Source organism: Azolla caroliniana, unplaced genomic scaffold (genome assembly GCF_043228905.1).
Source record: "Azolla caroliniana isolate FFs.n. ecotype wild unplaced genomic scaffold, voAzoCaro1.0.p SCAF_21, whole genome shotgun sequence".
In the NCBI taxonomy this organism is placed as follows: domain Eukaryota; kingdom Viridiplantae; phylum Streptophyta; class Polypodiopsida; order Salviniales; family Salviniaceae; genus Azolla; species Azolla caroliniana.
The window spans coordinates 12,074,695-12,146,783 of record NW_028230456.1 but is presented as its reverse complement, the minus strand read 5'-3'; the positions used below and the strand labels follow the sequence as shown (position 1 = coordinate 12,146,783).

General features: G+C 46.4%; 1 protein-coding gene across 1 annotated transcript; it reads left to right on the top strand.

Annotated features, from left to right (window-relative positions):
* The first annotated feature begins 55,204 nt into the window (after positions 1–55,204).
* On the top strand, positions 55,205–68,796 carry LOC147850644 (putative inactive ATP-dependent zinc metalloprotease FTSHI 2, chloroplastic). The gene is made up of 11 exons (XM_087336208.1): positions 55,205–56,830; positions 57,056–57,228; positions 57,323–57,424; positions 57,545–57,709; positions 57,815–57,955; positions 58,033–58,191; positions 58,280–58,365; positions 58,854–58,932; positions 59,056–59,187; positions 68,224–68,280; positions 68,392–68,796. Exons 1-11 carry the CDS (start codon positions 55,330–55,332, stop codon positions 68,602–68,604), a joined length of 2,808 nt encoding a protein of 935 aa, XP_087192334.1. The 5' UTR covers positions 55,205–55,329; the 3' UTR covers positions 68,605–68,796.
* Positions 68,797–72,089: the final 3,293 nt, after the last annotated feature.

Here is a 72,089-nt window from a genome sequence, read left to right as displayed (position 1 = left end):
ATCGGCTTCCATTCCCCACCGAACGAAACCGTAGCCGTAACAAGCTCGACCTTATTCATTCGGATGTATGGGGACCGGCACAAAACGTTAGTCTTGGCGGGAATCGGTATTTCGTCTCCTTCATCAATGACTACAGCCAGCATACATGGATCTACCTCATTGAGCAGAAGAGCGAAGTCTTCGAGTGTTTCCGGAACCTGCAAAGACTGGTTGAACGGGAAACGGAGAGGAAGATCAAGTGCCTGCGGTCAGATGGCTGAAAAGAATATTTTTCTGGCCAATTCAATAGTTATCTGTAGCAAAAAGGAATTCGAAGAGAGTTCAGCTGCAGATACACACTGGAGCAAAATAGTGTGGCCGAGAGGAAGAACCGGTCAATTGTCGACGCGGCAAGGGAAATGCTGGAAGAGAAGAGCATGCCCCATTTCTACTGGGCGGAGGCGGTCCGGATGGCCGTCTACATCCAAAACCGGATCGGTAACAAGGTGTCCGCGCATGAGCTATATTTCGGGCGCAAGCCGAATTCGAGACACCTTCGGATATTCGGTAGCATTGCATATGTGCATGTGCCGGATGAGAAGCGGAGGAAGTTGGATGCCAAGTCGGAGAAATGCATCCTAGTCGGTTACTCGCATGAGCAAAAGGGGTATAAGTGTTATAACCCCCGGACGAAGTAGGTCCGAGTTAGCCGGGATGTTGAGTTTGATGAGAAGACATCATGGTATGCCTTACCAGCTTCGACTTCTAACCCCGACCTGATACGGAAGGATGAGGCTAGTGAGCCTGAACCGGCCTAGATAGAAGATGAAGACCTCGGCACTCTAAAAGAGAGTTCGATCTCATTTCGGATAAGTGGACCGAATGAGCGGTTGAGTCGGGATGACCAATCGGATGAGGAACCGGCGAGTAGTGGAGACTCTATCGTGCTCTCCCCACGCAAGGAACTGAGGAGACGGTTCACGCGCAACGAGAAGGGGAAGAAGAAGATGCCAACCGGCAACTTTGAGTCAGATCAGAGCGAATCCGACTCCGGTAAGGAAGAAGGCAGATTTTCGGGAATGAAGTCCGAACCGGCCAAGAAGGGCCTCAAACCACGTAACTGTAGATTATGTCAGTCTTCCCGCCAGAAGAACCTCATGAAGCGGTACAAGTACAATGAGTACATGGCGCATCATTATGCGTACTGACCAAGGTGGCGGAAGTGCATGAGCCGGAGAGCTACGCAGAAGAAGCAAAGGACGCAAATTGGCGTGCCGCTATGGAGGAAGAAATGCGAGCACTTGATGCCAACGACACATGGGACCTAGTTGACCCTCCCCGATTCTATAAACCGATCGGATGTAAGTGGGTATACAAGGTAAAGTACAATATCGACGGTTCAATTAACCAGTACAAGGCCCGGTTAGTGGCACTACGAGAGACCTTCACTCCGGTAGCAAAGATGACTACGGTTCGTGTGATGCTGGCGGTTGCTGTGGCAAGGGGGTGACATCTTCACCAAATGGATGTGAAGAATGCATTTCTTCAAGGCGATCTTGAAGAAGAGGTCTTTATGATCCAACCCCCTGGTTTCCAGTTGGAGATGAACAAGTCGGCGGTATGCCAGCTGAAGAAGTCACTTTATGGCCTGAAGCAAGCCCCCCGAGCTTGGAATGCCAAGATTACGCACCGGTTGCGTAAGATGGGGTTTACAGCTTCCAAGTTTGACTCTTCGTTGTTCATTTGGCAAGGTCCGGACGGTCCGATTTGCATCTCGTTGTATGTTGATGATCGAGTCATCACCGGACCCAGACTCGATGAAATCAACCGAGTCAAGTCCCAACTGTTGGATGCATTTGAGATGAAGGACCTGGGGGACCTTCACTATTTCCTTGGGATCGAGGTGATCCGAACCCCCGCCGGCATATTGCTCTCACAAAGGCACTATGTGTTGAATATGTTGTACAAGTTCGGCATGACGGAATGCCGACTGATATCCACACCCCTGGACCGGAACCAGAAGCTCCGTTCCGACTCCAGATTGGCCTACGATGAGAAGTTGTTCCGACAAATCGTCGGAAGCCTTATATAATCACCCGACCCGACATCAGTTATCCGGTTGGCGTGATCAGCCAATATATGCAGAAGCCAATCGTGGAGCACCTTCTGTGAGCGCATCGAATTTTGCGATATGTGAGCGGCACGAAGGAACGTGGACTGTTATACTGGCATGGTATAACCGATGTCGCGTTGTTACGCGCGTGCGTGTAGAAGGGCGGGACCACGGGGGTGTCGGACGAGGGAAGAAGAGAAGCCGAGAAGACGATTCCGGACGCGTTCCGGAAGCAATCAAACGAGAGAGAGAAAGAGAGAGAATGCGCGCTTGAAACCGACTCACACACACACACACATGCACCGCGCCGACCCAGCTCACGCCCTTATGTACAGAAACGGAGGTAAGAGAACACCAAAACACCCACACAGACACCGATACGCAAAACCCTCCACACATATATTACAAGAATAAGATACAATACTAGCATCGAGCCCGACCTAAGTAGCTCAGGTTGCAATAGTCGTCTACTGCCAAGCCGCCGATCGGGGAGCTCTCGGGCTCGTCGCGTCGAGCGGGGTCTTGCACAGAGGACAGGCAGACAACGGAAACGCTAGATGCCAAGGCTCGACACACAGAACGACGAAGAGGAAGAAGTAGAGGAAAAAAAAGAAACCCTAAAACCAGGGGAAAAGAAAGAGGAAGAGAGAACATTTCTTCCTCTAACGGTATACCCTACTACCGAAATGGGCAACCCTATCACAAGAGGTGCTCCCTTCCTTTTATAGAACAAGGAGGGAGATGCGTTACAATGTGGGATAAATCCCGACTTACATGGGATTCTCTGTCCCGACTTAACTACTCTTCGGTGCCATAAAGGTGCCCTCGTTATTCACACTAAATGTACAAGGGTGAGCGCACATGCCCTCGTTATTCGTGTTGTCCGGATTGCCGTCCCATGTTGTTTCGCGCTGCCTTCGTCGCCACCTTCCTTCTCCTTGGTCTTACGTCGCCACATCGGCTCAGACCGCCAAGGTCTTCAGAACTGTGTGGAGGATCCTTCTCCGGTCTTCTATGTGCGACCACCGAACCGTGCAACCCATTCTTCGCGCTCACCTTTCCGCTCCGGCACCTCTGTGTGCCATATATCCTCGTCCGTTGTTTGGCACTGCCTGTGCCACACTCCGGTTCTTTGCACACCTTGTCGGCCCCTTTCCCGACCAGATCGTGCATCGTCGCTCATCCGCATACCGGTGTCCTCCGCATCCGAGGAACACCCAGTAGTAGCCCGCTTGGCCCTTCCCGTTTCGCGTTGCTGCAACAGGTTCTGAGTCTTCCGCTTGTCGTCGTCCCCTCGCCCCCACCAGCTTGTCATCACGGGCTTGCCGTGTCAGTCTTCGCTACTCTAACTGAGCTGTCGAGATCTACGAAGCGAGTGTGGAGGATCCTCCTCCGGACTCCCTTGTCATTCCCTGACTCCGACCCTGTGCAGTCCACTATGCACCCTTCACTTTCTTCCCGGCACCTCCCTTGTGTCGTCTTCCACTTCCTTTGTTCGGCACCGCCCGTGCCGAACACCGTCCCGTATTCACGCTTCGATTCGGCCCGCGATGGCCACTTGCGAGACTCTTGTTCCGTCCTAGGTGTGCCTTTCCGGCCCGACACACCTCACCGTGTTTGCCCCTACTGGCACTTCGTTCGCCCCCTTCTTACCGACTCCCGATCCGCTATCTCGTGTCGTTGGGTCCCGTTCCCTGCCGCCACCGTCCTTCTCCCTAGGTCTCACACGGACTCCCGTTAGCCGGCCGCCGGAGTCTCCAAATCGGTGTGAGGGTCCCATAGGACCGGACTCCGTTTCTCTGCTTGCCGAAATTCGGGTGTCTTTTGCCGGAGTCCTTCGCGACTCTCCTCGTGTCTTCCGTGTATCCGGGTCCTGCCTTCATGTTGCCGGGTCCCGTTTCCTGCCGCCACCAACCTTCTCTCTCGGTCTCATGTTGCCATGTTGGCCGAACTGCCAGAGTCTCTGGTTCGGTGTGGGGATCCCATAGGACCGGACTTCCTTATGCCCGTGACCTTGCCGATCGGTCCGATTCGGTTCGTAGCCACTTCGCCGGCCTGATACCTTCCTTCTCCGCTTTTCGTCGTCCGAACACGTTCACCTGCCGCCACTGTCCTTTCCTATAGGACTCACACCAGCTCTCAGGCCGACCGCCGAGTCGGTGTGAGGATCTTCGTGGGACCTCGGTTTGCCCACCCGCAGTTCTTTGCCTTCGTCCCCTTGCCGTCACCGATCGTCATTCTAGGTCTCACGCCGGCTCTCGGGCCGACCGCCGGAGTCTCCGGATCCGGTGTGAAGGATCCTCTTCAGGCTTGTCGTATCTCTGACCCTTATCCTGGGTCTTCCTTCTTTCGCAAGCCGAGAGGGTGGCTCGCTCCACACCCTCTCCCGTGGTACTGACGTACCGTGTCCTTGGCCTCTCATAGGCCTGCTCTCTCCTCCCTCCCGGAATGGTTATCCGGGAGTCCGCTCCGCCCGGTTCTCGTCCGAGTCCATTCGTCATTCTCTGGATTGCCGAGTCCCGTCCTCCTGTTGCCACCGACCTCTCCTATAGGACTCACGCCGGCACTCGGGCCGACAGCCGGATCGGTGTGAAGATCTCCGTAGGACCGGTCTTCGTTCTCCTCTTCACCACCCTGTACTTCTCCCGAACTTGTCGTCACTCTCCTTCTTGCGTACCTGCCTCCATCTCCCTTCACTCCAGGTCTCACGTTGGCGCTCGTTGCCGACTGCTTGAGTCTCCGGATAAGACATGGTGTTTCCGTCTCGTAATGATTTGTGGACGCTCGTTCGGGGTACCGCTCCCCAAGCACGTTCGGTGAGAAGCATCTAGACTTCGATCGATCATGTGCCGCCTACACTTGATTCTCCAATGTCCTGAGTTTCGGGCAGCGGTGTCCGAAACCTGCCGGTCTCTCTCCGCAACCTCGATCGTTGGCTTCCTGATTTGCGGCCTTCGCCTGGCCGGCTTGTGTCCTCATGTAAAAGAGGGCGATTTGTTTCGCACCCTCTTCCGTGCCGGCACTATTGTACCGAACCGAGCCCTACCGATCGGGCTCTATAGCCCGTCCTTGGTCTTTTGTGCCTTGGGCCGGTTTCGATCGAGTCATCCACGTCCGGATCACGCCCCATCTAAATCGGAATGCCGATTTTTCCGTGCTGCCTCCGTCCTTGGCCTCCTCGCAGGCCATTTCCCATCCCTCTTTGCTGGCATCGTGCCAAGACTCCTCGTTAGTGCCTTCCTTCTCTCCGGTCTCATGTCGGCTCACGGGCTCGACCACCGAAGTCTCCGGAATCCGTGTGGAGGGCTCTTCTCCGCTCCAGACCTTGTCCTCGGTCGGCAATTCTCCACAAGTCGAGAGGGCGTCTTGCTCCTCACCCTCTCCCCTGGTACCGTCGTACCGGTCTTCCGCCATCGCGTGGGGCAAGTCCGTCTCCTCGGTCTCGGCTAGCGGCCTCGATCTTTCCTCTTCCTCGAGCATCGCCTCGAGAGCTGCATACGCCTCCGCAATCCTGGCCCCAACGCTGACTCTCTTTGCCGTTTGGCCTCTTCCCGTTGTAATGGTACGCCGTCGCGCGCCTTCCTCTTAGCCATCTCAACTTGCTCGTCATCTAGTCGTTGGCACACCCTTCCGACCTTCGACCAGTCCTCGGTGAGGCCATTCGCTCCATCCTCGTCTTCAATCTCAATCTCAATGGCCTCCCGTTCCGCTCGATCGATCGACTTAACGAACAACAGGACTTTCTCTGCCCCCACCAAACCTTGTTCCCGCTCCGGGAGCCGGGCAAGACGCCGCTCGTACTCTCGGAACGCCTTCATTGCGCCCCGGTGGGTCTCCGCCGATGCAACCCACTAGTCGAAGTCGTGTCGTCCCCGACTCTTCCGACATCCTCCATATGCCTGTAGGAGCGCCTCTTCGAAGGCGTCCCATGAACTATGAGCTTCTCGGAGCTCCTTCACTTCCGCGTGCATACGGACGACGACGACCCGACAGAAGAACTCCAGCCTCAACGCCTCGTCTACGTCTCGCTCCTCCATCTCCATGTTGTAGGCTTCCAAGTAAGATGGGACTTTGTCCCCGTTGAAATGACCGACTCTTTCGACCACTCGCTCAACTGCTTGCTACGCTGCTTCTCGCCTCATCACCACTCGTGCAAACTCCAACACCACTTCGGCCACCATCTCCGCGAGGTCATCATCTTCCGACTCCATGCTCCCTTGCCGCCCTTCACGTCGGCTTCACCAAAGATGTCGCGTTGTTACGCGCGTGCGTGTAGAAGGGCGGGACCACGGGGGTCTCAGACGAGGGAAGAAGGAAAGCCGAGAAGACGATTCCAGACGCGTTCCGGAAGCAACAAAACGAGACAGAGAAAGAGAGAGAACACGCGCTTGAAACCGACTCACACACACACACACATGCACCGCGCCGACCCAGCTCGCGCCCTTATGTACAGAAACGGAGGTAAGAGAACACCAAAACACCCACACAGACACCGATACGCAAAACCCTCCACACATATATTACAAGAATAAGATACAATACGAGCATCGAGCCCGACCTAAGTAGCTCAGGTTGCAATAGTCGTCTACTGCCAAGCAGCCGGTCGGGGAGCTCTCGGGCTCGTCGCGTCGAGCGGGGTCTTGCACAGAGGACAGGCAGACAACGGAAACGCTAGATGCCAAGGCTCGACACACAGAACGACGAAGAGGAAGAAGTAGAGGAAAAAAAAGAAACCCTAAAACCAGGGGAAAAGAAAGAGGAAGAGAGAACATTTCTTCCTCTAACGGTATACCCTACTACCGAAATGGGCAACCCTATCACAAGAGGTGCTCCCTTCCTTTTATAGAACAAGGAGGGAGATGCGTTACAATGTGGGATAAATCCCGACTTACATGGGATTCTCTGTCCCGACTTAACTACTCTTCGGTGCCATAAAGGTGCCCTCGTTATTCACACTAAATGTGCAAGGGTGAGCGCACATGCTGCACCCCGCCGATGTAGCCAATATTTCCCGGTTTCCGCCTCTGGCTGAAATTCTTCACGACACCGAAGAGCTAGTTGGCTACACTGATGCCGACTGGGCCGGCGATGCATTGAATTGCCAATCCACCTCCGACTATATGTTTTCCCTTGGTAGCGCAACTGTTGTATGCAACAGCAAAAAGAAGCCAATAGTGGCCCTCTCGAGCATTGAGGCTGAATATCGGGGCGCTACCGTTGCTACTTGTGAATCCATTTGGATTCGACGACTACTGCAAGACCTGCGGATCGAGGTGCTGACCCCAATCCTAATCTACTGCGACAACATAAGCAGCATGTAGCTCGCCAAGAATCCTGTATTCCATGCTCGCACAAAGCACATAGAAGTGCACTACCAGTTTATGCGTGAGCGTGTCCTGAGAAATGAAGTCGAACTTCAGTATGTTCATATGGTGTCGTGAAGATTTTCGTCCACAAGCGGAAACCAGAGCAACGAGAGCCAAAGAGCGATGTGCAACGTTGCACACGTACATAATGTATTTGTAATAGTAATAAGGGTAAGGTGTATGATGCTAGAAATGCCCCATAGGATCCCTATGGTATAAAGGTGATGTGGTCTTGTGCGCACATCCATGCGCGAGAGAGAGAGAGGTACTATGCGGTACATAGGTACCTAGTTGTTTGTGTGGAGGTGAGAGTTAAGGGGCCATCAATCTCACCCTCCCCAAATCAAGGCAAATATCCCCTTTGAATGAAAGGGGATATTTTAGTCTCACTTTTGTAAACGGTATTCCCTAATTGTGCTATAAAAGGAGAGGGAAGGCACCATTGTGGGGGTTGCCTATTTTGAGTGTGCGAGGTATACCACATAGGTCGAGCGTTAGGGTTAGGGTTAGGGTTTCTTTATCTTTATCTTCATCTTCGTCGGTTAGGGTTTCGAGTAGTCGTTTGGTGCGGCCCATGCGGCCACCATTTTGTAATCGTTCATTTCGTTTTAATACATCTTGTTGATCATCTCGTCTCCATCTTCCTCTTGTTCGATCTAATCTCTTGTTCATTCTTCTTCTTCTTGAGCAAAGCTTCCATTCCATGTCTGATTCCTTCTCCTCTACTCCTTAGTCCAAGACCCCCGTGGTCCCGCCCTTCTCCACGCATGCGCGTAGCAACGCGACAACGGATCGGCTAGTTGCCGACATCTTCACCAAACCGCTCGGATCGGACAAGTTGCAACACTTCATCGAAATGCTTGGTGTTCAGCATCTCGACATGCCACACTTGAGGGGGAGAACGGGCAAAGACACCAGAACAGGCAAAGGCAAAGAGACTACCGATTGCGCTAGTGAGGGTAGAACGGACAGAGGGAGAGACAAGAAGAAGAAAGGAGTCGAGTCAACAAAGAAGTTAACACATCTGAACAAGTCGAAACAAGCGGCAACGGCGGCATAGTCAAGGAGGATAGAGCCAACTGGAAGAAGAAGGCCAAGACCCGGACATGGTCCGATGTGGTGAAGGGCCTGGAACTAGAAGACGAATCAGGAGCAACCGATTCGAACAAGAACTGGAATGAATCGGAGATAGCCGATTTGGTTCAATAGACAGATTCGGAAGAACCAGATCAATTCAAGGTGAAGAGGATGAGATGGCAGCAAAAGTCAACGCTAACACCAAGGAATCGGCGAGTCGACAAGTGCCAAAGTCACAACAGCGAGGGAGCTGATTTGGGCCTGCTGAGCAGACAAACTGACGGAGGAGGTCGAGGTGCGCAGAAACAAACGGAACTGGACCAGACGAGGAATGCGAGCAAGGCGGAGTGACGCCAGAAGGAGCCAGGTGGAAGGATCAGCTGCCATGGAGACTGACACTACAATCCGACCTTAAGTTGAGCTTAAGGGGGAGTGTTGAGCGGCAAACTCAACCAGATCCAGATCGGTTGAATAAGCCTAAGCCGGATCGGCATCTGGAAGGACGAGCCAGATCGGTAAGCAAGTGAGCTGGTGATCTGGGGAGCCGGTTAGCCGGATCCATCAGTAACCGAAAGCCTAGTAGCAGCCTGGACTACTAGGTAGTTAATGTCTTGTAGTTAGTGTCAGACGCTCGTGTGAGCATTGAAGTACACCGTACTTCTGTCAGTCCGTATGGACTTGTATAAAAGTGTTCACTGAACACATACGATGTACAAAGTGTTATAGACTAAGTAATATTTTTTAATTGAGTTTCTGTGTGCTCTCTCTCTCTCTCTTTGTCTCTCCCGCGTACTGTGTATATTCTAAGCTCTCCATTAAACCTGCGTTTTTGTTTTCGATTTTCCACTACTTCCCGCACGCTATTCTTTCACAAAACCGGCCAGAAGTTGAAGGCGGTTCGAGCGGACAACAGAGGAGAATACTGGGGGCAGTTCAAAGAGTACTACCGGTCAAAGGGAATCCAGATTGAATTCACCGTGCCATAGACGCCGGAATTGAACGAGCTAGCCGAACAGATGAACCGAACCGTGATGGAGAGAGTCCGGAGCATGCTGGCACATGCAAAGCTACCCAAGATGTTTTGGGCTGAGGCCCTGACGACAAAGACCTATGTGATAAACAAATCACCCTCAGTACCCTTGGACGGAGACACACCACAAAGAGTATGGACCGATAAGGACGTGTCTTATCGGCATTTGAAGGTGTTCTGGTGTCTCGCATATGTGCATGTTGCAAAGGATAAGAAAGCAAAGCTGGATCCGAAGTCCAGGCCATGCATATTCCTTGGGTACGGCGATGATGAGTTCAGTTACCGGGTGTGAGATCTGGTCAACAAGAAGGTGTTATGGAGTCGGGACATAGTCTTCATGGAAGACATGATCATTGTTGTCTGGGAGTCGGAGAAGAAGATGATGAACTCTGGATCATCCAATGAAAACCGACTTGAGGACACAAGGACCTACCTGGTTGAAAGCCGGATGTTAACCGGTAACAGGATGACATGTGACAAACCGGTCGGATACGGACAAGAAACCGAACGGACCAAAGATGATGAAGAAGAATAAGATACCATAACTGGACAAGATCCCGAATCGGATGAGGATGAGGAACAAACGGAGGAACCGGTGGCCAAAAAACCAGGGACAAAGATATCCTCTCTGAGAGAGAAGAGCCCCCCGGAGATTTCCGGATTAAGAGGATGTGTTGATAACCGATGAGGGGGAGCCAGAAAGCTTTGAAGAAGCAAAGAGACCTACAACTGCAAGTGGTTGAGTGCCATGCAGGATGAGATGGATTCCTTGCATGAGAACCACACATATGAACTGACGGAGTTGCCGAAAGGGAAGAGAGCACTCCGGAACAAGTGGGTGTACAAGCTGAAACCGGGAGATGCTGGAAATCCACCAAGGTGTAAGGCCCAAATCGTGGTGAAGGGCTTCCAATAGAAGAAAAGAGTGGACTTCAATGAGATCTTTGCCCCGGTAGTAAAGAGGACATCCATTCAGACGGTATTGGGCATAGCGGTAAGCATGGACCTCGAGGTAGTGCAACTGGACATCAAGATTGCATTCCTACATGGCGACCTCGAAGAAGAAATCTACATGCATCAACCGGAAGGATTTGAGAAGAAAGGGAAGGAGCACCTAGTGTGTCGGCCGAAGAAGAGCTTATACGGACGGAAGCAGGCTCCCCGGCAATGGTACCAAAAGTTCGACTCCTTCATGACCGACCAAGGGTACCACAAGACGCAGGCCGATCATTGTGTGTTTGTGAAGAAATTTGACGGAGGAGATTTCCTGATACTTCTCCTATATGTGGATGATATGTTGATCATCAAACGAGACCAAGGCAAGATTCAGATGTTGAAGAAGGCTCTGAACCGAACCTTCTCAATGAAAGACTTGGGTCCGGCAAGACAAATATTGGGAATGCACATCATTCGGGACCAGTCGAAGAAGCTGTTGTGGTTGTCACAAGAGAAGTACGTGACAAAGGTGTTTCAATGATATGTTGATCGTCAAATGAGACCAAGGCAAGATTCAGATGTTGAAGAAGGCTCTGAACCGAACCTTCTCAATGAAAGACTTGGGTCTGGCAAGACAAATATTGGGAATGCACATCATTCGGGACCGGTCGAAGAAGCTATTGTGGTTGTCACAAGAGAAGTACGTGACAAAGGTGTTTCAACGGTTCAACATGTCGGAGGCAAAACCGGCCGGATCGACACTTTCGGCAAACTGCAAGCTATCCGGAAAACAAAGCCTGAGGACAAAGGTGGAGAAGATGGATATGATGAAGATTCCATATGCCTCTGCCGTCGGAAGCTTGATGTACGCGATGGTATGTACCTGGCCGGATATCGGATATGCAGTTGGAGTGGTGAGCCGGTTCATGAGCAATCCCGGAAGAGAGCACTAGAACGTGGTCAAGTGGATACTCTGGTATCTGAAAGGCACCTCGAGTATGTGCCTCCGGTTTGGCTCCGAAAAACCCCAACTCGATGGTTTCACGGATTTGGATATGTCGGCTGATGCGGATACCAACTGGTCTACATCCGGATATGTCATGACTTATGTAGGGGGAGTTGTTTTGTGGCAGTTGAGGTTGCAGAAGACGGTTGCGTTGTCAACCATGGAGGCGGAGTACATGGCAGCTCTGGAAGGCGTCAAGGAGATAATTTAGATGAAGAACTTCATCGGAGAGTTAGGGATCCAACATGAGGAATACTGGCTCTACCGTTGTCGTGATGTGGCATGTCTAGTGCGAGAAAAAGTCAAAAATTGAGGATCCACACATATTTCACGAATACTTGTAAAAATGAAAATAAATAAACCTAGGTCACAATGGCATTGAGTGCATGTGGAGGGTTGCAAGTAGGATTTGAACCTTGCACCTCTATGATAAGAGGCAATTACCTTACCACTAAAGCTACTAGTAAGTGCTTTAGATGTTCTACATTTCTTTCTCATATTCAGTATTCCGTAGGAAACAAACAAACAAAACCGTGTACACAAAACCACGGTTTTAAGCCCATGGTTTCCTGCATGTCACAAAGCAAAACTATGTGCACAGAAACCATGGCTCCAAGCCCATGGTTTTGTGCATGGTCAAACCTATAAAACCCCTAGTACGGCTTGTGTAAAGGGGGGGGGGGTCTCAATATGATATGACCATCTTCATCACCATCAATAATATAAGCTTCTATTTCTTCTTCTTCGCATCTATCTTGTAATTATTTATCTACTTCTCAAGTGTACAATCTTCAATCTTCTCAACTGTAATAGGTCTTCCTCCAATCTTACATTCACATCGTCCTCTTCTCAATACCTTGACGAACATCCTCCTTGGTCCAAGACCCCGATGGTCCCACTCAAGCGAAGCACGCTCGCACGTGCATCTTCGTGACACCGTGACAGTCAAAGTGTCATCCACCTTGCAAAGAATGCGGCCTACCATTCTTGGACGAAACATATCCAACATAGGCACCACTGGATCCCGGAGAGAGTAGAAGATCAAGAGTTCGTGCTGACGAAGATCCACACGGAGGAGAACGGGTCAGATATGCTGACTAAAGTGTTGACAACCGACAGTTGGACGCATGCCGAAAGCAGATCGGGCTGACGAGACACCCTATGTCGGAGTGAAGGGGGAGATTGTTGGGAAATCGGCCCCTCCAAATGGGATCCGGTTATGAATGAAGATGACCCGGTGAGAACCGGAAGAGAAGAGATATTTGTAAGTATGTCTTTTAAGTAAGCCTATTGAGGCTATATTTGTAAATAGCCCTAAGTTCATATAAGTATAAATATGACTTAGGGCAATCACTTTGTATGTGTAGAGAGGGTTGTCATATTGTTGTAGAGATAAATGTTGTATAGATACAGAGAGAGAGAGAGAGCAAGATAGTAGCTACGAGCACTTTCTGTTGTAACCGCCGTTTGACGAAGATCGCGAGCACAAGGTCGTTGCCTTTGTGTCTCCACTTTGTATTTCCTCTCATATAGTGATAGTTGGAGTCTGTGGGCTCCCGTGGTTTTTCCCTATTAGGGTTTTCCACGTAAATATTTTCTGTACTCTCTACTTCTCATTTCTGTGATTCAAGACTCGGTTGTGGCCGAGCAATATTCCGCGTTATTCTTCACACGATTAGGATAATAAAAAAACACGGGATAAAAAAAGTTGTTAGAGATCGCCCAACTCTGACACCTCGATCGCCCAACCTATCTATAATCAAGTCACCCAACCTACCTATTGTGGTCGCCCGGCTTCCCACAATACAAGCATGTGGGCCTTCCCCTCGACTTCAACCTTGTCCTCGACTTATCTCGATTCTAGAGACTTTGATTTCAGCCTCTACCCCAATTCATGTCACTTTCCGTTACTAAGGCCTTCAGACCGGCACAAACAGAAAAATGAGAAGGCAGAAAACACAAGTACAGAGACACAAGATTTTACGTGGAAAACCCGAAAGGGAAAAACCACGTGGAGTCCTTGTTAATCCTAGGGCCGGACAACAGCCTAACACAGGGTGTCCACTTAAGACACTTCACCAAAGGGTGGTACGGCAGAATGACTTACGACACAACGCTTAATTAGACCTTAATTGGTTACTTAGCAATTCATAATTAACACGCGTAAGATATAACAATTAATATAGAACGGTAATCAAAACTGGAAGATTAAGACAATAAGCTCTATTAATTATCCGCTTCTGATTACATTATAACCGGGCCTTTATATAGGTCTCCGGTGCGAAATAAAAAACGGTGCCAACCGGCACCTTTACGGGATCGGTCCGGATCCGGATCGGCATACCAATTCCAGTCCGTTGTCGTGAAGATTTCCGGCCACGGTGTGAAACCGGGATAGAAAGGGCAAATCAGCGGTGTGCATCATGTGGACATGCACTTGTATATTTGTGTAATAAGAATAAGATAGCCAAAATGTAAGGGAAGGGTAATAATCTAAGGTGCCAAAGGGGCACCACAGAATTCGTGGAGAGTAAATATGATGTGCACTTGTAGACTAGGGAGAGGTACATAAGAAACAAGAGTGTAGGAGTGATGGGCATTGAATAGGACGGCTAGGTGAGTGAGAGTTATGGTTGACGGTCTCAAGATCGAGATCAAATATTCTCCTTTGAAAAGGAGAAGGGGGAATTTGACCACTCATCTTGTATTGGGCCTCACCCCTTACATCTATAAAGGGGAGTGAGGGGTCACATTTGAAGGGGTTGCCTAATTTTGAGTGTGAGTGAGGTATACCACTTAGTCTAGGGTCCTCCTTCTTCGCATTTCATTTTAGGGTTAGGGTTCGCTTAGGGTTTTCTTATTTCTTCTTCTTCCTACTAATTCGCTTACGTTTTCATATATCGTGGGGGGGGGGTGCAGCCTATGCGGCCACGATTATTGTAATCATTCATTTCTTAATAGAACTTCTTGTTGAGTATCTTGATTGCATCTTCTTCTTCTTCTTGTATCATAATGTCATATTCGTTCTCTTCTCCTCTTGAGCTAATCTTCCATTCGTTGTCTTAACCTTTCTCCTCTTCTCCCTAGTCCAAGACCCCCGTGGTCCCGCCTAGGATCTACACGTACTCGCGAAACTTCGCGACATCTTTGGTCCAAAGATGTCGCGTTGTTACACGCATACGTGTAAAAAAAAGGGGGCGGGACCACGGGGGTCTTGGACCAAGGAGCGAAAGAGAGAGAGACAGAGAAAGAGATTCACCAACACGTAGAAGCGAGGAAGAGAGAGATAGAATCGTAACACTTAATTATAATGACAAGATATTACAATCCCTGACAGTTACAACCGACAAGGCGGTGACGGACCCGACACGGGGCCCTACTCACGCACACCGACGACAGTCACACGGCTCCAAGAAACAAAAGGGGAAAGGGAGCGACTCTGCTGGAAGCACACGGGTTGTCCACGAAGCAGAGGCAGCGACCTCCCGACACCCTCAGAGAGCGACGATTCGAGTAGCAAAGAGAGCTCGGCCCCCGTTCTGCAGCAGCGCTTCCCCTTTTCCAACACGCGATACGTTTTCTCTTGTCCTCCTCCCTTTTATTCCCTGTCCCCTTGACAAGGATACACACAATCCCCCTTTTAATCGTGTGCCTCCTAGTATTTTTCACCCACCGATCCCTTTATGAATCGGGTACAAAACATCAAGTCACGCATCCATCCGTGTAAGAGCCGGTTCATGCGCTTTCTTCTCCGATTCCGCCTATGGCCGGTTTTCTTCACGACATCCACCCCCACCAAACCGCGCATCCACCGGCATGCGCCAGAGACGGGTAGATACCGAAGAAAACCGGCCTCACTCATTGCTCTCCGATTCTCCGCCAGGCCCGAATTGATCGTCGTCATCGCTCCCACTTGCAGGCTCCGGCTCGTCTTCGAACCGCTTTTTGAACGCTTTGATACGCTTCCCGGCGATCGGCACCACTAACCGTGTCCCGTCGAGTTCCGCGAGGTGGTATGTGTCGTTGTCGTTTGTGCTCGTCACCATGTAGGGCCCGAACCACCTCCTGGCAAACTTTCACACCGCCTTGTGCTGATTGTCAAGGCTGCTGTCGTATACCAAGACCCAGTCGCCTTCCTCGATCTTCTTTGGTCGTAACCGATGCGTCCGGTTGAACCGGGTCTTGTTCTGCTCCCTTGCTGCCCGCAGCTCTTCCTTCGCCTGTATCACGTCCTCCGGCCTTCGCTCGAGTTGCCGAATCCGCGCCGCTAGCAACTCCTCCCGGCTCATTTCGTCCTTCCAATCTACTGCCGCCCACGAAGAAACTGTCCGTTCCACCGACATGATCGGCTTCTGTCCGTACATCAGCTCTGCTAGCATAAACCCTGTTACCGAACTGTGTGTAGTTCGGTCCGCCCATAGTGCGTAAGGAAGGAACCGCGGCCAATTCCCGACCTGCCCTCCGCACCAACGCTTTTACGATAGGCCCGTGCCCACATTCTACCTTTCCGTTCGCCTCCGGATTATACGCCATAGTGAGGGTGAGTTTGACGCCTAGCCGGTCGAACAACTCCTCAGCTTCCCGTGCATCCAGATCTCCTCGGTCCGCCACGATCCTCCCGACGCACTCGTACCGACACATTACTTCTTCTATCAGGAACCGGCATACCGCCGCGGTTGTCTTGCTTTGCAGTGCACGGCCTTCCACCTGGTTCGTTAAGTCCTCCAGGGCAAGCGCCAGGTATCGCATCTGTCCTACCCCCATCGGCATCGTCACCAAGTCCACCATCCACTTGAAATGGACCGTAGGCAGGTAGGTCGGGTGTAGCTCGTCCCGGTGTCGGACTACGGAGTGCACCTGATAGCTTTCGCAAGTCGTTACGAACTGATGCACGTCCTGGTATAGCCCCAGCCACCAGTACTTCTCCTTCAGCTTCTCGAACGTGGCCCACGTTCCGCGGTGTCCGGCCCATGGGCTCTCGTGGAATGCCGCCAATAGTTTCCCCTGTTCTTCTTTCTTTGCCACTACTCAGAGTGGGATGCCACTACTCTTCTTTGGGTGCCTCCATATGCACCCGTCCCGCAGGAAGAATCGGTACGCCCTCCTCCGTATCCGGCTCGCCACCTCTCTCGCCCATGCTGCGTCCAGCGTCATCGTCCGTAGGAACCTCCTGATTTGGAGCCACTCCCCATCATACCTGCTTTCGTCAAATTCGTTAAGCGCCGGAGTGTTCCCTTTCCTCGTCGTTACGTTAGCCGACCCGAAAAAGTCCCCGCCGACTTCTTCGTCATCCGAAACCATGCCATGCCCTCTTCGTCGTTGAACCTTGCTCTCGAAAGCATGTCGGCCATGGCGTTGTCCTTTCCGGAGATGTGCCGTATCTCCGTGTTGAGGGACTTAATGTACGCTATCCACCGGAGCATTGCTAGGTCCGGTGTCGCACATCCGGAAACCATGGCGAGTATCGGCAGGCAGTCCGTCTCGATGATCACCTTCGTCCCGATCAGATAATCCTTGTCGGCCTTGACTGCCGAAACGACACCCCAAAGCTCGCGCTTAACTTGGGCATACCCTCGCTGCCGCTCACTCAATACCTTCGCCCCAAACCGGATCGGGAATTGTACGCCGTCCTTGTCCTCCTGACTGATTACCCACCCGATCCCGGTCGGGCTGGTGTCCACCGTCACGCAGATGGGAACATCCTTGCCGTAAACTACTTTATGGAGAGTCGGCGCTGCCGCAAGCGCCTCCTTTAATCTCCGAACCGACTCTGTGTGCTTCGTCCTCCACTCAAAGCTACGCCCCTTTTTCAATAGTCCGTAGAGGGGTTTCGCGACATGTGCGTAGTGCGGGATCCAGATGTGGTAGAACGCGCATGCCCCCAAGAATCTGCGGACCTCCGTGACCGACCCGCAATCGTTCCTCATCGCGGAGATGGCCTCTACCTTTGCCGGAGACGGTTTTCTACCATAGGGCCCGCACAAGTGTCTGACCACCAAGATCTCCGATTGTCTGAAGGCCGACTTTTCCCCAGAGAAGGTGAGCCTCGCGCCTTCTAGTCTCTGGAGCACCTTCTCGCAGTCATCGATGTGAGTCGCCGTGAAATTTCGACATCCGTCCGGTCCGACTGCCTCGTCCCTTTCCTCCACCGGGCATCCCCTGATCGGGATGTCGTCTAAGAATGGCATGGTGTGTCCGGGATACAGTCCCTGAGCACCTTGTTCATCGCGTTCACCATGTGAGCCACTGAGTTCGTCCCTCCTTGTGGTAGGGTACACATCCGCACTAGGCCGAGAGGAGTCCGCATCGTCATAATGTCTCGGCTCTCCACGGCTAGTTGGAACTGATCATACCCCGAGTACAGATCATCGACAGAGTAAATCGACCTTCTGGCGAAGGCCTCCGCGAACTCGTCTATGGTCGGTCCGATTCCTGCGTTACGGATGGTCACCTTGTTGACCGGTTGCAGGTCCTGAATGAAGCGTAGCGTGCCATTCTTCTTCGGCACCGTAAATCACCAATTCAAATACGGGGCACTCGACGGTTCGAGGATGCCCATCTCCACCTTTTGCTTTAGGAGCTCCATCAACTTCGGGATGTGAGCTCTTGGCACCGGAATCGGCTTGAGAATTCCAAGGTACATGCGGTACCGTGAAGATCACCATCGGTTCGACAATTGTCGGGTCTACGCACCCGATCTCCTCCGGTGAGAATGCGAAAGCCTTCCCGTGCCTCCCGAGCATTCTCCGAAACTGGTCCTCCTCCGCCGGCAGTAGGAAGCTGCCCCCACCGACCTTGACCTCCCGTAGCATTATGTCGGTGAACCGGTGCCCTATGCCAGCCGGATTTCGTAAACTTGGGTCCAACGCGACCCCTTTTATCCGCTCCTCGCTGCCCTCCGGCAAGGGTGTTGCGATTGGCCTCACCTTCTAGTCCACAGTCTTGTATTTCGTATCCACGCAGGCCGCCCAATCCGACCTGATCCTTTCCCCGAAGTCCGCAATGACTTCGTACATTCCCATTGACCCTACCGGAACGGTCCGGTCTTCCCTAAGGTCTTCACCGATAACCTTTCGCAGTTCGCCCAAGGTGTCGTCAAAAGAGACCGCCTCCACGGCGCCGCTGATGTCTTCGTCGGGGAAGAGGACTCTGCATCCCTTGAGTCGCTCCTCCGCTCGCTTCCTCTCCTGGCTGCTGACGCCGTTATAGTACAACCTCCGTTGTCGGAGAACCAAAACTTCCTACCCATGGTACGAGTCTTCTTCCGTATTGTACATTTGTGGGGTTGTTCCCGGGTGTCCGGACTATCGCGGCCCCATGCCTTGATAGCCCTCTCTAAAAATCCCATCGGGTTTCGCTGCCGAGGGCCTCGCGGTTACGCTCGTGGTTTGGTCGCACCGTTACGAGCTGGATCGAGTGACGCCCGTCCTGGCTCTTGACTCTCGCATAGGCTGAACCGTTGTCCAGCACCTTGGTCTCCATCCGTGCTGCCGTGATATATGGCTCTCCTAGTATAACCGGATATGAGGACGTCTCCTGCACGAAGAAATGTTGGTCGATCTCGACATCGCCGATTTTCACCCGTACGTTCGGACAGGCCCCATGTAGTTCTTCTGTGGCGCACGTCGCTGCTCGTATCTTCCAACCATGCTTGGTGTTGATCGGCCATTTACCCTTCTTGAAGAAATCCATGCACATCAAGTTGATTTCGGATCCATGGTCTACCAACGCCACCACTTGTTCCAGAACGTTGTCGATCCGTACAGGGGTTTCCGTAATCGCCCTGGCCCAATGCGGCTTCGTGTAGTGGCTTCCCGCCAGCTCGTCTTCCAGGGCTCCATCTTCCAGGTGCGTGGTCCGCACTTCCACCGGCTTCTCCGGTTTCGGCTCCGTCGAGAGCCTCTTCCGCTTCACCAAGTGTACGATAGAGTCGTGGAACTCCCTCTTGGCGATTCCCAGCACCTCCTGCAACGACAACTCCACTTTACTGTCAAGGATTCGCTCTTCAAGGACCTTCCGTAGGTCCGTTGCTCTCTCGATTTCGGTGCTCAACCGAAACCCCGCCTGCTTCTTCCCATCCGACACGCCTGGGTTGCCGGCACCGATCGGTTTCGGTCCGAACCGGGTCTCATACCTCGGGGGCCCAATCCCTCCGGTCTTTCCTGCCCGTTTGTCCTCCACCAAAACCTCGTAGTTCTGGCAAGCGGCTTCTACGAGGCCCGTTTTCTCTTCGACCGGGTCATCCCAACCAGTGACCTCCTGGACCTGTTGTTCTGCGCGGTCCATCTCTTCCTTCCTCAGCCGAAATCCGGAGAGGCCTTCTAGCACTAGCGGCTAGAATCCGGAGTCCTTCACCTTCCAGGTCTCATCACCACCAGCCCGAATTCCCGCCGACACTGAGTAGTTAACGGCTTCGACGTGCTGTGCCGCGGCCTCTTCCATCAATCTCTTCATTCCGTCGCGCCCCGTATTCAGTTCTAGGGCTCTCCGGGTCTCGCTCGCGTGCACCCGCCCGTTCCAGAGGTACACCGTTGGTCTTGAGCGCGTCGACGAATTCCGCGCAATCCTTCCGAATGTGACCGATCGTGTCACACCACATGGACCGCTGCCCAGTCGGCGACCTCCGGTCGCGAGGTTGTTCGCCGCTGTCTCTTCGGGCATGCGCGATCTACAGGTCACACACCATCTGTGTTAGCTCCTCTAGAGCTGCTCCTCCGGATGGGCCTCTGACCACGTCGTTCGATGCCGACCCCAACTCCGGCCAGATTCGGGTCTCTTCCTTCCTCCCTGCCGGCACCGAAACCAGCTCCTCGAGCCTCCTCCCCGGGACCGGCCCCGACCCCGACGTGCTTCCGTCGCTCCAATTGCGTCGTTTGTCAAAACGGCTGCAGACCCGTTTTACCACGGCCCAGTCCGTCGTGACCCCTTCGTCCGTTTCCAATAGGGGACCCACCTTTTCCCTATCGAGCGCATCCAACGACTTGACAAACAGCAATACTCGACTTGTTTCGAGCACCGTCCGGTCCAGCGTCGACAGCCGCGCGAACCGTTTTTCGAACTCTTGGAGGAGCACCGACGTGTTCCTCCCTTTTCCGGGGCTTTCCACCTACGCCATGAAGTCCCGCCTCGATAGCTGGAGCGAGTCGTCAAACCCGTACTTCTCGAGCAGCTGTAGCTCGAACTCCTCCCAAGTCTGGCATCCGGCCAGCATCTCGAGCACCTCCGCATGGATGCCCGGCGTCACCACCCGAGGGAATCCGGACAGCCGCCTGTCCACCGGGATATCCCTCATGATCATTTTGGCCCGGTAAGCCTCCAAATAACTTGTGGCGTCTTTCCCTCCGAAATGGCCTATAGAGCCGACGATTGATTCAATGGCCCTGTCGAGGGTACCTGTTCCCTCACGAGCACTCACCAACCGGTCGACGGCCACCGCCATTGCCTCTGCTAGCTCCGATCCCCTCATCTTTCGACTCCTTTGCCGCCCTTTCACGTCGGGTTCACCAAAGATGTCGCGTTGTTACGCGTGTACGTGTAAAAAAAAAGGGGCGGTACCACGGGGGTCTTGGACCAAGGAGCGAAAGAGAGAGAGACAGAGACAGAGATTCACCGACACGTAGAAGCGAGGAAGAGAGAGATAGAATCATAACACTTAATTATAATGACAAGAGATTACAATCCCCGACAGTTACAACCGACAAGGCGGCGACGGACCCGACACGGGGCCCTACTCACGCACACCGACGACAGTCACACGGCTCCAAGAAACAAAAGGGGAAAGGGAGCGACTTTGCTGGAAGCACACGGGCTATCCACGAAGCAGAGGCAGCGACCTTCCAACACCCTCAGAGAGCGACGATTCGAGTAGCAAAGAGAGCTCGGCCCCCGTTCTGCAGCAGCGCTTCCCCTTTTCCAACACGCGATACGTTTTCTCTTGTCCTTCTCCCTTTTATTCCCTGTCCCCCTGACAGGGATACACACAATCCCCCTTTTAATGTGTGCCTCCTAGTATTTTTCACCCACCGATCCCTTTATGAATCGGGTACAAAACATCAAGTCACGCGTCCATCCGTGTAAGAGTCGGTTCATACGCTTTCTTCTTCGATTCCGCCTATGGCCAGTTTTCTTCACGACATCGTCCGTCAACATCTTCTCATATATTAATATCTATATTAATATTACTAATTACAACAGTTCCCGAATAAACTATTCCTTTTCACACTCTGATTTGGACCTCCTTAAGCCTTCTTGCCAGTTGGTAACACAGGGCACGCCCGTGGGACAGTACCTTGTACGTCAAACCCATTATCCGGCCCTTTTACACTTTGTCCAAAATGTCCAGAATGCTTTGCTCCAAAATTTCCAATCGCTCGTCGGGAATCTGTTGTTGTTGTTGTTGTGGCTGCTGCTGCTATTCCATTTGTGGTTGTGGCTGCTGCTCCGTTTGTACCTTCTCCGTTTGGGGTTGCGGCTCCGTTTGTTGCTCTGGCACCGGCGTTTCCTTCGTTGGTTCCTCCGTCGGAGTTTTCTGTGGCTGATTGACCCCAGCCTGGTCCCCGTCTGCTCCTTGCACCGGTGACGGTTCCTCATCACTAAGGTTGACCGTTGCCGCTTTTCTCGCTTTTTCTTCCCGCAGTCGGGACCGCTCATAGCTCTCGAACTGGATTTGAGCCTCTAGCCGATTGTCATCCAGTTGAGCTACGAGCTGCCAGACCTGTACCAGTTGTTCATCCGCCAGGGCTGTGAAATGTTCGGCCAACTCATCCCTTATGGTGGTGAAGTCCTCTCAAGGTCAGCGTATAACAATCGTCGCCCTCCTTTCGCCGGTTTTCCACGTCCGCCCTAAGCAATTGGAGTTCCGCCGTATTCTGCGCCCATTTCGCCCACCAACACACAGAGCTGTCGTCAATCAAGCTTTTGGTCTTAGTGAGCCATGACCAGAGGATGCACTGGATCCGTTCGGCTCTCATCTGTGATTTATTTTCTGCAGCTTGTCGCTCTTCCTTCAATTGCTTGATGATCCGAACTGTGTCCGCCTCTTGCTCCCTATAATGTGACAATTGATTTTGATAGGTTGTTTGCAACCTCTGTAATACCATTGTCGCTCTTTCCTTGTCTTCATGGTTCTGTTTGTGGAGCTCCATCCGGTCATTCGCCGCTTCTTCCAATAGCCTGGAACTTTCTGCTCGTTCTTCGGCGAGTGCCGTTGTGGCCCTATCAACTTCTTGCCGAAGCTCGGCCATCCGTTCCTGCTACTGCTTATACTCCGTCTCTAGCTGCTTGTAGTCCCGATGGAGATGATCGAAATCATCGGTCTTCTGCTGCAGCCTCTGGTTAATCTGCCGGCGTGCGCGGTCCTCCCGGTCCTTCTATTGACGGAGCTCTTCCTTCAGCCTCTCGATTTCCATCTCCGCCGTCCGTCGTAGCTTGTCTTTTTCCTGCAGCAATTTCTCTTTTTCCTCCTTCAGCCGGTCGTAAGCATGATGTCCTTTACGCAGGTTTTCCTCTTCCCGACAAAGGTTCTCAGCAATCCTTTTTAATTCTTCTTCGGCGGCCGTTTTCAAGTCGCGTTCGTGGCTCCATAATGCTTCTTGTGCGGCGAGCTCATCTCGTAATTCCGCAAGCTCTTGGGCTTGCGCCGCATCTTTCTCCGGGACAGTTTGTGTCTCCGGGGTCTTATTCCTTTGTACATTAACCAGAGTCACCGGTGCTTGGATCTACGTTGCGGTTAAGGCCATTTTGGCCATATCTCCTGTGATCCGATCCAAGTCTTGTTCGAGGCACCGGATCCTTGACCGGGCTGTCTCCAATTCATCGGTTGTGACGAGCAACCGTTCCGTTTGCGCTCTTTCCTCCGCCTCTATGCATCCGACTACTCCGGCAATTTGTTCTCCTATCCACCGGAGCCATTGGTTGCCGATGCACTGTTGTTGCGCTTGCACGGAGAGTTGGCTGATGGGTTCACTCGCTGGTGGCTGGTCCCGCCTTACTGCATCAAGCTGTGCTTCTGGTTCTGCCAGCTAACCACTTTGCCATTCCGGCTCTGAGTGTGTTTCGGCTAGTCGCCCCTTGTCTGGTTGTTCTTGGCCGGCTGGGAAGGTTGGCCTTTGTATATCCGGCTCTTGAGTTATGGGGCTTGCTAGTGCTGCCTGTTGTGCAGGGACTTTTGTGACCGGTTCCCTCCGAACCGGTTCCGGTACCTCCCTTGGCGTGGGATGCTCAGCGTGAGTTGCGGGAGTTCCCAACTGATTCAGCGGTGCTCTTCACCGACCGCTGCTGGAGGTGCTCTGTGGGTTCTTCCTCCATTTCTTCTGCCTGAGTCCTGGCATTCATTCTTGCCACCAGGGTGTCCGTTTCCTGTTGCACCGGTCGGTGGAGTGGGCTCTTCATGGGCCGTGTCGGTGTCTTCTCACTTGCATCCGTCGGCCGCTTCTGGCTGTCGCGCTCCTTTGCCGCCTTCTCTACGTCGGCCGTCTTCCCCTTAGTGGCCTTGGAGGCCAACAGTTGTTGCCGTTTCGAAGCAGGTTTCGGGGTGCCGTCCGTTGCTCTTCCCCGCTTCTTGGTTTGGACGGGCTCGACTGGTGGCGCCAACAGGGTGAGCCATTGTGTCACCGCATGCCATATTTTCCGGCCTTCCTTGCCGTCCTTTCCTCTTACTATATCAATGGCCGTACACAGCCCGTCAGCGATCAGCACCGGCCAATCTACCTTGACCCCTTCGTACGTTGCGATGATCAAGCCTGCTCGATTCTGAGGCATGACGGGGGGTCGAGGGTACACGTGGTCGAACTCATGGAGCACATGGGCAATTTCGTGGAATACCATATCTTCGTTGCCCTGTGTCCTGTAGCCCTTGTTGGCTAGAGAGTACTCACCGAAATATTTGATGAGTTGCTCGGAGGTAGGAATGTCGATCGTGTAGATGCCTCCCTCCGGAAGGCCTATTAATGCACGGATCGCCTCCTCCGTGATCACTTCTGTGTCGATTTCTTTGATGATCTTTTCGGCCTCCTTGTGTGGCACTGCCTCCATGATTGTTAAGAAACCCGGATCGCCTCCTCCGTGATCACTTCTGTGTTGATTTCTTTGATGATATTTTCGGCCTCCTTATGTGGCGCCGCCTCCATGATCGTTAAGAAACCCTCTAGTTCGTGTTGCCGTAGCCATTTCTTGGCGGCTTCAGACAGCGTTTGGCAGTCCATCTCTGCGTCGAGGTCGGAGAGCGTTGGTGAGGTTTGGTGGTGGGGAGAGTGTGAGAGAGAAAGTTCTGAGGGAGGGGGTTCTCCGTGTGCGAGCTCTCTGCGATTAATCTTCACGCGTTTGTCTGCGTTTCTTCTCCTTGGTTCGCAATAGGAGAAGGTCTCGATGCGTGGGGGTTTTTCTCTCTGCATCTTGGCGCCTTTTTCGAGCCTCCGCATGTGCAGGTCGTGTACTATAATAGCATTGCATGCCATGTGGCGGTGGTTTAATGTCCTATTCATAGCCCCTCGTACTTGTTCGACGTGCCTCTTTACTCCTCGTTTGCATGGCCGTTTCCACCACTCCTTTCCATGATTTATTTGATTCCATTCGATTTTTTTATTTTTTTATTTTTTTTATTTTTATTTTTAGACAATTTGTGTGGTTAATTTTTCTCCGGTCCTGTCGGACCCTTACCCGAAACGCGCACCTTGCCGGCCTCTTGACAGTTTGCCGTCGTTATGCTTTCCCCGATTGCCGGCTCGTGCTCCCCCTTACCGGCTTGGTGGTAGCCGTTTTCCTCACGGGTTGCCGTCGTGGTTGGCCTTCTAGCGTCTGATTCGGTGGCGGCCCTTCGTTCAAATGGGTTCTTGGGCATAGGTCCTTTGTATGGTTTTAGTCTAAATCCGTTGACCCATTTACCCTGCACCTCGCCAGCAAGTGTCCCTAACTGGTAGGATCCATTGAACTCGCGTGTGATCCGGTACGGTCCGGTCCATCTAAACCGTAGTTTGGCTAGCATTTTACCCATCCAGGTTTGGAACACTAGTACCGGCTTGCCGATTTCGAACATTTTCTCGTTTCCCTTCCGGTGCCGATCTACAAATGCTTTCCGTCGCCGTTGTTCCAATTCTAGGTGCATGATGCTCGCCAGTCGGTGTTCTTCGAATTCACACAGAGCCTTTAACCGAATTGCCTTCGATTCCTTTTCATTGAGTCGTTCTCGAATCTGAATCCGTAAGCTCGGTACCTGGAATTCGACCGGCATGACTGCCTCTAATCCGAATGCTAACCGGAACGACGTTGTTCGGATGCTTGTTTTGTACGTTGTTCGGTAAGCCCAGAGCGCACTGTGCAGCTTCCTGTCCCAATTTGTCTGATTTTCATTAACGATCTTGCGCAGGATATTCTGTAGCGTTTTGTTCGTTGACTCTGCTAATCCGTTGGCTTGTGGGTAGTACGGGGTGCTCCGTTTATGTACTACCGCATAGAACGTCGTCAAACTTTCTACCACTTGTCCAAGAAAGTGCCCTCCTTGGTCGCTTATCAGCTCTATGGGGCATCTGTACCGGCACCAAATGCATTTGTATAAGAATTTCGCCATTGACACCGCGGTGTTGTCTCGTAGGGCTTTCGCTTCCACCCACTTAGTGCAGTAATCCGTCACGACGATCACGTACCGGTTACCGGTTCTCATTGCCAGTGATTTAAATGGCCCGACAAAATCCAGCCCCCATTTCTAGAAAGGTTCTAGTGGTAGGACTGGTTGATGCGGCATCCTAGCTTGTTCCATTGGTTGGCCCATTCGCTGGCATAGATCACACTCTTTCGTGTACCGAACTGCGTCTTTCAATGTAGTCGGCCACCATAGGCCACTTTGCCATATCTTCCTTGCCGTCGCATCCCCGGCATAATGACCTTCGGCGACTCCGCAGTGTGCCTCCCGTAGTATTACCTCCTTCTCGTCGTTGCGCACCGCTCGTCTCCAGATACCGTCCGCACCTTTGTGGTATAGCATGTCCTGTAATAAACAGAAGTGTCGGCTTTGTAACGCCAGACGCTTCCTCTCATCCCGGTTCATCTCCTCCGGAGGCAATCCGGTACTCAGAAACTGGTGCATATTAGTTAGCCACTTATCTTCTTGTGCCACTGTTTCATCTGTTGCCGTTTCCGTGGTGACTCGAAAAAGCTCTGCATCCGGAAACTCATCCGGTACTCCGTCACCCATCTCCCCGGAATCTAACCGGCTTAGATAATCTGCTACCGCATGGTGTATGTCGGGCCGGTGGAATATCTCGAATTCGAACTCTTGCAACAACAAAGTCCATCGGGCCAACTTACCGGTAAGTGACGCTTTGGATACTAGGTAGAGGAGTGTCGAATGATCTACATGGAAGGAGAACTTTCTTCCCAATAAATAATGCCTAAATTTTGTTACACTATAGATCATTCCTAAAGCTTCCCTCTCCGTGGTCGAATAATTTCATTCCGCTTGGGATAGCTTCCTGCTGACATAGTACACTGGCCGGTACCACCTTGGCTCCGTAAGCTGCATGAGCGCGCTGCCGATTGCGATGTCGGAGGCGTCCACGAACACATGAAACTCTTTACTCCAATCCAGAGGCTACACTACCGATGCTTGTGACAATAACACCTTTAGTGCCCGGTACTCCTTGTCTTCGATGTTGGTCCATTGGAATGGTGTTCAATGTACTGCCGCATGCAGAGGTGTAGCCAGGTCCGCCAAATATCGGAGCATACGGCTATGCTAGCGGATTTGTCCTAAGAAACGGCTCAATGCCTTTGTCGTTGCCAGTGCCAGTGCTTCCAGGATTGCTTTCACTTTGTCCGGATCTACGACAATGCCTTCCTTGCTCACAATATGCCCCAGGAGCGTTCCGCTGGACACTCCAAATACACACTTTGTCGGATTCAGGCTTAGCCGGTACGCCCTACACTTCTCTAGACATAGTCTGAGGTGCTGCAAATTATCTTCTTCTCGGCAATAGACGGCGAAGTCGTCAAGGAATACCTGCATAAAAGCCGGTATGTATTCGCCAAAGATCTTCATGATGATCCGTTGGAATGTTGTCGGTGCCATTTTCAGTCCGAACATCATCACCACAGCAACAAACACTCCCCATTCGGTGACGAAAGCCATTTTCTCTTGATCATCAGGGTGCATCCGGATCTGATTATACCCGCTAAATCCGTCTAAGAAACTGTAGACTTCATGGCCGGCGACAGCATCCAAAACTCCATCCGTAAACAGAAGTGGAAATGCATCTGATACCGTTGCCGCATTGAGCTTCCGATAGTCGACACAAACTCTAATTTTGTCGTTCTTCTTCGGTACGACTACGATCGGGCTGAGCCAGGTAGCTTTCTTTACGGGACGGATGAAGCCAACCCTCAACAATTTGTCGATTTCCTCCTTGACTTTGGCGGCGTAGTTTGGGTTCATCCGGTACCGACGTTGTGCTACCAGCTTGGCGTCTTTGCTCAGATGTATCTGGTGCTGATACAACTGAGGATCCAGCCCTCTCATATCCTCGTACGACCAGGCAAATACGTCGTGAAACTCGTTGAGGAGTGTGATTATCGCCGTTTTGTTCTCTGCATTCATTTCTTTGGCGACGTGCACCGGTTTTGCCTCCTTCGCCGTTCCTAGATTTACCTCTTCTAATTGAGACGCTTTTACGCGCTTTGATACGGCCATTTCTCTTTCCAATGCCTCCTGCGCTAGCCGTAACTCCCGGATTGCTTCTTTATCTGGTTCCGCTTCGGTTCCGTCCGGTTGTAGTAAGTAGTGTGATACCACTTTGGCGACGTCAATTTCGAGTAGGGGTACAATCTTCGGGTTCTCTTGCAAGTACTGATCTTCTTCTTCGTCTGCTAATCCTTCCAGCATATTGACGCACTCCGCATATAACGGTGTCAGATCCTTGTCGGTGCCCTTCCTTGGTTGTGTTGGTACCCGTACCTTCGCTTTTCCCTGCCGGAACGTAATCATATTCCTCCTCCAGTTCTGCTTGATGTGTGCCGTCTTTAACCAAGGGCGTCCCAACAATAATGGGTACGCTCCTTGAGCCTGTAACTGGAGAACTACGGCTGATATTCGGAATGTATGGCCCCCGATGGTTACTTCTAAGTCCCGTATTAATCCTGTCGGTCGCACCAAGCTTGTGTCCGCCATCCGGAGCCAAAACGTACATGGCTCCCACTCATGGATTCCAAGAGCATCGCACGTCCGGAGGCTTATTACATTAACGCCGGAGCCTCCGTCTATTATCGTGCCGGGGAGTTCTTTCCCTTTCACAATGGCAGTAATTGTCGGACTGTTGGTATCCACCACCGTCAGTCCCTCCTCCGGATTTGAGAAGAATGCCGGAGCCGATGGTGTTCCGCCTGTCGTCATGCCGGACTTGAGTCCTTCTGTGAATCTTGGTACTAGCTGCAAGAGTCGTCCTAACGGCAGCATGATCTGGCATTCCTGCAATGCCTGCCATGTTGCGTTTTCAGACTGACTGCCGTCGACGAGCTCTTCGGTGTTCTCCTTTTGTTGCACAAGTTCTGCTACGTTTCGCTCATTTGCCTTTTTCACCCATTCTGTTGCCTGTTTCCGGATGGCCTCTTGTGTCTCCCATTCCGTCGTCTTGCCCTTCGACCTTGTGGTGACCTGCTGTAGGTCTGCGACTTCGGCGACTACCATGTTTACTGCCAGTCGTTTATCATAGCTCTTTGCCGGACATTGATTATTGTAATGTCCTTCTTGCCGGCAATAATAGCAATATGCTTTCTGGGTATTGCTGGATTTGGCATTGTTTCCTGTACATGGTGGAGGGCCTGTGCTAACCGCGGGGCTCTGGTCCGGTTGGCTGCTTGAGGCGCCTTTTTCCGGTTCACGTGGGTGGCTCCCATTTTTTAAATGTCGTTTTTTATTAAAGTTCTTTTTGTTGCGGTACCCTTGCCAGGGTTGGTCATCATACCTCCCATAATCTTCCTGTCATTGGTGATAACCAGGGGAGTGATCCCGGTTGTGATGCTCGTACCGTCCATTGTAATCTCGGTACTTGTCATATCTCTTGTACCGGTCATAGTTGTCTCGTCGATTGTCGTACCGGACATCTTGTGCCAGTCGATATCGCTCCTCTTGCCGCCAGCGTTCGTCTTCTTCGTCTCGGCTGCTATGTGGCTCGATTTGTCGGACTGGTGGTGCTTGCCGATTCAATAAGTTATATTCACACCGGTCCATCGTGTGGCTCATAGATTGGCAGAGTAAGCAGTGTGTCTGCATGGTGCATCCAGTGCCATTTGGTGGCCGGTCCTTCCAATGTCACGCCGAATTCGGCTATCTTAGATCATTCCTCTTCTGCCGCGGTTAACCGTTGTGACACATGGTTCGCCTCCCATGTTTGTTGAAACGCGTGAACATGGGCCTCCACGTCCGGATCATCCCTATACTTGGAGTACTAGAACGGCATGTCGTCGTCCGATGTCGGTACCCGGGCTGGTGGTGTCGGTGGTATTGTCGTAATTCGGCTTACTGCCGATCCATAGTTCCTGAGGAATTTGAAGTCCTAGAGGTCTGCTTGGCGACATATTGATTATGTGTACTGCCGTGAGTAGAGCCTCTGCCCAGAAGCCATCCGACAGTCCGGAGTGTTGGAGCATGGAAACTATCCGTTCTTGGATTGTCCGATTCATGCGTTTTGCAATCCCGTTTTGCTCCAAGAACGGATAGTTTCCATGCTCCAACACTCCGGACTGTCGGATGGCTTCTGGGCAGAGGCTCTACTCACGGCAGTACACATAATCAATATGTCGCCAAGCAGACCTCTAGGACTTCAAATTCCTCAGGAACTATGGATCGGCAGTAAGCCGAATTACGACAAGCTGAGGATCTTCGGATGCGAGGCGTACGCCCTTATTCCGAAAGATGATCGCCGAAAACTTGCACCTCGGTCCAGGAAATGTATTTTCCTTGGATATGGATCAGACGGGGAAATGGGATACCGACTCTAGGACCCCGAACGCAGACAAATCGTTTGAAGTTCGGACGTTGTGTTCAACGAGTCGGCTATGAATCCATCAGTCGAAAAACCGATCGAAGTCCGAAGGGTAACATTTTCCGATGTGCCGACCCTTCAAGAAGGCCCTGCTCTTAACACACGGTCAGCTTCACGGGTAGCTGAACCTTACACTACCGACTCGGACAACTCTGACTCGGCACAGCAGAATAATTCGCTTTCGGACCATCCGACCTCGATACCCGATACGACCAGTCCAATCATACCTCGACGATCCGAGAGACTGTCGCAACCTCCGGAGAGGTATTCTCCTGGAATTTTCTTCACCGACACCGGCGAACCGACGTCTTACGAAGAAGCATCGACATCTGTCGATTCAGCCACCTGGCATCTGGCGATGGAGTCGGAAATGCACTCCATTCGGGCAAACAAGACTTGGGATCTGGTCGAATTACCTAAGAATCGACGTGCTCTTCCTTGCAAGTGGGTTTATCGACTAAAAGAGACGTCTGATTCGACCACCCCAAAGTACAAGGCCAGATTAGTTGCGAAGGGCTTCCGACAAGAATATGGCGTCGACTTCGACGAGATTTTTTCACCAGTGGTGAAAATGACAACCCTTCGTTTTCTACTCGACGTAGTGGCAGCCGACAACTTGGAGTTGATTCAGCTAGATGTCAAAACAACCTTCCTCCATGGTGATCTTGACGAGGAAATTTATATGGAGTAGCCAAAAGGCTTCGTGGCAACTAGCCAAGAACATCTAGTCTGCCGACTCAGGAAGAGTCTATACGGCCTCAAACAGGCACCGCGACAATGGTACAAGAAGTTCGACGACTTCATCCAATCGATCGGCTTCTCAAAAAGCGATGAGGACCATTGTCTTTTTACCAACACAGCTCAAGATGGATCACCCATCTTCCTCATCATTTACGTGGACGACATGCTAATTTCTGGACGCCACGCGGGCGAACTTGCCGATCTCATTCGGCAATTGCGGTTGAAGTTTGCCATGAAGGACCTCGGTCCGGCACGACACATACTTGGCATGAAGATTAGTCGGCATCGCGATAAACGACATCTTTTTTTGTCTCAGACCGACTATATCGGACGTGTCTTGGAACGCTTCAACATGCAATCAGCCAAATCTGCTTCAACCCCGCTCCCCATGAATCTTCGGCTCTCTCAGCGAGACTGCCCGACATCCGGTCCGGAGGGGGAAGATATGAAGTCGGTACCGTATGCACCGGCAGTCGGCTCCCTTATGTACCTGATGGTCGCGACACGGCCTGATATTTCTCATGCCGTAGGAGTCGTTAGCAGATTTATGCACAATCCTGGCCGATCGCATTGGAACGCAGTCAAGCATGTGTTCAAATATCTGGCTGGCACAAAAGACCACGGCATTCTTTTCGGCCCGAACTCAACCTCAAGCGTAGTCGGTTACACCGACTCGGACTTCGCCGGCTGCATAGACAGTCGGAAATCAACAACTGGATACTGCTTCAAATTCGGCAATGGAGCAATTTTGTGGAAGTCGAAACTTCAGGAGTGCACAACGACCTCAACGACCGAAGCAGAATATGTAGCTGCGTCCGACGCTGCAAAAGAAGCTTTGTGGCTCGGCCGGCTGGCGCACACGTTCCGACAAGTCGACCATGACTCGGCCCCAGTTGTCTATAGCGACAGTCAAGGTGCTGTTGCCTTGTCGAGAAATCCGGTTCACCACAACGCCTCCAAACATATCGACGTTCGATATCACTTCGTTCGGGACTGCGTCATTTCAGGGAAAATCGGTCTAGAGAAAATATCCACAACCGACAATGTCGCAGATGGAATGACCAAGTGTCTTTCGGCAGACCGCTTTCGGTCCCTTCGGCATCAGATGGGCGTAACGACAAACCAGTCCGGTTAGAGCCGGACACAGCGCAGGATGGTTTCAGACAACCGACATCAGTTCCTTAATGATCGGCTTCAACTCTTCCGACCCGACCAGTCCGGTCTTCTGCCTTCGGACCCTGCCGACTCGAACAAAACTGATATGTCCGAGAACCTAGGTTTATACCTGTAATCTTAGATAACCCATGTATACGCCCATTACGGGGGAGTGTCGAATACAAGTGTATAATGGACGTATTCACACTATCCCTTTGTATAGCTCAAGTTTGGGCCATTTGTGTAATTAGCATAAATGGTAGTTGTCCTAAGTCGTCACTATATAAAGTGACCTAGTAACCTTTTTGTAAGGTTGGGTTGTATTATTCTTTTCTATTGAATAGAAAGTCATTTTGTGCCTCTCTCTCTCTCTCTCTGTCTCTGTCTCTGTGCACGATCTTGCAAACTGTCATACGCAGGTACTCAACACGAATCGAATGCTATTTGATCTTCCGCATTGACGGCCTTTGTCCCCAACAATTTCCTGTTGTTCCGTCGGCGTCGGAGGTCTTTGCCGGTCTTCCTTTGGTGTTGCCGGCTCGACTTCCGATGTTGGAGGTCTTTGCCGGTCTTTTTCCATCTTCGGAGGCTGCTCCACGTCTAGTGTCGGAGGTTCCCGGTCTGCCAACTCTAGTTCCGGTGTCGGTAATGTATCCGACTCCTCGTCCTCCGGTCCTCCTAGGGTGTCGTTACTGCTGCGATAATTCGTGTGCGCGCTGTAACCCCCTTCCGAATCCGATTCCAGCGCTAAAAATGCTTCGGATTCGCCGTCTCTTCCGGCCAAGGCCTAGAGAAGGGTTTCCGCTTCCCAGAGGCTGCTTAAGCTGCTTCCTTCGTCCGGGTAGGCGTTTTGTTGCAGACGGAGCGACTCCTCCGCCACTTTCCGGATCACTTTGGAAAATGATCGATCCGTTCGGATTTCTTCCGCTGCTTGCTGGAAAGTCTCTCACCGCCTTCTCCGTTCAACAAGTCTTCGTGCTCTCTCCGTAACTGGGTTGTCTGTTGGTCTAGTCATCCATTCCTGCTGTTGTTCACTGCGATTGTGCAGGAATCGTGGTCGCCAAAAACTGTGTTAATCCTAGGGCCGGACAATAGCCTAACACAGGGTGTCCACTTAAGACACTTCACCAAAGGGTGGTATGGCAGAATGACTTACGACACAACGCTTAATTAGACCTTAATTGGTTACTTAGCAATTCGTAATTAACATGCGTAAGATATAACAATGAATACAGAACGGTAATCAAAACTGGAAGATTAAGACAATAAGCTCTATTAATTATCCGCTTCTGATTACATTATAACCAAGCCTTTATATAGGTCTCTGGTGCGAAATACAAAACGGTGCCAACCGGCACCTTTACGGGATCGGTCCGGATCCGGATCGGCATACCGATTCCAGTCCATCCGTCCACATCTTCTCATATATATCTATATTAAGATTACTAATTACAACAGTTCCCAAATAAACTATTCCTTTTCACACTCTGATTTGGACCTCCTTAAGCCTTCTTGCCAGACGGTAACAGTCCTCGAACTCCGAACAGATTATTATACAGTAGGAGGATATATCCAATAAGACACTCTCCGTCAACGGGCTGTTATAGGGTTACAACTTTGTTCTCACTCACCCACTGTCACTCACTCTCAGTTACTGAGTGTAACTTATTACAACTATAATGATCCAACTGCAACATAAAGTTTGCCCTAGTTGTATTTATACTTATACAACTTTTTGGCTATTTACAGTTATAGCCCACATGGGGCACATTTAGACTATTTACAAATATAGTCTCTTAAATCGGTTACATAATCGATTTTCGATTTCGATTTTGATTTTTGGCCTCGGCCGAATTACTCATTAACTCCATCTGATTTGACTCTCTCTCTTCCCATCCGAAGGGACATGTTTCCCAACTAATGGATGTTCCTAGTATGGGGACACTAGGGGCACCTCATCACTCCACCTAAGAAAAGAACGTAGTCAACTGATTCGGCTACAATGACTACATGACATATCATTATGCCTTTATGACGAAAGTGGCGACAATTCGAGAGCCGGAAATGTTTTCCGACGCCATCAAGGACTCGTTGTTGTGATGTGGCGTGCTTGAGAGTGGGAAAAACCGGCGAAAGGGGGGGGTCAAAAATGTGCATGTGCAATGTGTGTGCACACAAAAGCGATTAATTGTGCATATGCAAAATAAAAAGGAAAAGAAAGGGTGAAAAGGAGGTATAGAAGCTCGTGCAAAAAGTAAGAGAGAGGAGAGATAAAAGGTAGAGGGGAGACAGGCTATGAATTTATAGAGATAGAATTATGTATTATATAAGAGAGAGTTAGTGGGCTAGTGGATAGTCACATTGACTACTAGCTAGAGGTGCACGATTTGAATCTAGTCTTATAGTGCATCGTGATTTAAGGAATTTTATTCCTTTTTCATTGAAGACAAAATTGGCGACCCCCCTTTCTTTTTTTCCTATAAAAGGAGGTCGAGGGGGGCTCATTCGGGAGGACGTTTTGGGAGGAGGAGACTATCGCCAATTTTCCTTCGAAGCTCTTCATCTCCTTATTCACCACTTCTCTTCATCTCATACCCCTTCATCCCCCCATCGCCACGTGCTCGTCTTCTTCGCGTCGGCACTCGAAGTGCTCGTGAGCCCAAGCTTCGTTGGTTCGACGTTGCTCCGCCTCGTTCGTCGTTGCGAGCCCGTGTGCTCGTCGTTCGGGTGGTCGTGGTTCGTTGGGATTGGCATTTTGGTGGTGCTCGTGTGTTCATCTTCGTCGTGTTCGCATTTGCTTTTGTCTCTACGGGCATTTAATATTTATGTTTTGATTGAGCTTGTGGTTAACTATAAGTTGTCATTGTAAACAAAACCCTATTTTATAAAGGGTCCTCTTACGTTGGAATCAAACACGTTGTTGTGCCTTTCGGCTCCGGATCGTTTGCGTGAGTCAGGTGGGAACCACTGGGGTTATGGACTACGAAGAGGAAGAATTTGAGGCGATTTTAATTATGTATAGATTATTAGAAGCTTGTGAATCCCACAAGTAGAGTTGTTTTAGTTTGTCTTAATCATAGTAATAAATTGAAATAGTTTAGAATAGTTTAGAGTAGAAATAGAAAAGAGATCAAACCTTGTGAATCCCACAAGTATTACATTAATCAATATTTATGTAAGAATATGAATTTAGATTGATGTAATACTTGTGGGATTCACAAGGTTTGATCTCTTTTCTATTTCTACTCTAAACTATTCTAAACTATTTCAATTTATTACTATGATTAAGACAAACTAAAACAACTCTACTTGTGGGATTCACAAGCTTCTAATAATCTATACATAATTAAAATCGCCTCAAATTCTTCCTCTTCCTAGTCCATAACCCTAGTGGTTCCCACCCGACTCACACAAACGATCCGGAGCCGAAAGGCACGACACAAGTGGTGAACCCGACGTGAAGACGGGTGGCAAGGAGATGGAGAATCAACAAGAGGCAATTAACATGATGATGATGATGATGATTGAGCGGATGCAACAAGAACAACGCGCAATGACGGAGATGAAGGCGGCAGTAGAGTGGCTTGTGCGACGAAATGGGGAATTCAACGGAAATGATGTGTCATGCTATATATGTGACTACAAAGCGGAGATGAGGCGATGTGGGATACCAGAAGGATTGCAAGTGATATCCTTCAGTCGGGTAGCCACGGATGAGTTACAAGAAAGAATCTACAAGTTACGGCAACAAAATCCAACATGGGGGTCCTTTGAAGAAGCTTTACGAGAGGCATATGACTACGAGAGATCGAAGGGACGAGATCGACGCGAGTTTGACGAATGGGTGGCATCGGAGAAGACCCACCGAAGTGCAACACAAGCATTCCTAGAGTTCGAGCATCGTTTTGCTCAACTCTTGGAGCGGGAACAAAGATTGGTGGGAGAGGATAAAGTCCTAATGTTCATATAATCGATTGATCGAAAAGAAAGGATGGATATCGGGATCGAACTTGAAGACGATGACGGTGTGAATGGTCTTACCGAAGATTGGGCCGAAGTCCAAAGGGTATGCTAGAGACATGATGAGAGGAAGATGAGAATCTTGTCAACGACATGGCTGATGAAGGATGGTCGATTGAAGACAAATGATGGAGCCAATATGAAGGCCGAAATACAACATGATGGTGCGACGGAAGAGGGTGTACAACAAGCTACCCTCTTGACTTGCGAATGAACGACGGCGAAGGATAAGGCCGATAACCCAAGTGTAGAAGAAGATTTCGGAATACAAGTGTCCGAAACATCGGGTGAAAAAGGGGTAAGCATAATTGATGTTTGCATAATTGATGCAGTGAAAGAGACCAAGGAGGACTTGATTGAGGAGGTCGCCACGAAAGATGACATCGAATCAAAGGTGGCTATGGATGAATCAATGGCGGATGGTCATATTGAGACTTCCCTTCCACTGATTCTAGAGACTCCGGTAGTTGCATTCGAAAGGCAACGTGAGACCGAAGAGACGAAAGGTGGCAGAGAGAAAACGAAGGCCGAAGTTGATGCATACAACGGAGAGATAGCCAAGAAAGTGGATATGCGTGAAACGACAGAGAACGATAATACCGAGGATTCCTGCCCACTAATCCTAGAGACTTTGGCGGTTGTGTCCGAGAAGCAACGTGAGACCGGAGAGACGGGAGGTGGCGGCAAGAAATGTAAAGTCGGAAGCCGGTTCGGATGGAAGATGATCGGACGAGACCGATCCGGAAAGAAGCTAATCCGACTTAGTCGGATGAAAACCGGTCGAGGCTGGTGAAAACGAGGAAAAGAAAGCCAACCAAAACCAAAACCGATAGATCGAAACCGACCCAGAAGGGGCTGACTCAATCCAAACCGATCAACTGAGTCCGATTCGACTGAATACGAATCCGATCGGAAGCCAATCTAACCAAAAGCCGATCAAACGAGACCGAATCGGAAAGAAGCTAATACGATCCAACCGAAAGCGGATCGGACAAGACCGAATCAATAAGAAGCTAATCCAACTAAACCAGGGGTCGAAAAGATTGAGGCCAACGGTTACAACAAAGAGGCCAAGAAAAGACACTACCACGGATGCCGAGGGCCAAGCTGATTTAAAGGTGTTACCGAGGATGAGATCTCAACAAAGGAGGAGGGCTCTAACATGAAGATTGTCAACTCTAACGCAAGATTATGCGACAAAAGTGAACAAAGTGGGAAGCATGGAACATGCACAAGACATGAAGGGTTATGCTCAAGAGGAGCACGAGGAGCCGCGACAACCGACCATGGCCATGCAAACAGTGAACGAAGAATATGGTGGATCAGATGGCAACAATGGTCCAGGTGGAAAGAATGGATGTGCTCAAAATGGAGAGGCAAAGTCAACATAGCAAGAGAAACGGAGGGGATTGCGAGTAAAGGAGAAATACGAGAGCCGGCAACCAAAAACCGGGCGGAGCCGGAAACCGAACAAAACCGGCAACAAAATCGGCAATGAGACCGGCGACGATACCAATCGGGCAGAGACCAGATGGAAGAGACTAACAATCACCGACAGCTTCGGCACATACCGGAGGATGTGCGGGTTAGGAGGGGGCGAGTGTCGTAGTGTAATTCGCACACTACTTGAAAAATTACATTTTTGGTCTCTCCGGATAGGACATGGAGTACCCGATGAGAACAAGAAGGAGGAACCGGTAAGGATCGAAACCGGTAAGGAGACCCGGCAAGAGCCGAAGGAAGAAGGCCGGTGAGAGTCGATGAGAAACGGACGAAGAGGACCCGGTAAGAACCGGATAAAGAAAACTGGCGAGAATCGAATGAAGTAGAACCGGCAAGAGCCGGATGAAGAAGGCCGGTGAGAACCTCTCACCAGATGAAGAGATATATTTGTAAATAGAAGAAACTATAAAAATATATATTACATGCATAGGGCAAGATTCGAACCTTGCACCTCCATGTTAATAATGTTAAGCCTTATCACTATACTAGCATATTATGAATTTTAAAGGGTATACTAAACTTTATCCAATGTAAATATTCTAGATATGCATGGTACAAAAAGTTACTCATACATACACACTCGAGTTAAAAGAAAAAGATGGGATAGAAAGCTAATCATGCACATGCAGTGTGCATGAAAACTAAAGTTAGAAAAAGAATGTTAGATAAAGCATATAGTCTATAGTTAGAGAAAAAGCATGGATTGTGAAGACTCTCTCATCACTATATAAGGATGTGGAGCACAATGTAATAGGGGTGAAAAATATTTGGGAAATTGGATATATTTCCTAAAACACCAATTAATATAATCGTGGGATTCACAAAGTTTTATATAATCTATCTCTTTCAATCTAAATTCATATTCTTACATAAATATTGATTAATGTAATACTTGTGGGATTCACAAGGTTTGATCTCTTTTCTATTTCTACTCTAAACTATTCTAAACTATTTCAATTTATTACTATGATTAAGACAAACTAAAACAACTCTACTTGTGGGATTCACAAGCTTCTAATCATCTATAAATAATTAAAATCGCCTCAAATTCTTCCTCTTCCTAGTCCATAACCCCAGTGGTTCCCACCCGACTCACGCAAACGATCCGGAGCCGAAAGGCACGACAACGTATTTATCTCTTTGGTCGATATCATTCGTGTTTCTTTCTCTCCTTTCTTTATTCGTGTCTTCCTTGTACGTTCGGTCGTCTTGTGACGAGGGGACCGTTCGGGTTTGCCCATGCACCTCTCCTCCTCATAAAGGCGTATGAGCATTTTGTACGTGTGTTTGTGTCTTTCTTGTACGTTCGGCCGTCTTGTGACGAGGGGACCGTTCGGGCTTGCCCATGCACCTCTCCTCCTCATAAAGGCGTACAAGAATTTGTGTGTGTGTTTGTGTCTTCCTTGTACATTCAACCGTCTTGTGACGAGGGGATTGTTCAGGCTTGCCCATGCACCTCTCCTCCTCATAAAGGCGCACAAGCATTTGTGTGTGTGTTTGTGTCTTCCTTATACGTTCGGTCGTCTTGTGACGAGGGAGCATTTCGGGCGTGCCCATGCACCTCTCCTCCTCATAAAGACGTACGAGCATTTTGTGCGTGTGTTTATGCCTTCCTTTTACGTTCGACCGTCTCGTCACGAGGGACCGTTTCGGGCTTGCCCATGCACCTCTCCTCCTCATAAAGGCGTACGAGCATTTTGTGCGTGTGTTTGTGTCTTCCTTGTACGTTCAGTCGTCTCGTGATGAGGGAGCGTTCGGGTTTGCCCATGCACCTCTCCTCCTCATAAAGGCATACGAGCATTTGTGCATGTGTTTTGTGTCTTCCTCGTACGTTCAACGTCTTGTGACGAGGGAGCGTTAGGGCGTGCCCATGCACCTCTCCTCCTCATAAAGACGTACAGACATTCGTGTTTGTGTTATCGTCCCCTTGTGCGTTCATGTTGCGTGGTCATCTTGCTTGTACCTGTTTGGTCACTTGGCTCGTGTGGTGATCTCGGAAGGTCGACGAGTCGTGATCAACGAGAGCCACCGACCTCACAAAACAAAGGGCAATGAGACCTTGCTCGGGAAGGGGTCGGGAAGTAGTATTGTTGTAAAGCAAACCTCGGGTCTTTTCTATCCCTTGAGTACTCCCTAGTCCAAGACACCCGTGGTCCCACCCAAGTAACACACGTGCGCGAAACTTCGCGACACCGTGATGGATCGAAGCGATGAATGTGGAGATTCAAGCGCTCTCCAATAGCTTGTTTCTTGCTACTCCATGAAATAGTTGCACTTCCCAATGTAAACATATATCCACTTGTGGATCTTCTGTCAGTTTGGCTTCCAGCCCAATCAACATCTATATATCCTTCCAGTTTTATGTCCAAATCAGCCCTGTAAAACAGTCCATAATTTTGAGTAGCTTTTACATACCTCAAAATTCTTCTTATGTAGTCCAAATGTGGCTTGTTGACTATTGCATAAACTGGCTGACTAATCCAACAACATAACTCAAATCAGGTCTTGTTATAGTCAAATATATGAGGTTGCCCACCATAGACCTGTACATGTTTACATATTCTATTTTGGCTCCCAAATCGAGCCCTCAATTTGTAGTTCTTATCCAGTGGTACATCAATAGGTTTGCATCCAAGCATACCATACTTCTTCAATATAGTTGTTACATATTGTCTTTGCAACATATATATACCACTTTCAGATCTGATCATCTCGATGCTAAGAAAGTATCTCAGCTCTCCCAAATCCTTCATATGAAATTGCATTTCAAGATTTTTTTTCAACTTGCTTATTTCATCCATGGAATCACCTCCAATGATGAAATCATCAACATAAATCAAAATAACAACAATGCAATCATTTATCCTTTTTACATACAATGATGGATCAACCTTTGACATTTTGAAAGCAAGTTTTCTTAGAGATTCTGAAAGTTCTTTATGCCATGCCCTTGGTGCTTGTTTCAATCCATAGAGAGCCTTTTTCAACCTACATACATATTCTGGATGCTTCTTATCTTCAAAACCTAGTTGTTGACACATATACACTTCTTCTTCTAAGTTACCATGTAAAAAGGCATTTTTTACATCCATATGGTGTAGAACCCATCTTTTGGCTGCACTCACAACAAGTAGTGTTCTCAATGTTGCCATCTTTGCAACCGGTGCAAATGTTTCATCATAATCAATTCCATGCATTTGGGCATATCCCTTTGTCACAAGTCTTGCTTTATGTCTACTAACATTCCCATTGGAATCATGCTTTGTTTTGTAGACCCATTTGCAACCTACAACATTTTTTCCTTTCGATAACTTTACCAAATCCCACGTTCTGTTTTCAGCCAATGCATCTATTTCTTCTTGCATTGCATTCACCCATTTCTTATCAGATTTTGCTTCATCAAAATTATTTGGATCAAGAATTTGTATTACTTTAGACATGTATGCATAATGCATAGCCATATATGTATCATAACCAAATCTTTCAACAGTCTTTTTTGTTGGGAAATCGGTCCCTCTAGATGGGATCCGATGTTGAATGAAGAGAACCTAGTGAGAACCGAAAGAGAAGACATATTTGTGAATATGTTCGTAGTAAGCCTATTGAGGCTATATTTGTAAATAGCCCTAAGTTCATATAAGTATAAATATGACTTAGGGCAAACATTTTTAGTGTAGTTGTCATATTGTTGTATGTGCATAACTGTTGTACAGAGAGATAGTGTGAGAGAGAAAGATAAAGAGCGATACTCTGTTGTAACCGTCGGTTGGCGAAGATACAGAACTCGAGGTCGTTGCCTCCGAGTTTCTGAGTGTACCCTCTTTCTTCATAGTGTTAGTTTGGAGTCTGTGGGCTCCCATGGTTTTTCCCTATTAGGGTTTTCCACGTAAACATCTTGTGTACTCTCTATTGTCGATGTGGGTACATGCGTTCTCTCCTCATTTCCCATTTCTGTGTTTGATCCTTAAACGAAGTGTTTCATTACTCGGTTGTGGCTGAGCTATATTCCGCGCGATTCTCTTCATTTCTCTCTCTATCTGATCTTCTTAGTTTCTGATTTGCATCTTTCATTGCCTTTTCCATACCAAGGATTTTCAGGACTCCTATACCAAGCTCATCATCCAATGATGTATCTGAACCTACATCTTCCATATTTCTAGATCCATCATCAAGCATTTCATATTTTGGCATCTTTTGTTTTTTCCCTTTTTATCATCATATTTTTTTTGTCTTGCATACTTTCCACTCCAAGCATTAGATTCAGATTTACTACCTGAGCTTCTAGATGGTCCAGTACATTCCATTGATGTGGAACTTTGTTGTCCAACATTGTTTCCATCTCCATGGCAATCTCTTCCATTTTCAAATTCACTTCTGTCTTCATTTTCATTGTCTTCATCAGTTTCTACATTTTGTTTTGGGTTGTACCAATTGCCCAACTCATCAAATATTACATCACGGCTTACCATAATCTTTTTTGTCAAAGGGTTATAACATCTATACCCTTTTTGCTCCTCTGAATATCCAACAAGAACACAATTTTCGGCTTTTGGATCAAGCTTACTTCTTACTTCAGCGGGTACATGAACATAAGCAAAGGCATCCAAACACTTTTAAGTGTCCTAACTAGGTTTCCTTCCATAGAAACATTCTTCAGGGGTTACTTCATGTACTCCAAATGTTATACATCTATTTAGAATAAAGTTTGTTGTGTTTACAACTTCTGCCCAGTAATACAATGGCATATTTTTTTCTGTCATTAAAGCTCTTGCTATGTTCACCAAAGTTTTGTTTTTCCTCTCAGCAACTCCATTTTGTTGTGGAGTATATCTACATGTAAACTATCTCCTTATTCCTTGATTGCACAAAAAATCAAAAAATTCATTTGAGAAGTACTCTCCTCCTCCATTAGATCTTAAACACTTTATTTTAGTTCTAGGCTGCTTTTCTACCATGCATTTAAACTTACAAAAACAATCAAATACTTCACTTTTTTCTTTCATGAAGTAAACCCATGTTTTCCTTGAGCAATCATCAATAAATGTTACATAAAACTTACATCCACTAATTGATGCATTTTTTGTTGGTCCCCATACATTTGTATGTACCAAATCCAACAAATTTTTGCTTACATGTCTTTCATGAGGGAAAGGCAACCTGTTTTGCTTTCCATATTGACATGCTTCACATATCTTGCTCATCTCACAATCTTTCAACTTAGGCAATCCAGCCACTGCATTTTTCCTCAACATATTTTTCAAGGTTTGCATACTTATGTGACCGATTCTTTTATGCCACATTTCCACATTTGAGATTACATTCATTCCTTCTGCAAACATGGTTGTAATCTTTTTAGGCATATCCACATCTAACACAAACATCCTTCCTTGTCGTTTTCCTTTTGCAATAAGCTTTCCCTATCTCTTTATAAAGCATCCACTTTGCTTAAACTTAACTTGCATTCCTTGCTCCACTATCTGTCCAATAGAAATCAGATTTTTTGCAAGGTTTGGCATATGCATAACATTCAACATATATTTTGTTTTTCCTTTTTCTTCCCACAATGGGATATCTCCAACATGCTCTATTTGATAAGTAGTATTATCACCTGCTTGTACATAACCAAGAATCTTTGGTTCTCTTAGACTTTCAAACCAGTTTGCATGTCATGTCATATGATTAGATGCCCCAGAATCTACATACCACATAAACTCTTCATTGCATCTTTGTGAACATTCAGCCATTGGTGTTGTTTCATGTTGCACCACAAATGCACCATCTTTATCACAGTCTTCACTGGTTGAAGCATAGTTATTTTGCTGTCTCTTCCCTCTTTTTTCATCATTTTGCTTTTTATAGCATTCAACCTGTGTATGGTTTGGTTTTCCACAATACCAACAACCATCATTATTCAAATAAGTTTGGTTACCTCTGCCTCGATTGCTCCTCCTACCTTTGATGTTGTTTCTTCCATTTGTAGCCTATTGTCCTCTTCTTGATTGTTACTGTTGGTTCTAGCTGAACCAAATCTTCCATGGTCTCTTCCTCGGCCTCTTCCAACTGTATTGTAGAGGGCTTGCCCCTCAGTATCAGAGTTTCCTTTGTTTACATCATCCATCTTATTTCTTTCTTCCACTACAAGCATTGAAACCAAAGCTAGAAAACTTGGGATGTTATCCCTTGTGAGAATAGATGTTTTGAAGCTTTTATATTGAGGTCCTAAGCCTCTTGCACATATTTCCACCTTATCATCATCTTCTACCTTCACATTAATAGAAGCAAGTGATTCACATATGCTCTTTATTTTCAGAGCATACTCATTCATTGGCATCTTACCTTTTTCCAAGGTATTTAGCTCAGTCTTCAACTGAAGCTTTCTAACCTTTGTGTTCATTGCAAACAATTTTACCAAATTGTCCCAAGCTTCTTTTGGAAGCATAACATCTTGTATGTGTCCAAGCATCGAATCTAAGATGCTAAGTGAGAGCCAATGCAATACTTTCCTTGCCCCTTGATTCCATTCCTTAAATTCTTTGATCTGTGTAGCAGTTGCATTTTCCTTAGGGATCTCTGGAGTCTCTTCTAGGTCTCCTTCAATGTAGTCCTAGTATCCTTTTCCCATTAGGAAATTTGTCATTCTAAATTTCCACGCAGGGAAATTGTTTTTATTTAGCTTTTCTGTGACTATTTGGCTTCCATTCTCAGTAGCCATTCTCTCTTTCAATTAGGGCTTTTGTTACGATTAACTTCATAGACAATGTTCTGATTCAGATAAGCAACCAGAAACAAACTTCTTAGATATGTAATGTTCTAATCTTCTTTACGAGCAACTCAGCTCTAATACCATGTTACGAAGGTGTTCCGGCTCTTCTTTGTGCACAACAGATCGTGATGTGTTGGATCGTTAGGTACTCAAGACAGAAAAGGAAGGGGAAGGAAACTTACCTCTGTGTAGCAAACCAAAAAGCTTCTTCTATTTCATTACACGCAAAGCTCAACTCGCTCTCGTCTGTTTTCTGTTTTCTGTTCTTACAACTTACTACTCTTACTTTTTACCTAAGTATATAAGTCACTTACATATGTAGCTAATTAGTTGTCTATAGCTAAATAGTTGTTTCACCTTTATGTCCACTAGTAGCTAATTAGCTAATAGCTACTATAGCTTATTTCTCAATAAGCATCACATACCTTTGTTGAGCTTGCTTCTCAACAGTTCTACCGGTGCCTCAGTCTCCGCCTGCCGCTTCCGGCTAGGCTGTTCCTTTTCCTTCGGTGTCGATCCTCTCTCTGTCCAACCGGGAGTGTGCTTGGCGAGGAGTTGTTGCCGCTTCGAAGGCTTGTTAGGCGTTGCATCCGTCGCTCGACCCCGCTTCTTCGCCTTTATTGCCAGCACTGGTGGTGCAAGGAGGGTGAGCCATTGGGCCACCACTGTCCATACTTTCTTGCCATCCACTACGGATTGGATGGCCACTCGAAGAGAAACGCTGATGATTACCGGCCAATCCACTTTCACCCCTTCGTATGTTGCAATGATGAACCTGACTCTATTCTTAGGCATTGCCTGGGGTCGAGGGTGCACGAACTCATACTCGTGGAGCACACGAGCTACTTCTCGGAACAAGGCGTTGTCACCGCCTTGTGTCTAGTACGCTTTGCTGGCGAGGGAGTACTCGTCGAAGAACTTCGTCGGCGTCTCTGGGGAAGGATTCTCAATAGAGTAGATAGCCTCCTCTGTTATTTCCTCTAGGTCGATCTTCCTTGCGACCTTTTCCGGTTCGTCGTGGGGAGGTGCTTCTGCTATCCGGAGAAAACCCTCCAATCCATGTTGTGTAAACCATTTCTTGGCAGTCTCGAAGAGCGCCATGGGCCACATATTTACTCCTCGCCCCTGCATGATGGCTTCTTCTTTTTTCTTTAAGGACATGTGTTATTCCTTTTCCATCATATCCGGCAACACCGGATCCGTGGTAGGTTCCTCTTGGTTGTCGGCTATCCGGATACCGCTTCCGGTTCTTGCTCCGTCCTCCAGTTGTTTGAATGGGTTCCTCGGCATTGGTCCGTAATACAGTTTCAGTCAGAAATCTTTACCCACTTCTCCAAGATTTCGTCGGCCAACGTTCCTAGCTGATATGATCCTTTGAACTCACGCATTATCCAGTACGGTCCGGTCCACCGAAATCGTAACTTTCTCGGCATCTTGCCCATCCGAGTCTAAAATACCAGAACTAGCTTGCCGATTCCGAACATTTTCTCATTTCCCTTCAGGTGCCGGTCGACGAACACTTTCCGTTGTCGTTGCTCGAGCTCTAACTGCAGAACGCTAGCTATCTAGTGCTCTTCTAGTTCGCATAATGTCGTTAGTCGGATTTTTTCTGATTCCTTCTCACTTAACCTTTCCCTGACTTGAATCCGCAAACTTGGAATTTGAAACTCCATCAGCATTACTGTTTCCAATCCTAAATCTAACCGGAATGGTGTTGTCCGGATACTCGTCTTGTAAGCAGTTTGGTAAGCCCATAGCGCACTCTGCAGCTTCGTGTCCCAGTCAGTCCGGTTTTCATTGACTATTTTCTGGAGGATGTTCCACAAGGTCTTGTTGGTGGATTCGGCCAATTCGTTGGCCTGCGGATAACATGGTGTACTCCGCTTGTGCACCACCGTATAAAATGATGTTAAGATCTCCACCACTTGTCCGAGGAAGTGTCCACCTTGATCATTGATCAGTTCGATCGGACATCCATACCGGCACCAGATGTACTCATATAGGAACTTGGTCGCCGATGTCGGAGTGCCTTTGCTTTAACCCACTTTGTGCAGTAGTCCGTTGCAACAATAATATACCGGTTTCTAATCCTCATTGTCGGAGGCTTGAAGTGTCCAACGAAGTCCAATCCCCATTTTTGAAACGGCTCTAGTGGTAACACCCGCTGATGTGGCATCCTCGCTTGCTCTAACGGTTGGCCCATTCGTTGACATAAGTCGCATTCCTTTACATACCGCATCGAGTCCTTTAGTGTTGTAGGCCACCATAATCCGCTTCGCCATATCTTCCTTGTTGTTGCATCTCTAGCCTTGTGTCCTCCGACGACTCCACAGTGAGCTTCCCGTAAAATTGTGTCCTTTTCATCGCTCCGGACCGCCCTTCACCATATACCATCCGCTCCCTTGTGGTACAACATATCCGTTGTCACCCTAAACAGCTGCACATTTGGTAGTTCGTCTCGGACTCTGTCGCCTGCCTCTCCGGATTCTAACCGGCTCAAGTAATCCACTGCTGCATGTTGTACTCCCGGTCTGTGGTAGATTTCAAATTCGAACTCTTGTAGAAGTAGCGTCCATCATGCTAGTTTGCCGCTTAACGATGATTTGGAGACCAAGTACAACAATGCCGAATGATCCACATGGAATGAGAATTTCCGTCCCATCAAGTAATGACGGTACTTCGTTACACTGTATACCATTCCCAAGGCTTCCCTTTCCGTTGTCGAATAATTCCATTCTGCTTGGGAGAGCTTCCGACTGGCATAGTAAACTAGCCGGTACCACTTCGTTTCGGTGAGCTGCATAAGAACACTACCAATCACAATATCAGATGCATCCACAAACACATGAAATTCCTTCAACCAATCCGGGGGTTGTACCACTGGTGCCTGGGACAACATTACTTTGAGCGCATGGTATGCCCTATCCTCCAATTCCGTCCATTGGAAGGGTGTACGGTGTATGGTTGCATGTAGTGGTGTCGCAAGGTCGGCCAAGTATTGGAGCATCCGGCTATGCCATTGAATCTATCCTAAAAACCGGCTTAAAGCTTTGGCGATCGTCGGTGCATGTGCTTCCAAAATGGCTTTAACTTTATCCGAGTCCACTGCAATCCCATCCTTACTAACGATATGACCTAGTAGCGTGTCGCTAGTTACCCCGAATACGCATTTTGTCGGATTCGGACTTAGTCGGTAACCTTTGCATTTTTCCAAGCATAACCGGAGATGGTCAAGATGTTCTCCTTTCTTGCTATACACCGCAAAGTCATCTAAGAACACCTACATAAACGTTGGGATAAACTCCCCGAAAATTTCCATGATGATTGATTAGAACGTTGCCGGTGCCATCTTTAGTCTGAACATCATCACGACCGCTACGAAGTCTCCCCATTCGGTTATGAACGTTGTTTTCTCCTGGTCGTCCGGGTGCATCCTGATTTGGTTATACCCGCTAAATCCATCAAGGAAACTATACACCCCGTGACCCGCCACCACATCCAAGACTCCATTCGTGAACGGAAGCGGAAATGCATCGGTGACAGTGGCAACGTTTAATTTCTGGTAATCTACATAGACCCAGATTTTTCTGTTTTTCTTAGGTACTACCACAATCGGGCTTAACCAAGTGGTCTTCTTCACTGGCCGTATGAAACCAACCCGCAACAACTTATCGATCTCCTCCTTCACTTTAGCCGCATAATTCAGATTCATCTGGTAACGTCTCTGTGCTATCGGTTTCGCATCCTTACTCAAATGGATCTGGTGTTGATACAATTGCGGGTCCAGTCCTTGCATGTCCTCATATGACCATGCAAATACATCCCGGAATTCTTTCAATAATGTTACTATTGCCAGTTTCTCCTCCGGTGGCATTTCTTTGGCCACATGTACCGGTCTTGTTTCTTCCCCAGTTCCTAATTTCACTTCTCTCTAACTGTGATGCTTTCACCCGTTGTGATACCTCCATCTCCCGCTTTAGGGCTTCTTGTGCTTGGCGCAAATCCCAAATTGCGTCCTGATCCGGCTCCTCACCGACATCATCCGGGTGCACAATATATGGGGAGACCGCTTCGGCAACGTCTACTTCAAACAGAGGGACTATCTTTGGGTTCTCCTCGAGGTATCGATCTACTTCTTCATCAGCAAGCCCTTCCAGCATGTTCACGCTTTCAGCATACAACGGTGTTACTTCCTTGCTTGGGCCTGCATGGGGTTGTGTTGGTACTCTCACCTTAGTTTTCCCTCTTCAGAACGTAATATTGTTCTTCTTCCAGTTTTGTTTAATATGAGCAGTCTGTAACCATGGTCGTCCCAGAAACAGAGGATATGCTCCTTGTGCGTTCAACTGGAGGACCATCGCAGAAATCTGAAAGGCATGGCCTCTAATTGTCCATTCCAAGTCCCGGATCAATCCAGTCGGTCGTACCGAACTGGTGCCCATCTGGAGCTAAAATGAGCATGGTTCCCATTCCTGGATTCGTAGGCTTACTACATTTACTCCCGATCCACCATCGACAATTGTCCCCGGTACTTGTCCTTTGATGATGGTGGTGATTGTTGGACTGCTCGTTTCTACCACTGTCGGGTCCCTCTTCCGGATTTGAGAGAACGTCGGAGCCGGTGCGGGGCTTGGTGGGGCCAATGCTGATTTTAAACCGTCGGTGAATCGGGGCACTAATTGCAACAACCGACCTAGTGGTAGCATGATCTGGCATTCCCGTAGTGCCTGCCATGCGGGGTTCTCCTGTTGCATCGTCTCTGTGGGTTCCTCTGATGTTTTCCTTTGTTCCTATAGTTCGGTGACATTCCGTTCGTTTGCTTTTTTGATCCATTTTGTGCCTTGTTTTCGGATAGCTTCCTGAGCCTCCCATTCGGCCATCTTCCCTTTCAACTTGGTGGTGACTTGCTGGATGTCGGCCACCTCCGCAACCACCATGTTGACTGCCGGCCGTTTTTCGTTCGTCTTCACTGGACACTGATTGTTGTAGTGCCTGTCCTGCCGACAATAGTAGCAATACACCTTTCGTGTATTGCTAGACCCTGCTTTTGGCGCGTTACCCGGCCGAAAACCGGATACTACCCGGTTGGGCTCCTCTATTCTTCGTTGTTCCGATTGAGCGCTAGTTATGCTTCTATTCGGCTCCCGTTGGTAATCCTTTGTCGGTTCCCGACGCTCCTCTTTTCGAGTGTTCCGTTTTTTATTATAGCATTGGTTGTTGTGATATCCTTGCCGGCGTCGATCATCATAGTCTCCCTGTTGATCCTCTCTCCTCCAATTGTAGCCGGGGGAGTAATCTCCAATTGTAGCCGGGGGAGTAATCTCCAATTGTATCGGTTTGTAGCAATCGTCTCACTGAAATCGTTCTTCTTCATCTTCTCGGTCGTTACGGGTTTCGATGTGCCAGACTGGTGCAACTTGCCGATTTAGCAGGTTGTATACACAACGGTCCATTGTGTATGATCAGGAATGGCATAGCATGCACTGCGATCTCATCGTGCACTCTATTGTTGAGTGATCGGGATTAAGGCACGTCGTGCATTGGACCGCCTGGCGAAACCGTAAGGTCCTCTCTGGTAGGGAGTGCTCGTTCGAGTGCCCCATCGTTAGCCAAGAACTATTCTTGTCCATTTCCATGACCTAGTCAATGACCTAGTCTATTGTGCTGGTCTGAAAATCTATGACTGCACACACTGTTCGGAGGGGTTCCCGAAGCGACGCCAAAATTATTGTTTTCGCTTCTTCTTCCGGCGGTGCTCTGGTGAGTTGACTATGCATTTCCTGGAACCGTATGACAAATTGCTGAATGGTTTCTGTTGGGTCCTGTCGTGTCGTATAGAATTGTCCAACAATTTCCCTTTGATCCACTTGCCTGTGGAAGAATCGTAGAAACCTTGTCTTTAACTCTTCAAATGTGTCAATATTGTCGGGGAGGTGCTTAGACAGTCATTGTGCCGCCAGTCCCTCCAAGGTCATGCCGAATTCCACTATCGTTGATCGTTCGGCCTCTGCTTCGGTCAGTCGTTGGGAGACATGGTTTGCCTCCCATGTTTGGAGAAACACGTATATGTGGGCTTCCACGTCCGGGTCATCTCGATACTTCGGATATTGGTAAGGCATTGTGTCATTGTCTTCTTGTGCTACCGGGGGCGGTGTCGGAACTTGCTCCTCTTGTTTTGTCGGTGACTCGGGTGGTGGTGTCGGAACTCGCTCCTCTTGTTCCTTTGGTGACTCGGGTGGTGGTGTCAGAACTCGCTTCCTCCTCTTGGTGGTCCGCGCCGGTCGTTTTGTCCGGAGATTCCAGTTTTGTTGTCTTTGGCTCCAATGTTGGTATGTGGTCCGACTTGTCGTCTTCCGAGTTGTCTAGGGTATGGTGGCTACTACGATAATTCGATTGGACGTTGTGTTCACCTTCCAACTCCGATTTGATGGCGGAGAACGCTTCTGAATCGCCATCTCTTGCAGTGAGTGTCTACAAAATGGACTTTGTTTCCTGTAGACTGCTCAGACTACTTCCTTCGTCCAGGTGGTGGTTCTATTGCAATTGGAGTGACTCCTCCGCGACCCGCTGAATCACCCTAGAAAAAGACCAATCTGCACGGATTTCCTCTGTCGCATGATGGTAAGCCTCCCACTTCCGTAGTCTCTCGGCCAGTCTTTTTGCTCGTTCGACAACTTGGTTGTTCGTTGGTCTAGTCATCTATTCCCCCGTTGTTCACTATTTTTTGCAGGAATCATGGTCACCAAAACTGTGTTAATCCTGGGCTGGACAAGCCACTAACACAGGGTGTCCTTCCGGAACACTTCACCAAAGGGGTGGTATGGTAAGGAATGGGAAGACCGTAACACAAAACCGATCCTCTCCAATTGTTATTCGGATCGATTAGTTACACGCGTAGGATCAACATCATTAAGCATAGAACGGAAATGATAGGATAAACAATATATGAAAATAGCATCACTTCTCTATTAATTATCCATCTCTAGTTACAACATATCCGGATCCTTTTATAGGTATCCGATTGTGTTACAAACCGGTGCCAACCGGCAACCGGCTACGAACCGGTTCGGATCCGGATCGGCATGCCGATTACGAGTCTGTTCGTCCGATCTTATCATTATAATAATTAATTCTAATTACAACTCCCTTTATCCCAAAACTAGCTCCTCTTTCATACTTTGGCCTAATCGGCCAACACCATTAAACTGTGCCACCACACAAGCTCTCTCGCGTCTCGCACACTCTCTTTGTTACTCTGTATTGCTATATATTCTAGTCTACACCTTCTACCTCTACAACAATTTTTGACCTAACTTAACATATTTATAGAAGGAAATATGTTATTATTAATTATTATATTAATAATTAATCAATCGATTGTCCGACCCACAAGTCGACAATCTAGTTGATTCGACCAGTCGACTCCCATTGTCGACTTCTCCTTCAAACATCTGACTAGCCCGACTAGTCTACTTAGTCTTTCACTTGGATCATCTATCCAATACTGTTGACTACAACTATCATAGTTGACTCTCCATTTCCTTAAAACTGTTGACCACCAAGTCGACTTGTCGGTCGATCTGATCGACCATCCTGAATTCGGCATGTTGAGTCCTCTAATTCGATTTCCGACTTCTCCCATTAGGAGGGACAAAACCCTAACGATAAGTCAGCCATCTATGACTGTGCCAATATTGGACAAATTGAGTGTTTTTAATAAGATATTATGTGTCAAGGCAAAGTCTCGATCCATAAAACAAGAGTTGGCTCCTGGATCTAAGAGAGCATAGGCAAAGATACGACGACATCTAGAGGTACTAAGTTCAACATGTGCAATAAAAACCCTACTAAGTCGATTTGATGAATGGCTTCATTAATATAGACCTACTTACAAATTCTGGGTTATCCAACCAAATAGCTCCTATATTGGCTAGATTTACTCTTTTAACATTTCATCTAGTTAGCTAAGCACTTCAAACTGATTTGAAGGTGTAGGGCTACTAGGATTGCTAGATGCATCTAGAGAATCAAGATCAGATTTAGTACTAGCACTTACTTAGTTAACTTGATGCCTAGGTTGATGAAGACAATTTATCGCTACATGTCATGGGCCACCAGAATATAGACATAGATAGTTCACCCGCCTTCTCTACTTTTCAGTTTCTATTAAAGATCCTCTACAACATGTAGTGTTGATTTCCATTGGAGTTGGGTCACCTATTGAGTTAGGGGTAGGTGCCTTTACCTTTCCAAATGATGGTAACATTGTCACCGATGCATATGTTTGCTTTGGTCGAGGCCAAGATCATTGTTGACACTCAAAACGTCGCTCAAATAGACTGTTGTCACATAATATAACTCGACTAATCACCTCATTGAGGATTTAGGATCTTTATGAAATGTGAGAAGTAGGTCTTTCACATTATTATGAAGTCCTTTTCAAAATTGATCCATCAATGCCTCTTTGTTCCAAGGGATGTCACATGCAAGAGGCAAAAATCAGTTGCATAAGCCGAGGCTAGGTGATCTCCTTGTCATAGCTTCGAATCTTATTAATTGTAGTTCTCACACTATCAATAACTCCAAAACAAGCTTGAAACTCTTTAATAAACTCATCAAATTTATCCAAAATGGGGGACCTTTTCTTGAGTAATGATACAAACCAAGCTAGCACTGTACCAACCAATAAAGTCCCGACCAACCCTACTCATGCTAAATCTATTGGGTATCGAGTGTGATGCATTTGTAATACTAGACGTACCTGGTTTAGAAATCCTCAAATTGTGACTGAGTACCATCAAACTTTGATGGGAGACTTATCTTAGGTTCTATTGGTGAATTTGATGCTTGCACAACTTGTTGCCGCAAAGTTACTAGTGCCACTTCAAGTTGGTGATTCCCATGAGTTAATTCCTTGTGTTGTTGAGATTTCTCAGCATTCACTTATGGTTCTCCTACTCCAAGTGTTCAAGATCACATAGAACATACATATATTCTTGTTCACTTATTGTTGTCATGGCTACGAGATGATAGGATAAGAAGTTCCTTGTAAAAAGAAAAAGAATGAAGAATGCTTGTATTCTGGTTCAAATTGGGAGGGCCATTAATCAAGGACAAGTTTAAGTGAAGAAGAGAATGAGCAGTGGAAAATATGAGAGAAATGAGAGAGAAATAAGAGGAGATTGATAAATTATTAACAATAAGAATATGTTGGTGAACCGGAATGCTTAATCAAAACTTGTGTAGATGAGTTAAAAAATAATATATGTAATCTAATCTATCCTACTGGTTGAGGTTGCACATCTTCATTGAAGAGGTTATGGGTTTGAGTTTGGAGTTTTGGTATATGTTCATAACAACAATAAATCTTAGGTTGAAGCTCAAAGTGTGACTCCCAATTACTTCATTTGTTCTTCTTTTCTTTCCGTCATAAATGGCTTTACAACAAAGGAAAGTTCACTAGGTTTATCATCCTTCATCTCAACATCCATTTGCATTTTGGAAGAGAGGATATCATGAGATTTTGAAAGCTCATGTCAATATATATTCATTGAGTTTTGTAGCTAATGGAAGTAATTTGTAAGTATGCGGTGGGATCAAATCCTTTTGCAAAGACCCCACATGTTCATCAAAATGTCGAGTTATGAGTAAAGAATTGAGAAGAATGTATTTTGTGATCGTAAATAAGTTATTCACGAGAATAAATTTACAAATGAAATCCCAAACCAATCACATAATAAGCTTTAGATAAACAAGGGAGAAATGGATAAGAAAGCATATTAGACAATATCCATCTACACATGTGACATGATGTTCACAATCATGTTTTTGTTTTAGCATAATTGGTGTTTTAAAAACTTCGAGTTTGACATACATGGCAGCTCCATGGGGCTCAACCACATGTATAGTTGTAGTGACATTATTCACCCACCATAATGGCGAAAATAAAATAAAGTTTTCTACATTGTGCCTAAATGAATATAGATGATAGTCAGGGATACTTTATTTCCTCAATAGCGCTGATGCTTCTCGAAGAGCAGGACTAAAGCAACCATTCAACCAACAGGAGTCGATTGTGCAAGGAAGCGTAAGAAACATGAGGTGGTAAAAAAGCAGCGCTACTTTACTCCCATCCTACATTCAAGTTATTTCTTCACACACACACACACACACACACACAAGGCACAAAGACATGGGGCTTGGACCTGAAGAAACATCCTCGGGTAAAAACATCCCCATCAACTGGGCTGGGACGGAGAGACCCGACAGAGGACATGACCCGAAGGAAGGGCATGAATGATGTGTTTCTGCTCTCTCTTTCTTGCTTGGCTTCCAAAGCCCCAGTGACATTGGACACTACCCTCAAAAGTATTAAGTGACTGACTTTGCTTGGGTGGGAGTTTGGGAATGGGTATGTATATGTACATAATACATATTACATACATACATACATTAACATACATACATGGATTTTAGATAATGTTCTCTGAGAGGAGGGAAGAAGCACTCTTCCTCTTCCTCTTCCTCTTCCTCTTCTGATTCTGAATTAGGGGAGGAGGAGGAGGAGGAGGAGGAGGGCTCGTCGTCGCCTGCATCCACGCCACATATCCCCATGGATTGCCTCCCCACAGCTCTCTCTCTGAGGTTAGGGTTAGGGTTAGGTTTAGGGTTCCCTGCCAATGCTGCTCCCCGGCTCTTCTCCCACGCACCCACCAGCAGCAGCTCCCCTCGGATCCCCTTGACTATCTGCAATGCGCTGCAGGAAGAAGAAGGGAAGAAGCAACAGCGGGAGTACCTGCGTGCCGCGACTGTGTTGAAAGTGGCGGGCGCGGCTGCCACGGTCGCCGCCCTCATCTTCACCCTCCCTATCCCTGGAGGGAAGACGTCGACGGCTACGAAGAATCTCGAGAGAACGAAGAAGGAAGCTCCTACAGGTAAGAGAGAAGAAGTCGTTGAATTGATGCCCGTGGAAGAGAGGTTTGAGTGGGCTCGAGGTCTCCCTTTAATAGAGGAGAAGATTGCATATACTGAGGTTCTGGATTTGAATCAGCAGGGGAAGATCAAATACATCATAAAGCATCCCCATGCTTCTCTGAGGAAAAAACCACTGGTGGGTTTTGTTGTCCTAGATGATGACAGAGTGGTGAGGACAATGTTCCCTCCATTAGATAGAGATGAGAGGTTTTGGAGCTCTTGGAAGGAGATGAAGCTTGAGCAGTATGTTATCAATGCTTTCACACCGCCTTTGCCTGTGCCTGAGGCCCCGTGGAAAGGGGTCGAAATACCATTCTGGAGCCAGGCACTGGCATCGAAAACCAAAAAGATGGAACAACAACAGCAGCAGCAGAAGAAGAAACAGAAACCCGCAAAGGCACAAAAATCGAAAACTAACACTAGGTTAGAGGAGCTTCGAAAGGCGAAGAATGAATTGGAGATGGAAAGACGGGCGCAAGAAGACGAATTGAAGAATCAGAAACTCATGCAAATACGGGCTGAAAGGGAGGAGAAGCTGCGAATCATGAGAGAGAAAGAATCGCAAGAGAAGATAAGGAAGGAGGCTGAAAGTAAGCAAATCCAGAGTGATAAGTTGTTGCAGCAGCAGCAAGCGGCTGAGTCGTGGAATCAGTGGTGTACTACAGCCACTCGCAGCGAGGGCTTTAGGTTCGTCATGGGGATCTTCTTTTTCTGGCTGTTCTACCAGACCATAGTCCTTGGAGTGAAGAAGCAAAAGAAGGATTATGAGGATCGGGTGAAGATTGAGCAGGCTGAAGATGAGGAGAGAAAGAAAATGAGAGAATGGGAGGATGAGTTGGACGTCTCAGAGGCGGCAACTGTGGTACAAGGATGGAAAAACGATGAACTTAGTGCAGAAGAAAAGAAAAAGAAGGAAGAAGAAGCACAGAATCCTCAACTCCAGATGGGTTTGCGGTTCATGCGCTCGGGTGCTCGTGTTCGCCGAGCCAAAGGAAAGCGCCCGAAATATCTTGATCTTGGTGCTGATGTGAAATTCGAGGATGTGGCTGGCTTAGGTGATATAAGGAAGGAGCTGGAAGAGATTGTGGATTTCTTTACGTACAAGGAGAAATATATTAGGAAGGGTAGCAAGATTCCATGTAAGTTTGTTGTTAAAACTTTTGTCAGTTGATAGAAACCCTTAACGGTATTTGTGAAAGAGAGTGTTCCTTTTCTTATGTGGATTTATAAGGTTTGACTCTAGTTTCCATAATGATTGCTGGCCACTGGATTCCCAGCTATTGAAAAGCCAAGATCATTCCTATGCTTGAAGTTCAAAAGTAGTTTATTGTATCTTCTCACATGGTATGGTTTGGATATGGCAGCTGGCATCCTGCTTTGTGGAGAGCCTGGGACAGGGAAGACGTTGCTTGCAAAGGCAGTTGCTGGAGAAGCTGGGGTGAGCTTTTTCTCGATTTCTGCATCACAGTTCGTAGAGATCTATGTTGGAGTTGGTGCATCACGAGTCCGGGCTCTATATCAAGAAGCTAGAGAAAATGTAAAGCCAACTGTTCATGGGCCTTTTCTTTTGTTTGAATTGGGGGATTAGTTGAAGTCGTGCAAATAGTAATATCGTTTACTGTTTTGATCAGGCACCTGCAGTGGTTTTTATAGACGAGTTAGATGCCGTAGGTAGACAACGTGGCTTGATTGGTGGGTCAGGAGGACAGGAGAGAGATGCGACACTAAATCAGGTTAAGATTGTTGACTTCTCTGTTTTGGCTCAGTTAGTTAATTAACAGTGTTTCTGTCTGCTGCTTCTGCTGCTTAACAGTGTGCTTTCTCTATAGCTGATTTGTTTTCTGTATATTCAGCTTCTAACATGCTTGGATGGATTTGAGGGTAAGGGTGATGTAATCACCATCGCAGCTACGAACAGGGTGGATATTCTTGACTCAGCACTTGTTAGACCTGGAAGATTTGATCGTAAAATATATATACCAAAGCCTGGATCTAAAGGCCGGGCAGATATACTGAGTGTATGTTCCCTCTCACCTAGAGTGAACACCTGCCCTTTTATTCGTAAGCAATTATGTATTTTTTCAATTCAATTTACTCTTCCTTGCTGTCATGTCCTTCGGCAGGTGCATGCACGGAATAAACCTATGGCAGAGGATGTAGACTTTAATGCGGTTGCCGATGTAACAGACGGCATGGTTGGAGCTCAATTAGCAAACCTACTTGATGTTGCTGCATTGAATGTTCTCCGAGATGGAAGAACTGAGGTGCAGTTTCTTCTGCATGTTTTTTTTCGGAAAGTTAGAGTGTATTTGACTATGAATAAGTTGGTTTCTTATTACAGATAACCACAGATGACTTACTAGATGCTGCCCAACTTGAGGAGGGAGGCCACCCTGATCCTCGCCCCCGTAGCGAGGAACTGTGGCGCAAGATGGCACTAAATGAGGCTTCTATGGCAGTTGCAGCGGCTAACTTTCCAGATTTTGACAGCATTCAGTTGGTATGATGCATTTTCTTATTTTTGGCACAGTTTGTCCTTTCAAATTCTGCTCTTTGTTGAAAGTAATGAGGTTGCTTCTGTACAACAGCTGACTATAATCCCTAGGATGGGAGAAGACAAAGGTGCAGTTCGTGTTCAGATGGACTACATAAAATTTGAAATGTCTGCTCTTAGGTACATGAGATTGTTACGAATGACTCACACATTGGACGCAGACAATATTGAAATAAAGCTTATATTAATATGGATTTAATTGTCGAACAAAGCTGTACAAGCAACACAAATTTTGCAGTTTGGTTCTGAGTTTTGATCAAACTATTACAAATTCAATTCAAAGCCCATTTTGAGAACATCCTGACACGATGAAAATGTTCTTTAAAACATTTGGGTGATATACTTTGGTCTATGAGACAAGCATAGGCAATCAGGAAATCATAATATGAGCACAAGTCCTGAAACTATTATTTTTTTGCATGTTCACTATTGTATTCACATCCGCACATTATTAGAGAATGTTCAATGAAATACAAAGAGAAGAGTTATGCTGAAAGTATTACTAGGCAAATATATTGTTAGGTTTCATTCACATGCATGTGTGATATTAGTGGCTTTAAGATTAATCTTGACAATGTCCTTATTCTGTTTGCTTGTGCTATCTGTAGCCGTCAAGGTGTAATGGACTACATCACTCTTCAATTGGCACCACGTGCAGCTGATGAGATGTGGAATGGTTGTGATGAGGTTAGTGGTATGGTACTGGCAATGTTCTATACTGTCTGAATGCATACAAACCATATGAATTGCAGGTACGTTCTTTAACTTTTCAGCCATACTAATGCTGGATATGTGGTATGCTGCAAGCAGATGTGTACAATATGGACAGATCATTATAATCGGGCTAGAAAAGTGGCACGATATTATGTATTTTGTGGACTGTCTGACCGCAAAGACATTTATGGCATGTTCCACTGCTGGTCAGAGATGGAGCGTTACTATGTGAGTTCTATTGTTCTAGATATTTATGTTTATCTCTTGTGAATTCAAGATGTTTTTTGCTTCTCTATACAGTAGAGACATGTGATATATAATGTTTGCACATATACACATGTTTTTATATTTCCACACTGCATATGTATTGTAGATGGTAGTCCCTGATCAAGCCATCTCTAATGTGATATATTTTCACCTTGTTGGCTTTTGCATTTTGCACCCATATCAAAACTTGAAATTACAGTTGGACTATGTTGTGCAAGTGATAGCACAATCATTTGTGTAGCATACATAGTTTTGGTACATTGTGTAACTTGGACTACCTTCAAAATTTTCTCTCAACAGAATTTACAGATAAGATGGAGGAAATTGATATGGTATTTTTGTGGCGCATGCATTGTATTGAAATTTCAAACATGATGGAAATAATATGAAGAATGGGAACTAGAATGAAAGCAAACTGGGGAGAGCATGTTTCAGTGGAGGGAAAAAATGAAAGCAGAATATATTTTTGTCCAAAAATAATGAATTTTTTTGTGTAAGAAAACTCCACGATGAGCTGTATGAAAGCTTTGATGGGCCATCTTATTGAAGTTCCCACTGTGACCCAAACTGTAGATTTAGGCTGTAGTGTTAGCGCATTGCTCCAATGTCAAGAGCCATGGGAAATCCTGTGTTCTAACCAGTAACAAGAGACAAGAAGTTTAGTCATAGAGCTGTTGATGAGGGAATCAATGTATTGCCATCTGCTATAAGGAATATGTTTTACATGCAGTAAACATTTTGTTGTGGAATATGCCAAAATAAAACTAATCATATATCTTTCACTCTCTAGGGAAGCTGCTATGAAAATGTCCTTGCACGATGCAATCAGACATGTGCTCTTGATGCAACAAATTCGTTAATACCTTGCATCTCTTTCTCAGGGCAAGGTTTGAGTTTGTTGTCCTAGTCATTGTGGTTGGAATCTGATTCCTGACACTTTTATGCATGCACCACTACTTTTTCTAGTGCAGAAAACCATGTAAACATGGAAGAAAACTTTATACATCTGTACTTCATGGTCACAAGCACTGAATCGTGTAGCAATCATGAGCACATGTTGAAAATAAAAGAAACCATTGTCTCCTTTTTAATAGGCAGATGCTTGCAAAGTTCAGGATAAGATCCCATCCCATCCATTTTTTGTGGATCCCAAGTAATTGATATTGTGAAATGAACATAAGAGATCAAAACCAGCCTAGTTAGCTTCTTACTTCTTACTCAATTTATAGTTGATACAAAGGTACCCATTTGGGTTGGCTTAGCTAAAAGGTGTGTGCTAAAAGGGTGGGTCGGCTTAGGTACATGCATCCCAAAAAGGGTGGCACAAAGGAACACATGCACACCACATTTCCCCCCTGAGAGAAACAAGGAGGTTTACGACATGGGGGTCAGAAGATGGGCCTAAGGTGGATAGAGCTTGATGTGGGCAACATAGGAGGAGGTGAATCGGTTGTTGGAATTGTGTCAGAGCAAGTACGTGGTGGATTTGATGGCACGAACTATGGTGCACGAGCCGAATCCCTCGGTGCGTCTAGCGCTGCTATGCAACTTGTAGGTTTCGAGAGCTGGCTTGTCGAAGGAGGGGGAACATCTGTTGGAGATAGAGCTCCCAAGTGGCACTATCCATGTTGGCAGGGTTGGAATGGACGTCAATGGACGATTCTGGTGGGAGGCGAGGGTCACACCCATAGAGTGCTCGAAAAGGGCTGATTTGTGCGGCCATCTCTTGCTTGAGGGTCTTGTTGAGGCATTTGGTAAGGTCATTTGTCTAAAAGATCAATCGCTCTTGTGGACTGAGGGCCACCTGGACTTGGCTGAGGTGGGGGACAAGAGGGTTATCTTGTAGGAGGGGGATCAGAGAAACTCGTGGCACAAAAAGTTAGTGGGCAACCTAAGGTGAGGGGGAAGAGGTGGATGCTTGGACGTGGGGGACTGGTACCCCGCTTCTCCACCAATATGTGAAATGCACATAAGAGATCAAAACCAGCCTAGTTAGCTTCTTACTTCTTACTCAATTTATAGTTGATACAAAGGTACCCATTTGGGTTGACTTAGCTAAAAGGGGTGTGCTAAAAGGGTGGGTCGGCTTAGGTACATGCATCCTAAAAAGGGTGTGCTAAAAGGGTGGCACAAAGGATCACATGGACACCACAATATTAACTCAAGATGATTAACCCTGTTAAAAGAAAGAAGAAAAAAAATATTAACATTTCTAAAAGAACATAGTGGCCTATGAGACCCGACTAAGATTGCAACGGTTGTTAAATCATCAAGGTGAGGATTGAAAGAAAGAACGCAAAAAGGAAACATCTTCTTGTGCAAGATTCCTAACTAAATGGCTTGAAATATAATCATGAATAACTAAGAATTAGGTTTGGTGGTTGATAATCAGAAATGAAATTGCTGCTTTTTGAAGATATCCATCGTGGGGTGATCCAAAATGGAGTATGCAAGTGAACCAAATATCCTAACATGGGATAGGTCCGGCTTCTTTCTATAGTACTTCTTGTGTGGAGTTACATCGTGCACTCTAGATGTTGTGCATCGATTCATGAGGTAGACGGTAGTATTTGCAGCTTCTGCCCAATATGACTTGGGCATATGCTTCTCGTTTAGCATGGCCCTAGCTACTTTGAGGATGTGCAGATTCTTGTGTTCTGTTGCGGTGTGTGTTGGCAAGTGAATTCTCGCCGAATTCCTTCTTGGTGAAGGTATGCCTTGAATGCATCAGAGAAGTATTCCTTTCCTCCGTCTGACCGAAGACATTGTACATGGTGGCCGGTTGTCTTTTCGACTTGCGTTTGAATTTTTGGAAGTGTGTAAACACTTCGCTCTTTTGCCTCACGTGAAAGATCCATGTATGCCTAGAGAAGTCGTCGATGAAGGTAACATAGTACCGCCATCTGTCGAATGTGGCTGTACAAAGAGAGGAACTCCAATGCTGCGTGATGATGGCTAAGATCTTGTGAAGATATGAAAATTGGAGTCATTGTCCTGGTTGGTGATCTATCGAAAGAGAAATGGCTCTAGTTGTCGCAAATATACTTTGGCTGGGCGATTTGCTTGAACAGTTTGGGGAGTATCCCTAGCTAGAAGTATTTGTTTGGAAGAATTCTGTCAGCCTTCTTGGCTTAGGTGGATCCAACTGTCTGCCTCCTTATCTCAAGAATTGTCTATTATGCATTCTAGTCTATGGAGAGGTCCAAATCCTTCTTTAAGAGACAATGATATCTCCTCTCATCTCACAATTACACACATAATGCTCTGAAGATTCAACTTTGTGATTATAAACTTGGCAGTTGCAGTCCTTCAGAGCTATATTCGTATATTGTTCAATCCTGTCCTCATGTTATGCGATAGTGTTGTAGGAAAAAGGCTCATTAAGTGCACTTCAATAAGCATGTAAACTCAGATGAGGGTGTGAAAGATCTTAAGTGGATTGAAGAACCTAACTCCCTGATGAAGGGCGCTTCATAAACCAAATGTCATATTGCAAACACTCCAACTGGCTGAGAATTCCCGGTAGTAGAACATCATGGTTCTATGAAACATTCATCAACACAGTCATGTTTGGGGTGACTTTAAATATGAATGCCAACACTCTTCATAATTGGGTTGCTAATTTAGACCAATCTTTTATGTGATCAGCTAGAGTATCTGAAAAGGGTTGGGCTGACAAGCATTGACTGCTTCATGGTGATGGGAACTAGGGTGTCTTGGCACCTTTCTTTTGCATAATAATGTATGCTTGCTGCGGACACCTCTGATGGTAAAAATCATGGATGTGACTATTGTAGACAACATTAGTCAAGGAAGTTGAGGCTTCTTCATGAGACCCCATTACTATGTCTTACGATTGAGAAATATGAGTTTCCAGCAAAGAAAGAAAGAAAGAAATATTAACGTCTTTTAAGAGGCCAAAATGAGAAGGAGAAAGAAAGAAAGAAGGCTCAAAAGAAGTATCTAAAAGATGACTTGTTCGGGTTCTTTTTGTCTTCTGAATTCGCTAGCTCTCTCTCTCCCTATGTTAGGCTATCAAATGTCGGAAAGATGATGCCGTTATGGTTCTATTTTACATATATCGCCCTTCTTTATGATTGAAGATGTATGCATAGGGCTTAAGAAATTGGTCACTTGAAAGGCAATAAATCTTCAATGTATGAAGGCCATAATGCTGAAATGGGCGGCTAGGAAGTACATGCATAGATAAGTGATGTTTAGTCATGCATTGCAACATTGCATGCCCTACAAATGGACTATGAATTGGATTAAAACTTTATATAAAGTTGGAGAAGTAAATAATATAAACAACAATTGAACCATCATGGTCGGCTCGCAAATGGAAAAACTATTTGGATGTATAATGGAATCAAAGGTGCATGGGTTGAAAAAAATGATAAAAGAGCTAATGGACAAGTTGGCTTTCAAAAACACCATAGCACCATAAATCACCTTGCCATCATTCGAATATTAATGGAAGGTCGCTTGAGAGGCAAGGGTTTATATTGTTACTTTGTGGACTTCAAGAAAACCTTTGATATGGTACCTTGTGAGCATCTTTGGAGATGAATAGAAGAACCCGGGATGCTAAGTGAATATATGTTTTCAATTTCCTGAATCTATGAGAAGGTTATATGTTGTGTGTGCGCTTGCGGATGATAAAATTTTAGATTTTTTCAATAACACCTTGTTTGATTTATGCATTGATGAATTATAATAAAGGGTTGCCAAGTTTGTAAAGGAAGGTGTTGAAGTTGTCATTGGGAATGCAATCATCATGCTTTTTATTGTATGCAGATGATGTAGTGCTTTTTACAAATACTTTAGGAGATGCACAAAAGCTTATGAGGGCATTGGAAGAATTTAACATGCATGCAAAGTCAAGTGTCAAGAGCTCTAAAACAAAGATTATGGTTGTGAAGAGCCCAAGACAAGATAAACATGCATTATGTATAGTAATGAGCCACTTAAAATTGTAGAAAGCTTCAAATACCTTGGCCTTGAAGTTCCTTCAAACCATATGGAATGAATGTGCTACCTACCACTTGAGGTGACAAAGGGAGCATATTATGCATTTGAGAACATATGCAATCATGGAGAAATTAAGTGTTGAGTCCTTAAGAAAGACCATTTCAACATTTTGGTGACATTGTTGCTTCTCTATGGCGTGCAAATATTTGGTGGTAGCATTCCTTAGTATAGTTGGAAAGGGTTTAAATCTGTCCAAAAACAATTTCGTACAAAGTTTCTCCAAGCCAAGAAACAAGGGCATACACCCTCCTACTTTGAGATGGGATCAATTCCAATTGAGATCATGGCCAGGGAAAGGGTTGTCAAACATATGTGTAAAGTTCAAAAAATGTCCCTAGATCGACTTCCTAGAATTGCATGGGAAGCAAGCAAAAAGATCCAAAAGACAAATAAAAACAAAATTTTGTATTTTGATTGGATACAAGATATATAAAAGTGGTTTGGAAGATACAATGCAACACTCATGCTTCATGATGCATCACCAGATTCCTTTGTAAATGAGGCCTTTTTGCAAAGCAAATGTATCATTACATGTGAGAAATGTGGAGGCTTACGCTTCTCACATTATACTAAATATGTTGTACCTAACTACAAAACCATATTCTTTGTGGGATAGGGAAATCGAACACGTCAAAACATGTTAGAACCCATCTTGTTGTCGGCCATCTGAAGCAATGGTTCCATGCATAGTATGAACCATACATGCCATATGTGCATTCACATTTGAGTATGTTTCGGTCATTCGAGTATCTGTACCTAACTACAAAACCATATTCTTTGTGGGATAGGGAAATCGAACACGTCAAAACATGTTAGAGCCCATCTTGTTGTCGGCCATCTGAAGCAATGGTTCCATGCATAGTATGCACCATACATGCCATATGTGCATTCACATTTGAGTATGTTTCGGTCATTCGAGTATCTAGTGAACACCCTCCAAGTTTTGTATTCATTATTTAATAAGGTAATTTTTTTTTTAACGTAATTCTAACCAATCCCCTCTCTCTTTATCAAGCTTCATCAATCCCCTAATCACATATCAATCTTCACCTAGTGCCTCATTCTATAATTAAGAGCTTAATCAAGCCCCTAATTACATGTTAACCAAGAGTCTTAGCTTTTGTACATGTTCATTGTGAATAATATATATTAGTTCCATGAGGCATAAGTTTCCTTTCTTCCTCTAAATTAATTTTTATACTTCTAACCAATCCCTCTCGCTTAATCAAGCTTAATCAAGTTCCTCATAGCTAATTAAGGCCATGATTACATGTTAATCACTTCAAAGGCTTAGCATTTGCCCACTCATTGGTACTCAATGCATTGAAACAAACTCTTTGTCAATGGATCATCGTGACTATATGAACACGAATCGATCAGCCCAACTACCCCCTCGAAAGAGCTTATTTGCTAATAGCGATCGATCAACATTGGTGAATGATTCAGAAGCTCAAGATGTTATCAAATTATACGGTCATGATCATCGTCAATCTGTGAATAATTCTGATGATTATAACAAATCTATTAATAGATGAATCCGGCAACAAAGCAGAAGAAGATGAAGGCAAAGCTCACGCCCAAGATTACTAAGGTTCTCTTTACATTCATTCTATTGTATATATTCTTTGCATCATCATCATTATCATCTAATTATGCACGAAGAATTAGCTCCGTATGGAGGCAAGCGAGATTATCTCTTGTCGATTCATTTTGTTGATGAGCGATCTTTGTGGGGATCTTAAGCAAATCTTCGGGCCAGGCGAAGAAAGCAATAGAAATTTGAATTCACTAAAAGGGAATAAAGACAAGAAAGTGAGTGAAAAAGAAAAGTTAAAAAGTAAAAAAAAAACATAAGTATGTTTGGATAATATACGCATTCGTTTGCAATGTATGAAAACGATGTTTGAGCAGACGAGTGTGTATATTACATTCTATGGTTCCATATGACTTAGCTCACATGCACTACAGGATGAGATGTGTCGTTAGGGCACAAGTGATGAGTGTTGTAAACTATGCACACTTTTCTCGAAACAAGTTCGGGAGTTTGAGTATTACAGTTTGGTACACTGCTTTGCCTTTGATCACATTCAACTATGCTTTCCAAACATCTTTGACTGGACCCGATCCTTGCATGAATTTCTCTCATAGTCATGGTGTACACTCTCAATTGTAACATGACCCTCCATGATAGAGTGCATGTTGTGTGTAAGGATGTAGATGCACATAACATGTGGACATGAATCAAAAGAGGAGATCTTAGGCAACTATACTTTACAATTTGTCATTTTCCACCTGTCTACTTGAAGTTTGCACATCTTAGAGAATCATCATAGCTACCATTTTATGATGATATCATAAGATTTGCTACTATGGTGTACATAATTGTATTAGGAGAGTCAAATGCACGAACGAATGATGAACAACTATGTTTAACACCAACGAGACTATGTATGGAGAAGTTATGGAAGAAGTTGGTTGATATGGGTGAAGTAATATGACAAATACTTTCTAGCCTTGGGATGTTCACATGAATTTGTTATATATAATAGTTTGCCAATATGGCCCAGATCAGGTGCTTTGACATGTTGGATGCACAAGGGATGTATATGCTAAGGAGAGTGGGCTGACTAGATACCAATTTTATCGGGAGACAATTGATGTGGCCAGAACATTCCAAAGAGGTTACAATGGATTAGGCAATAGAAATTTGTCATGCATGTAGGTCCCTGCCTCGTGGACCTTGATCTCACCATGCTTGTCATTGACCGGTAAACGCCATTATCTCCCTCCATCGAAAGGGCTTCCCTTGCTTCAGACACCTCTCCATTCTGTATTGGCCTATGCTAAATATCTTTCGAAAACAAAAACTCACGATATATCCGACTTGAGAATCTTGCAAGCAAAAATGACGAGATTCTAAAGTTACATCGAATTCTTATTCTCTTTATTTATTTATTTATTTTACTTAATTATGCTTATTTTGGTTTGTTGTTCTCAAAGATGAGACAACATTTAAAGATGTAATCTTTTTTTTGTTATCATAGGCCGTTTTGGCTTTTTAAAATATGTTAATGAATCTTTCTTTCTCTCTTCTTCTCTCTCTCTCTCTGTTAGGTTTTCCATTTTCTGTAATGCCCATCAAATGTGGCAGATTTAGGATTTCCGAACAGTTCCAATGTGCCAAATTTCACAGATTGAGATCTGTATTGAAGAGAACAGAAAGAATGGAAAATGGGCTTAAGCGCTATGGTGTGGTTCTCACAAAAACAACGGGCTATGATCATAGGGAACTTGATGTCTGGATATGCCTCACTAACTATATTGCCTCAGTCAGCATGTTTACAAAGTTCTTTAGGATAAGATAAGCACATATATTGAAAAGTAGATTTTAAATTCAAATTTATCTAACATGACATGGGTTAGGGTTTGTCTTGAATGAACATATCTACCGCTATTTTGAACCAAACTATCCTTATACGGTGAGAAGTATTGAGGCTCCGATGTAGAGAACAAAAAATCAGGTTCTGATGTAGATACCAAAGGAAATCATAGTCATACCGCGAAAATTTTGCTTCTCATCTTAAAATATCTAATGCATGAAACTATCTTCATAAGGCAAGAATCATTTAGGCTCTGAAATAGATAGAAGAAATTTAGTCATACTGTGCAAATCTTGCTACTCATCTTAAAATATGGGGGTGCCATTAGTCCGAATAATTAGCCTTTTTTTGTTTTTTTTTCTGTTCATGCATTATGAATTCATTAATGGGCTGGATGCACTAACAGCTTCTCTTAGACAATTGAATAATGCAGGAGATTATTACTTATTAATTTTACTAGATTATGAGACAGATTAATGCAATTCAATTGGCTATTATATGTGAAAGAATTTCTTGATAGTGTGATGACTAATGCGTCTGGCAGTTAATTTATTAGTGGTGGCATCTATATATTTATAATATACAGGAAGTGGATGTTGAAACAAAAAAGATATTGGAGGCATGCTACAGCCGAGCATTGAAGGTTTTTCTTTTCTTAATGTTAAAGATCAATTGCATTTTACTATGTTCGAGAGACAAATATGTATGTTCTAGAAGGTTGGCTTCTTAAATAGCAAGCAATGTTTTGTGGCAGATTATGGAGGATAACCAAGAGCTAGTTAAGCAGTTGGTTGAGAAGCTTGTTGATGTGAAGGTAGTAAAGAGGGAAGAATTTTGGAAGTTGGTTGAGCAATATGGTAACCTTGAGCAGCGTCGGCCGGATGTTATTGAGATTCGGAACAAGAATCTAGAGGAGTTCAGGGAGCGGATGTTTTCTGAAAAGAGAACTGCGGAGTTTCTGTCTTGATTCTTTCCATAAATATGGTTAAAAATCTGTGAAATGAAATTGGTCTCTCTATAGTGATGAGTTCATACTTAAATTTTGAGGGGAATGCAATGCTTTCTTCAGCCAAGAAAATGTATTACATAGCGATTCTTGAAAAATGTTATTCCCACAATGTGTCCATACAAAATGCAATGATTAAATCTTATTTCTTCCGTGGACTGAGCATAATCCAATAACAATGTACTGCATTGTGATTTTCCTTGATTGTCATGCGTCATTGGAGACTGCCTATCATGTGCTTTCATAACGCTTCCAATGCTTCCAACGCTCAATGTCCAGTGACAAATTTCTGCATTGAACTAATCCCATAATACTTCCAGAGAACTTCCTTTACAAGCTGAAGTAATTCATTGGAAGGCGTTTGGGGTAATGGGTTTTAGTTTGAATTTCATGTATGAATACTGTAATTGATGCACGAGTGCACGCATGTTAGTATTATTGAATTAATTGAGTGGCTTCTCTCCAATGTTTAGTGATCTCTTAAAAATGCTTAATGCTTAATGTAAAGTATGTCATAGTGATCTAACTTGCTAGAAAACTCAATGAGATATGGCTCTTATTACTAATGCGCATGAGTCCTTCCTTGAGAAATAGGGAAATGTGAATCCATTGATAATAGTGTAATCGTAGAGGTGAGCCATCCTCCTTAAACTCTAAACTGTTATGCTCTTCTACTCAATGATATGCCATTGTCTTTATTGAACTGTATGTTTCTGTGTAGGAATTACCTTTTGTTTTGAGTCATTTTGATCTTGAGTGTATTACTTGAGAAAGATCCTAGAGCTCACAAATATTAGCACCCCTAAGTTTGTAGGAGAGAGAACAAAGCCCCTTTTCCAAAAGAATCCCAAGGGCTTCCAATACATGAGAATGCAATTTGTAACCCCTTAATGACATGGAAAATGAGAACAATGGTAACACTCTTCCCATACTACCACTCTTCTCATAATATCAATGACATGCAAGTTTGTTCTAATTAGGATAGCATCACAAAGTACTCAAGACTACCTCATGAACCAACTCAAAGTGTTGCACACATGGTAGGTATTGTACAGTTCAATGATTAGAGTAGAGTAAAAACAAGGTGTGAGAAACAATAAGAATATGTGCATGTAGGCTAGCAAGAAGAAAACATTGAGAAATAATAGTTCATCATCACCACCATCATTATTTTTTTTCCAAAAAAGCTCATCATTATTTTACCCCATCCCATGTCTTTTAAGTGTAGGATGCATTTTTATAAATTGGAAGATGTCTAGGATTCATTTTTTATTCCTTTGGAGTTGTATTAATTACTAAAATAAAACAATTACAATTAGTTCAAAGACAAATAACCGTGGGATCTCAATCAAGATTCAACGGACTATGACAAGAGTACAGTAAAAACAAGGAGTAGGTAACAATAAGATTTCTAACAACAAGCATTGTTAAAGTAACATACCTTTCAAATACCTAATACGTCTTGGCATTTCAAATTATGCCTCAATGTTAAGATTTATACCTATAAAGCTCATCTATGATCAAAATCAGGAAATGCACATACTGTTGAGAATATGGAACCGGGCACAACCGGTTCTTGAGGACAATGAGAAAGACAGTAACTGAAGCAACTGAAAACAGAAATGCATAGACAACAAGAGTCGATATTAATGTGGAAACCTTGAATGGGAAAAAACCACGGGAGTCCACAGACTCCAAATAGAATGACTATGTAAAGAGATATACAAATGACTCTAGGCAACAACCTTGAACTTGTCTTCATCTTACATATGACTACACACACACTCTCTAACTTACCTCACACTCTGTACATTCACCTCTTTACAATATGTCAGCCCTAGGTGTGTTTATACTTATACACAATATGAGCTCTTTACAACTGTAGCCTCTAATCGGCTACGACTTTCATCCAATTCGGCTCTCTACCAACCCACATCCGATTTGGTTCTCAGCCGGTCGGCACCCGACCGATCCGGCTTTCCAACTCATCCCATCTTGAGGGACCAGTTAGCCCAACACATACAACTGCCTACAATTTCATGGGTTGTATTTGATAAGGATTCGATTGACCGCAACCAGTTGATACATATGCGTATGCGGGTGCAAAGATTGAAATGACAGAACTAACAAGAAAATGGAAATGAAAGTACCCAGATGTAGACTGGTTGGTATCAACATAAGCCGACATGTCGGAGTTTGTAAACCCTTCCATCATGGGGTTACCTGAGCCATATCTAAGGCATATGCTTGAGGTGCCTCTTAGGTATCTAAGTATCCACTTGACCACCGCCCAATGTTCCTTGCTGGGATTGCTCATGAACTAGTTGACCATTCCGACAACATAGGCAATGTCCAGCCTTGTGCACACCATTGCATACATCAGGCTTTTGGCTGTTGAGGCGTAGGGGATCTTGTTCATCTCATCTTTCTCTGCCTTCGTCTTCAGACATTGGTTTCCGCTCAACTTATAGTTTGTTGGCAATGTCGAGTCGATCAGCTTTGAATTCTGCACGTTGAATCTCTGGAGCACCTTTTTCACATATTTCTCTTGTGACAGCCACCACAATTTCTTTGTTTGGTCTCGGACAATGTGCATTCCTAGAATATGCTTAGCTAGACCTATATCCTTCATAGCAAAAGATTTGCTCAAGGCCTTTTTCAAGCTTTTGATTTTCTTCAGGTCCTATCCCACAATGAGCATGCCATCAACGTACATCAAGAGGATAAGGAAGTCTCCTTTGTCATATTTCTTCACGAAAATATAATGGTCGGCATGTGTCTTGTTGAAACATGATCTACCATGAAGGATTCAAATTTTAGGTACCATTGCTGAGGCACTTGCTTTAGCCCATACATGCTCTTCCTCAATTGGCACACTAGGTTCTCCTTCCCTTCCTCTACAAATCCTTCTGGTTGCTGCATGTAAATTTCTTCCTCCAAATCTCCATGTAGGAAAGCTGTTTTGACATCCGACTGTTCGACTTCTAAGTCCATGCTGGCTGTAATGCTCAACACCGTAAGTATGGATGTCATTTTCACTACCGGGGCAAATATTTCGTCGAAATCTACACCCTTTTTCTGTTGGAAACCCTTCACCACAATGCGGGCCTTGAATCTGGGTGGATTTCTAACTTACCAAGCTTTAATTTGTAAACCCACTTATTTCGGAATGCCTTCTTACCTTCCGACAACTCGATCAACTCGTACATGTGGTTCTCATGCAAGGAATTCATCACGTCTTGCATGGCATGTAACCACTCTTTGCTGTGGGCATCTTCCATCTCCATCTCCCAATCGACACTAGTCTTTTCTTCCATGAAGACTATGTCCCTACTCCTGATGACCTTCTTGTCAATTAGGTCCCACAGTCGGTATCCGAATTCATCTTCGCCATACCCCAAGAAATCCAAATTTCCCCTCTAGTCCTTGGCAACATGTACATATGA

Coding starts and splice junctions, on each gene's coding strand:
- LOC147850644 (XM_087336208.1), top strand. CDS start 55,330: ATGGATTGCCTCCCCACAGCTCTCTCTCTGAGGTTAGGGTTAGGGTTA. Junction 56,831..57,055: donor GAAGGGTAGCAAGATTCCAT/GTAAGTTTGTTG, acceptor TGGATATGGCAG/CTGGCATCCTGCTTTGTGGA. Junction 58,192..58,279: donor ATTTTGACAGCATTCAGTTG/GTATGATGCATT, acceptor TCTGTACAACAG/CTGACTATAATCCCTAGGAT.